This window comes from Halictus rubicundus, unplaced genomic scaffold, assembly GCF_050948215.1.
Source record: "Halictus rubicundus isolate RS-2024b unplaced genomic scaffold, iyHalRubi1_principal scaffold0047, whole genome shotgun sequence".
NCBI lineage: Eukaryota > Metazoa > Arthropoda > Insecta > Hymenoptera > Halictidae > Halictus > Halictus rubicundus.
The window spans coordinates 1188502-1260590 of NW_027488588.1; the positions used below are offsets into that span (position 1 = coordinate 1188502).

The following is a 72089-nucleotide window of genomic DNA, read 5'->3' on the forward strand; positions in this document are numbered from 1 at the left end:
TGGGCAGGAGCTAGAAGCGTTACGAAACGAGAGAAAAATACACAAGGGCAGCAGGATTGCAAAGCTACAACCCTTCGTTGACGAGCACGGTATTATGCGAGCCAATGGACGTGTAATCAATGTAGAGGGCTTCGTGTTTAATAATAACCCCATTATACTCGACGGAAAACATCCAGCGACACGGTTGCTCGTGGCGGAATATCATCGCCGTTTTTACCATGCCAACCACGACTCAGTCATCAATGAGCTACGCCAGGAGTTTTATATCGTAGGGCTCAGAAGCACATTTCGGTCGCTGATAAGCAAATGCTCAATATGTAAGAGGCGTCGCGGGAAACCGCGGAATCCGATAATGTCTGCCTTACCAGCGGGTCGTGTGGCATATAGACAAAGACCGTTCAGTCATTGCGGGGTCGATTATTTTGGCCCGATGCTGGTCAAGATTGGTAGACGTCGCGAAAAGCGATGGGGAGTACTTTTCACGTGTCTGACAACTAGAGCAGTGCATCTGGAATTGGCGCATAGTTTAAGCGCTAGCTCGGCCATTATGGCCCTTACACGATTAGCAGCACGCAGAGGCTTTCCTTTGATCATTTACAGTGACAACGGCACAAACTTCAGAGGTGCAAGTAAAGAACTTCGCGACGCGATCGCCACGATGAAAACCGATGAGTTCCGAAATCATGCGTTACAGAAGAAGATACAATGGTTTTTTAATCCGCCAGATGCACCTCACATGGGCGGAGCCTGGGAAAGGCTCATTAAGTCTGTTAAAATCGCTCTTAACGCAATTCTACGCGATCAAGCGCCCAGTGAGGAAGTTCTTAATACCTTGATGCTAGAGATAGAACATTCAATAAACTCTCGGCCGTTAACTCATGTATCCGTCGACCCTCAAGACAAGGAGGCGTTGACCCCAAATCATTTCTTGATAGGAACATCGTCGGGTGAAATTAGGTTGGGCAGGTATGATGCCCAAACCGAATGTCCCAGAAGGCAGTGGAAAATTGCCCAATTCTTCGCTGATGCGTTCTGGCGACGTTGGCTGCGGGAGTATTTGCCCGGTCTGATTCCACGCTCAAAATGGTGCCACTCGGAAGAATCGTTAAAAAATGGCGACATAGTCCTCATTGCAGAGCGCCAAGCACCCCGAAATTCATGGAAAATAGGGAAGATAGTGGAAGTATATCCCGGCTCGGATGAGGTGGTTAGAGTAGCCAAAGTGAGAACTGTGCAGGGCGAATTCGTGAGACCAACGCGAAAATTAATTAAAATAGCGGGTTGCGACGGGAAGCTCGATTCGTGAAACCACGACGAGTTGGTTATCACCTAGTGTATAGAAAATATGTTGCGTTAAAGTGGCATTAAAATAATCCTTAATTAATCTGAGTGAAGGAAGAGACAGTTAATACTAAGCGTTATCAATGTGTATTCTATGTGTTCTCGTTGACAGTGCGTGTGTTAAGTGGATGCGACAAAAAAAAAAAAAAAAAAAAAAAAATGTATGCGATTATCATTCAAATAATGTAATGTTAACCCTTAGCACTCGAATGATGACTGTATGATACCGCTAAAATTGCTGTAGCATTATCCAAAACATATTTACATTATTAGATTTGTTTGTATTTAATAAATTACTAAACATTTCGGTATTGTGCAAGTAAGTGCACCATTTTCGTATGTATAACATGAGAAAATATATAGAAGGGCAATATTGTAGGTCGAAAGAAATGTTTCATTTTGGAAGTTAAAATAATTTCGAGTGCAAAGGGTTAATAAACCGATGTTAAAAGGAAAGTTAAATTAAATAATTGAAATTGTTTAATTTAAGGGGGAAAGATGTTGCGGATGGATAGAGGGGTCTGTTTGTAACGCGAGGGTGGCGATTATTATACGATTATTGTAACTGCGATTCAATACAAAGAAATGGAAAGACCGGTAAAGACGGTATGACTGATTCGGGAGAGGTTGCATTGTTCGGAAATAAAGAGGCTTGTCAACCCTCAGCGGTATAGCCTAGCGTGCACAAACAACCGAAGGGATGTTTGGGGCCGTTAAACCGACCGCGTGCTAAGGTCGACAAAGGGTCGACCCGATGCCGCTAGACCCCCGCAGGACTAGGTGCCTGAGTTTATGATGGTCAAAGCGTGCACGGGAAGACAATGGTCTATCCCGGGGCCGCCAGGTTACAGGCAAAACCGGCAGGGTTGGCTCCGCAATCAAAAACACATGGGCACCCTTTTGAATCCGTCATGCCGTCGTGGGGTGCGCGTGGGGTGTCGCGGTTTCGGGAAAGAATGCGGTCAAGAGTGGGGCCGCTTAACGAGGCCATGCGCGCAGATTCGTTCCTGGAGTCAGTCGTGAGTACGCTCTTGGAGAAAGCGAAAGCACCGACCCAGTTTCACATCAAGTGCGATACAATATATATCTAATTAAATTTAAATATCTCTAATAAATTTATATATAATATATACATTTATATTAATTTTTAAATTTTTTACTACAGAACAATAATAATTTAATAATATACTATATATTTAATTATAATATTAACATTTGTAAAATGAATCCATTTATGAATATATCCTAGAGTAAAACTAATTATTAGACATTTATATCAGATTTAATTAATTCATAATAACCTATAAATATTCATACAATTATAAATATATAAATTTAATTATAAATAAATAATTTATTATATAAATATTTATATATATATAAATTATTTAATATATATTAAATATTTATTTATTAGGTATTTATATATATATAATAATAATATATATATTTATTTATTTTTATAAATATTTTATTATATATAAAGAGAATTAAGAATTTATATTTATTTAATTAATTTTTAAAATATTTTAATATATATATATATAATCATTTAATAATATATAAATTATTTATATATATATATATATATTTAATTGTTGAGTTGAGAGTGATGCAGCTTTCTTACACACATAATATAATATATATTTGAGCAATAACTAATTATTAGAATATACATATAAATATATAGCCAACTGGCTTACAAACTAAGATGTATGAATATATATATATAAACATGAGCACATGCTGCTGGCACAGTCGTATGACGAAGAATGTGCAAACCGTTCGAGTGATTCTCGAACGCGCGCGGCACACCAGATGGCGCTGAGGTGGAGGCGAGCAAACCCTTTCAATCCCCCACTTTTGCGAGTTCCATTATCATTTTGCTGATACATTTCTGATGAGCTATAGTCTTTAACGATTTCGTCATTACATCCGCTAAATTTTCGTTTGACGCTACATATGACAAATTCACTAATTTCTTTTCTATCTCCTCTCTAACAAGGTGATACGCAATGTCAATATGTTTAGAACGAGAATTTTCTACTCTACTTTTTGAAAAATCTATTGCCGCTCTGTTGTCGCAATACATGTTACAATTTCCTGAGAAAAATTCGTATAAATTTAATTCCGTTAGCAACATCCGCAACCATATGGCCTCTTTTATACCATACGATAGAGCGATATATTCAGCCTCCATTGTCGAGGTGGATATTCCTCTCTGTTTGCACGATAGCCATTGCACAACATTTGAACCCACCATCACAACTAATCCACTGAACGAATGTCTATCATCGACATCTCCGGCCCAATCTGCGTCACAAAAAATCTCTATCTTTGGTATCTGTTCTGGCCGGTAAACTATACTATAATCTTTGGTTTTATTCAAATATCGCACAATGTGCTTAGCCTGTATCCAATGTACCTCTTTCGGGCTCGAATTAAATTGGGATAACTTTGTTACCGCAAATAATATATCTGGTCTTGTACGCAGCGCTACAAACATTAAGGAGCCGATAATTTCCCGATATAAACTTTTTCTACCTTCATTTAATAAATCTGATTCTATGTTTTTAGACAATTTCAACCCTGGCTCCAATGGTGTCGTTGCACCTCTACATTCACGCATGTTATATTTCCGTGTTAAAGATTCTATGTATGATTTCTGATTTAAACTGACCATTTCGTCATATCTTTCTACTTTGACGCCTAATATATTACTTATCTCACCTAAATCTTTCGTATCGTACTTTTTGCTTATAGTTTCAACGAAATGATTGATAGATTCTAAATTTTTCGCGAATATAAAAATATCGTCTACATATATTATCGCTATTATCCAAAAACCTTTTCTGTAAATACAATTAGATGACTGTAACCTATCGAATCCGTATTTTTGTAGAAAGTTGTTTAGTTCTGCGTTCCAGTTCCTTCCAGATTGTTTCAATCCATAAATCGGTCGTTTTAGTCTTACTATAGCCTCTTTTCCGTCTTTGTATACTGGAGTCAGCCTCATATAAATTTCCTCTTCGAGATGTCCATAAAGGTATGCGCACTTAATATCTAAATGTCTAGTAAACCATCTGAAAATAACTGAGATAGCAATTAACAATCTAATTATCGAAAAGCTTGCAACAGGTGAATAAGTCTCATTATAGTCGATTCCCTTCTGCTGAGAAAAACCCTGTGCTACTAATCGAGCTTTATATCTCAATACTTTACCTTCGCAATCTCGTTTTAATTTAAAAACCCATTTGCTACCAATGCTTTTTCGTTCTGGTGGTACATGACTTACGGTTTCCCATGTTCCACGTTGCTTCAGACTTGTCATTTCTTCGTGTATGACTTGTTCCCATTCTTGCGCTTGTGGCGAAGACATGGCCTCGTCTAGTGTGTCTGGCTCAATAATTTCCATGAAGTTTAATTCTACGCTGGATCCATTATCTTCACCTTCTACGGGTTCTTCCTCCTCTTCTTCTTCCTCTTCTTCTTCCTCTTCTACAGGAATCGCCCTTGGTTTTCCTTTTCTGCCATAGGGGTTGTTGACTTTCTTTTTGGGTCTACCAGGTTTTCTCCTAGGTTGAGCACCTTCTACCCCCACTATTCGGTTAGTCGGTACTTCACGTGTTCTTCCATCCGAATGCTTTAAACTTATTTCGTCTTCCTGTTCTGACTCAATGTCGATGTACGTCTGGTTGTAACTGTTATCCAGATCTCTATTGTCATGTTCGTTTTGCAGCCATTCGTAGCCTATTTTTTCTTCTAAAAATCGCACATGTTTTGTGACAATTACGTCTTGTTTCTTCGGACACCACAGTCGATAACCTTTAGTTTGGTTTGCGTATCCGACCATCACGCATGGAACAGCTCTGTCGTCTAGTTTCTTCTGTCCTTGCCTGACTAAGTGTGCATAAGCAAGTGATCCATATGCCTTTAGGTGACGAATGCTCAATGTCTTGTCTGCCCAAATTGCTAGAGGGACTTGATCTTTTAGCGAGGAGTGACACACACGATTTCTTACATAGGCAGCTGTTGCTATGGCTTCTGCCCAAAACTTCTGAGGTAACTTCGCTGATTTTAGCATTGATCTTACCAGATCGAGTAAGGTTCTATTCGTTCGTTCGGCTATTCCATTCATTTGTGGGGTCTCCACATTTGATTTCTCGTGCTTTATTCCCTTTTCTTCAAAATAAGCCTTCAAATCCTTGTTGCAGTACTCAGTTCCGTTATCTGTTCGAAACCTTCTAATTTTTCTTCCTGCCTGTAATTCTACATTAGCTATAAATTTCTTAATTTCATGTTTTACCTCATCTTTGGTCTTGATAAATGCTACAGTTGTGTGTCTTGAGTAGTCATCGACGAATGTGATAAAATATCGTTTTTCACTCAATGAACCTACCTGCATGGGTCCACAAACATCTGAATGAATGAGCTCACAAATCTCTTGTGACTGACGATCTTTAAGTTTTCGACAGGGAGCTTTCGTGGATTTTCCGATGCAGCAGTCTTCACATATATTTTCATCTATTTTTGCGTTTTCAAATCCATAGACTTGGTTCGACTCAGCTGTCTTCTGGATTGTTTTGCTATTAATGTGGCAAAATCTGCGATGCCACAGAGCACTGTCCTTTACCGTCACATTGTTTGATTCCGGTTGTTCTTGTGTGCTTACGATTGTTCTGGCTCGAACAATATATAAATCATTTTTCCTGTACGCCAAGCACATGATCCGTCTATTTTCTGTGTCACGAATTTCAGCTCTGCCATTTCTGATTATTACCTCTTTGGCTCTTCTCTCTATCTGTGAAACGGACATTAAGTTTTTTCTAATATGTGGGACAAAATAAACATTATGCAGTGTTATGAATTCCGTTTGACTGCCAACACATGTTTTGATTACAATATTTCCAATCCCTTTGGCTTTTAGCGTAGCTTTTCCTTCACCAGTTTCTGCAGCAGTGTTGATTGGTTCAGGATGAATCTCTTTAAATGTCTAAAACCAATTTCTATGTTTGCAGACATGGTGCGTACACCCACTGTCTAATAACCAAGTGTCTTCCATGTCAATATTGTTTAGCGAGACTAGGAATCCTTCATTATTGCTGCATCTTGTTGTATAATTTGAGTTAGATTGATAACTGTACTTCTTACCTTTATTTTTGAACCAGCAATTCTGTATGTCATGCCCTTGTTTCTTGCAATGCGAACAGAATGTTTTCTTTGGTCTACTGTACGCTGTTGTGTTTTTATATGGTACCTGTTTGACTCCTCTTGAATGTAATGCCTCTTTGCGGTCCACATCCTCTTCTGCGTTCCTGGTTTTACGCCTGTCAAACTCGGTCAGCAATACTTTGCTTATTTCTGCTGATGTAAACTTATCGTCTGGTAATCCTGCCAGTGACATGTTCAGATTCTCGTATGAATCGGGAAGTCCTGCTAATATAATGTATGCGAGATCTTCATCTCTCAATTCAGAACCAGCTTCCCTTAAATTATTAGCCAATACTTTTATTCTAGATACATATGCTGACATAGTTTCGTCTTCTTTCATTTTAGATTGATACAGTTGTTTTTTGAGTTGCATTATCCTCACTCTAGATTTTGGTTGGTGTATCTGTTCTAATGTCAACCATGCATCGCGAGCAGTAACACAATCCTCTATGTGTACTTGCTGATTTGGTTCAATATTTAGCCCTATTGATGCAATGGCCTTATCGTCATTGGCTTTATGCAGTCTTTTTTGTTCTGCCGTAGCTGTATCATTTAGTTCAATATTGCCCAACACGTGGTCTAATAATCCTTTTCCACGTAAATACCACCTCATTTCGATTTTCCACGTCCGATAGTTACTGTCCGACAACTTTGTAATTTTTAATTCTAGTTTTGTGTTATCAGCCATTTTATTTTTATTTCTGTTAACTATCTTACTGGATTGTACGCGTGGTACTTCTGTGCACGTGGCAAGTTATAGGTTATGTACTTACGTTGCCTGGGCCCATAACCTATTGTTGGGTTGAGAGTGATGCAGCTTTCTTACACACATAATATAATATATATTTGAGCAATAACTAATTATTAGAATATACATATAAATATATAGCCAACTGGCTTACAAACTAAGATGTATGAATATATATATATAAACATGAGCACATGCTGCTGGCACAGTCGTATGACGAAGAATGTGCAAACCGTTCGAGTGATTCTCGAACGCGCGCGGCACACCAGATGGCGCTGAGGTGGAGGCGAGCAAACCCTTTCAAAAATTTATATTGAATTAGTAATAAAAATTTATATTGAATTAGTAATAAAAATTTATTTGAATGAATTTTTTATATAAAATTATTTATGAAAAGAATTATTAGGGGAATTTTATTCATAAAAAATTTGTATTGAATTAGTAATAAAAATTTATTTGAGTGAATTTTTTATATAAAATTATTTATGAAAAGAATTATTAGGGAAATTTTATTTATAAAAAAATTTGTATTGAATTGTTTGTATTGTTTTCTCCATAATAATTCTTTAAAATTCAATTTTTGTATAAATTTTCCCCTGAAATTTAAATAAAAATTATTTTCTATAAGAATTTCTCTTTAGTTTATTACCTCCATAATAATTCTTTAAAATTCAATTTTTGTATAAATTTTCCCCTGAAATTTAAATAAAAATTATTTTCTATAAGAATTCTTCTTTAATTTGTTTTCTCCATAATAATTCTTTAAAATTCAATTTTTGTATAAATTTTCCCCTGAAATTTAAATAAAAATTATTTTCTATAAGAATTCTTCTTTAATTTATTTTCTCCATAATAATTCTTTTAAATTCAATTTTTGTATAAATTTTCCCCTGAAATTTAAATAAAAATTATTTTCTATAAGAATTCCTCTTTAATTTGTTTTCTCCATAATAATTCTTTAAAATTCAATTTTTATATAAATTTTCCCCTGAAATTTAAATAAAAATTATTTTCTATAAGAATTCCTCTTTAATTTGTTTTCTCCATAATAATTCTTTAAAATTCAATTTTTATATAAATTTCCCCCTGAAATTTAAATAAAAATTATTTTCTATAAGAATTTCTCTTTAATTTGTTTTCTCCATAATAATTCTTTAAAATTCAATTTTTATATAAATTTCCCCCTAAAATTTAAGTAAAAATTATTTTCTATAAGAATTTCTCTTTAATTTGTTTTCTCCATAATAATTCTTTAAAATTCAATTTTTATATAAATTTTCCTCTGAAATTTAAATAAAAATTATTTCCTATAAGAATTTCTCCTTAATTTATTACCCCCATAATAATTCTTTAAAATTCAATTTTTGTATAAATTTTCATCTGAAATTTAAATAAAAATTATTTCCTATAAGAATTTCCCTTTAATTTGTTTTCTCCATAATAATTCTTTAAAATTCAATTTTTGTATAAATTTTCCCCTGAAATTTAAATAAAAATTATTTTCTATAAGAATTTCTCTTTAATTTATTATCTCTATAATAATTCTTTAAAATTCAATTTTTATATAAATTTTCCTCTGAAATTTGAATAAAAATTATTTCCTATAAGAATTTCTCTTTAATTTATTACCTCCATAATAATTCTTTAAAATTCAATTTTTATATAAATTTCCCCCTGAAATTTAAATAAAAATTATTTTCTATAAGAATTTCTCTTTAATTTATTACCTCCATAATAATTCTTTAAAATTCAATTTTTGTATAAATTTTCCCCTGAAATTTAAATAAAAATTATTTTCTATAAGAATTTCTCTTTAATTTATTACCTCCATAATAATTCTTTAAAATTCAATTTTTATATAAATTTTCCTCTGAAATTTGAATAAAAATTATTTCCTATAAGAATTTCTCTTTAATTTATTATCTCCATAATAATTCTTTAAAATTCAATTTTTGTATAAATTTTCCTCTGAAATTTAAATAAAAATTATTTCCTATAAGAATTTCTCTTTAATTTATTACCCCCATAATAATTCTTTAAAATTCAATTTTTATATAAATTTTCCCCTGAAATTTAAATAAAAATTATTTTCTATAAAAATTTCTCTTTAATTTGTTTTCTCCATAATAATTCTTTAAAATTCAATTTTTATATAAATTTTCCTCTGAAATTTGAATAAAAATTATTTCCTATAAGAATTTCTCTTTAATTTATTATCTCCATAATAATTCTTTAAAATTCAATTTTTGTATAAATTTTCCTCTGAAATTTAAATAAAAATTATTTCCTATAAGAATTTCTCTTTAATTTATTACCCCCATAATAATTCTTTAAAATTCAATTTTTATATAAATTTTCCCCTGAAATTTAAATAAAAATTATTTTCTATAAAAATTTCTCTTTAATTTGTTTTCTCCATAATAATTCTTTAAAATTCAATTTTTGTATAAATTTTCCCCTGAAATTTAAATAAAAATTATTTTCTATAAGAATTTCTCTTTAATTTATTATCTCTATAATAATTCTTTAAAATTCAATTTTTATATATGTTAGCATCAACACGTGCGAGCCAAGTTAGGGGTCCGCGCTGACCCGACCCTTAAGCTCGGATGGATTTATGATGGGGTCCCGAGCTACGTGAGGCCCTTAAAGAAGACGAATGAAATAAAACAGAACCATCGATGGACGATGGCAGGCGACCACGTTGGGTCTTTCCGCCGTCAACCGTCGAGGGGTTGTTTAACTGCAACCAGATGAGGGAAAGTCGAGAGAGGCTGAGAGTCTAAACTCCCCTTAATTTTCACTTAGAAAGTGGGGCCCTGTGTCCCAAGGATCTGGCCACGGAGTGGGGAAGGCGAGGGTGCCTTCTGGTATGAGGACTGTGAGGAACCACGCAGCACTTACCCCAGAACCTCGGTAGTAAGAGAATCTCCTGACTCCTCACGAGATTTCGGATATCTTTAACATATAAATTTTCCTCTGAAATTTGAATAAAAATTATTTCCTATAAGAATTTCTCTTTAATTTATTACCTCCATAATAATTCTTTAAAATTCAATTTTTATATAAATTTTCCCCTGAAATTTAAATAAAAATTATTTTCTATAAGAATTCCTCTTTAATTTGTTTTCTCCATAATAATTCTTTAAAATTCAATTTTTGTATAAATTTTCCCCTGAAATTTAAATAAAAATTATTTTCTATAAGAATTCTTCTTTAATTTGTTTTCTCCATAATAATTCTTTAAAATTCAATTTTTGTATAAATTTTCCCCTGAAATTTAAATAAAAATTATTTTCTATAAGAATTCTTCTTTAATTTATTTTCTCCATAATAATTCTTTTAAATTCAATTTTTGTATAAATTTTCCCCTGAAATTTAAATAAAAATTATTTTCTATAAGAATTCCTCTTTAATTTGTTTTCTCCATAATAATTCTTTAAAATTCAATTTTTGTATAAATTTTCCCCTGAAATTTAAATAAAAATTATTTTCTATAAGAATTCTTCTTTAATTTGTTTTCTCCATAATAATTCTTTAAAATTCAATTTTTGTATAAATTTTCCCCTGAAATTTAAATAAAAATTATTTTCTATAAGAATTCTTCTTTAATTTATTTTCTCCATAATAATTCTTTTAAATTCAATTTTTGTATAAATTTTCCCCTGAAATTTAAATAAAAATTATTTTCTATAAGAATTCCTCTTTAATTTGTTTTCTCCATAATAATTCTTTAAAATTCAATTTTTATATAAATTTTCCCCTGAAATTTAAATAAAAATTATTTTCTATAAGAATTCCTCTTTAATTTGTTTTCTCCATAATAATTCTTTAAAATTCAATTTTTATATAAATTTCCCCCTAAAATTTAAGTAAAAATTATTTTCTATAAGAATTTCTCTTTAATTTGTTTTCTCCATAATAATTCTTTAAAATTCAATTTTTATATAAATTTCCCCCTAAAATTTAAGTAAAAATTATTTTCTATAAGAATTTCTCTTTAATTTGTTTTCTCCATAATAATTCTTTAAAATTCAATTTTTGTATAAATTTTCCCCTGAAATTTAAATAAAAATTATTTCCTATAATAATTTCTGTTGGGACATGATATTTTGCAATGAAGATTTATTGTATAACAGCGGATAATAAAATACAGAGTTCTTGAAAAAGGTAGCACACGTTTTAAGCACGAGTGTACAGCAGCAAGAAGAAGACACATCATAGTTCGGTGTACGAAACACAGGGAGCGTTGCGCGCCTATTAAGGCCTATTTCCAACACCCCCTCTCAACGCGAGTCGTTTGGAATTTCATGTACACCAAGCCCAAGCGTACACCTTTGGTGTTGCGGCCCCGGTAGTGGCTTAGTAAGGACGTCAGCTGTCATCTCATGCGTCGGTATGTAACGCACGTCGATCTTTCCTTGTTCGAAAACATCCCTTACGAAATGGCACCGTATGTCTATGTGTTTGGTGCGTGAGTGGAACACCGGGTTGCGGGTCATCTGTTGCGCACCTTGGTTGTCGCAATAAATAACGGTTGCTTCGTCTGTAATGCCCTGCAAGTCATAATCAATTAAAAGATTTCTTATGTAAACGGCTTCCCTGGCGGCCTCACTGAGCGCCACGTATTCCGCTTCACTGCTTGATAGGGCAATGGCACGCTGTTTTCTTGCTTGCCATGTAACAGCTGCGTCCCCGATTTTGAAAAATAATCCAGTGTAGGATCTCCGATCATTGAGGTCTCCCGCCCAATCAGCATCGACATAGCCGACAAGTGGCTGACTCGTACGCTTATATTTCAACCCAAAATTAGCAGTTCCTTGCAGGTACCGCAAAACACGCTTTGCAGCGGTCCAATGAGTCTCATCATGGTGATGGTTGAACTGACTCAAACTGCTAATCGCATATGCCACATCTGGTCGTGTGGCCACAGCCAAAAACATTAGTGTACCAATTAAGGACTGGTACGGGAACGTTGTTGCTCCTTCAGTTCCTATATCTGGCCCCTTTTTTAATTTTTGGCTTCTGTCTGCAGGAGTACTTGCACCTTTACAATTTTCCATTTTAAACTTTAATAGTAGATCTTTTATATATTTCCTTTGGCTAATGGTAATGGTTCCTTTATTTAAATCTTGATTAAATTCCATTCCCAAGCAATACTGTAACGGACCTAGATCTTTCATTTTGAATTCGCTTGATAGGCCATCCTTGACTCTGACAAAAGTGTCGTGGTGATTAGCGGCCAGGATTAGATCATCGACGTATACAGCGACTATGAGTATAATATCGCTTTTTCTCAATACATAGATACATTTGTCAGCATTTGATGGTTTTAAACCAAGTTTCCGCAAGCTCCAGTCAAGTTTTATGTACCACTGTCTTCCAGATTGCCTTAAACCGTATAGAGACTTGTTTAATAAACACACATGGTCTTTCTTACCTGGTTCAACGAAACCATCTGCTTGTTCCATGTAAATCTTTTCATCGAGATCGCCATTTATGTAGGCCATAACTACGTCAAGCTGGTACATTTTAAGATTGTACTTAGCAGATATGGCTGTCAAAATTCTTATGGAACTGAGTCTGGCTACAGGGGCAAAAGTCTCGTTAAAGTCCCTTCCTTCTTGTTGTGCATATCCTTTGGCTACGAGACGCGCCTTGCGTCGTTCGATGCTGCCGTCGCTTTTATATTTGGTTTTCAAGACCCAACGACATCCAATGACGTTCTTGTCTTGTGGTCTCTCGACCAGTTTCCATGCGTCGCTCTGCGTCAAGGCATCGAATTCTTCTTTCATGGCCAACTTCCATGCTTTTGCATCATCACCAGTTAACGCTTCCTTTACTGTTGGATCCACTGGTTGGCTCCATGCTAATGCTGCTTCTTGTAAGATAGAGGTTTCAGGTATCTCGTTGTATACCTTTCTTGGTCTTCCTCTATGCCCTGCTCGAATCAACTTCGGCCTTCCTGGACCTCTTCTGGAACTGGTTGTCCGCTCGTTTTCTCCTAGATCAGCATTTGTTTCGGATTCAGGTTCACGTTCATCAGCATCTGCTTCGAATTCAGGTTCACGTTCATCAGCATCTGCTTTGGATTCAAGGTTTATTTCAAAAGTTTGATTTTTTGATACAATCTTATCGAGCGTTCTGGATTCACTGAAGTTTTCCTCAAATATAACGTCCCGGCTTATGACGATTTTGTGTGCATCGGGGTTCCACAGTCGATACGCTTTGGACTCGCTCGAATATCCGACGAAAACACATTGCGTTGACTTTGCCTGGAACTTATCCTTCCCAGGGGTTTTATCAAGGAACCATGACTTGCAGCCGAAAATTTTCATATGGCTCACGTTAGGTTTTACACGCTTGTACGTTTCAAATGGTGTTTTATGTGGCAAGCTCTTCGATGGACATCTGTTTCTAATATACGCCGCAGTAGCAATTGCCTCAGCCCAAAAAGATTTTGGCAATTTTGATTGAAGTAGCATGCATCGTGCCATTTCCACCAAAGTTCTGTTCATGCGTTCCGCTGTCCCATTTTGCTGCGGAGTGTACGCTACTGAACGTTCACGCTGGATCCCACTTCTCCTTAAAACTTCTGAAAAAATTGACCCACAGTATTCAAGACCATTATCAGTTCTAAGAGTTTTAATTCTTTTGTTCGTTGATCTCTCAGCCTTGGCTTTGAAATCTAAAAATGCACTCTTGATCTCGTCTTTTGATTTTAAAAAATATACTTCGATCCACTTCGATTTTTCGTCAATAAATGTTGCGAAGTAAGTTGCACCACCATTTGATTTGTTTCGCATGGGACCACATAAATCTGAGTGGATTAGGTCTAATACATCATAAACTCTGTTGTTAGATTTTACAGGGAAGGGTTTTGCTGTCTGCTTACCTTGTACACAGATTTCGCAAAATTTCATTTTATCACCAGCTTGAAAAGACAATCCTTGTACCATATCTTTTGATACTAACATCCTTAGATCTTTTTCATTTAAGTGTCCATAGCGTGAGTGCCATTTGTCCAAGGTATTATTTTTGGCACTTACCATGTTTACAAGCTCTTCATTTGTCTCAAGGAAGTAAAGGTCTCCTTTCTTTCGAGCTATTGCCACTAGTTGTGACTTATAATTTGTAATACAAGCTTCATCCCCTGTGAAATTGACTTTGTAACCGTTTTGCACGATTTTGGGGATTGACAATAAATTTGTCCTTAGATCAGGTACATAAAGTGCATTATCCAGTCTTATCCTCTTCGTATGTCCATAATTGAGTGCATTGATGTATATCGTGCCTTCTCCATTTATACTGACAGTTTTGTCTGTCGCCAAGCGGACATGTCCATGCCTAGAGATTCTGAAATCTGTAAACAGGCTACGATCGTGGCACATATGAGAGGTTGCACCGCTATCCAAACACCAAATATTTTTTAAAAACGCAGTACGATAATCCTGCTTCAGTGACAATGCACCCTCGCCACGGATCATGAAAGCTTCATCTGCTTGCGATGCAGACTGCTGTCGGTCAGAGTTTCTCTTCCAGCATTGCGAAGCTTTATGTCCAAATTTTGAGCAAAAGTTGCACTTGTACTTGGATTTATAATTAGTGTTCAACTGTCTGGTATTAGTATTTTGGTGCGTAGGTTTTTCATACCTGGTAACTCTGCTATTCGGTTCGGACTTTGTATACAGGGCTCCATGGCAACTGTTGCTTGGTACCTTCTTTCTTCTGGCATTTGACTCTTCTATCAGCTTAATTTTCAGTGCTTCAGGGGTTGGTAATTCATCCCTCGATTCAATGGCACAGCGAAAGTTATCATAGCTGTCAGGTATGCTGTAAAGTAGTAGTATACTCACTAAATCATCAACTACTTTTATGTCCATTCCATTCAGTTTGTCCACTAAGGCGAAAAATGCATTCACATGGTCCACCATGCTGTCAGATTCGCCCATCCTGGTAAACAGTAATTGTTTCAGCAGCGTAGCTTTATGGGCAGGACCCTTAGAAAGGTAAACTTCTTCCAATTTGGTCCACACAGCTTTTGCAGTAGTACAATGCTTCACGTGGCACAGTTCAGCTGCTGCTATGGTGAGGACGATATCGGCCATAGCTTTAGGTTCATTCCGTTCCCAAACTCTTATTTCCGCTTCAGTTCCTGGCCTTTCACCAGTTACATATTGCCAATGATCATTTTTTACGAGTATCATCTTCATTTGAAACTTCCAAGTATCGTAATTGTCTTTACTTAGTTTATCGATATTTGATGATTGCGTCGACATTTCGAGGAGAAGCACGCGGAAGTTACTTTAAATATATTTAGTTATATTAGCCAAACAAAAATTGACCGGTAACTCGCGTTATCGAATTTGCGCACAAAAATATCCACTAAAAACTTTTTGATACACTTCCTGGGCCCATAACCTGTTGGGACATGATATTTTGCAATGAAGATTTAGGGTCTCTGTATACTTGCCGGAGCCGGCGTTAGTATGAATACTACCGCGTTTTCCTGCTTCATATTAGCCGGGACCGTCGCTGGCAACCTGAGAAGGCGCTCGAGATGCTCGCAACAAAAGCTAAGACCCGCACACAGCGGGGGTTCGCTACCTAACTCTCGAACAGTTTACTCCCCTCTACACCCCGGGGATGCCTATGCATCCGCTGAGAGCTGGGCAAGCCGTTGGGCATCCGTTTTCGGCCGCCCGACACGGGTCGCCGGCACCGGCGGCCGCCAACTGGCAGAGGCCGCGTGGCATCGGCCGCCGGTGCCACCACAGCATCCGCCTCACAATCCATGTTCGAAGTAGAGAAAAGAATATTGTTCATCTGAGTTGTAATGTTAAGAAGTAATGGTTCAAACTATAATCTAATTTAACGATGGAACGATGAAAATCAGCTTCACAAATCAATTTTAGCATAGTTAAATTATATCTTATATCTTATAAGTGATTATATAAGTCAAAACTCCGGAGAACAAGTTTAAAATGATTAGAATTCATTGGTTTGCAAGGTGTGTTCGAAAGCTGGTGGAAATAGTGGAAAATTGGAAAAGTGGAAATATACGTATAACATTTGGTTCGCAAGCATCTACGGTTGTAAATCTTAGTACGCTAACGGTGTACAAGGTTCCGCATGTGCTGCATTCGGCTGGCTTAAAAATTACGAAAGTGCTGGGTACAATCGGAAGGATTTTTGATTTATGACGTCCATGGTCGGTAGGTCGTCGACAAGGATTTTCATACCTGGCCTTGGTCGCGTGCTTGTCGCGTCGTACGTAAGGTCTTACGACGCAACCCAAAAAAAACCATTTTAATGTCGCCATTCTTTCAGTGCCACCATTTTTGGGGAGTCTATCGTTAGATCTGCCTATGCCCATCTCAGCCGCGCCCGCAGTCCCAGTGTTTTGGCTTCGACGTAACACGCAACATAGTATGTGTGACCGCTGTAGCCAATATCTCGACTATAGCCGAAAGTACGTGTGAAACGAGGCCTGTCCCTTGCACTCTGATCCAATCGGCCGCGCATTCGTACCTATGCTCTGACCAACGAGACCGAGGCAATGAAGCACCCAGCGTGCGTCCTTTGCTAATTGTCTTGCAAGGGTAACTTCAACTCTGTCGCACTCGAGCGCCTATGTTAACGTCTACTGTCTCGTCTCATTGGACAAGATATAGATACGCCATCGCATTCCTGCCCGGGAACCTTGCATCTAATCATCTTTAAGTCATTATGGACAAGAATTCAGAAGTTTTCCATGTACATTTTTTCGTGTCGTAAGACAAAACGATGCAATTTATGTGGAATTAATTCTTCTTATTCTACAAATTATCATGTGATTGAGTCCTGAGGATTTCTTCCACTTTCACTTGGACCACAACATATTTCAATGTCATCAAAATTCGAGACATAGTCCCCCAAAAATGATCGAATTCACAAGGCATGATCCCCTTCCTAACGTGGATACTTCCTTAAAAAAAAACAACTATTCTCGTTTTTACAATATATGTACAATTTAGGTTAATATATAAGGATGTGTGATGCTGTTTCACGAAGAGGCAGGTACGGTTCCTATTTCCATAATGTTGTAGAGGAGGGATACCGATAGTTTACCTAAGGAGCTGTAGAGCCCCGAGAAACCTTTTTTTTTTTTTTGTGCCACGCACAGCAGGGAACTGTCAACGCGGTCTCGAAAGGCCATCTGGTAATGATCAGCCGCTTGCTCGGCCGACGGGCAACGGCGGCCGGTGGGATCGCTCTAACGCCGGGACGGCGGCGCCCGTTTTACGACAGATAATCGGTAACACGGCATTTGGACCTATAGTCCCCACGTAAAACCCTCCGGTCCCGGCAAGTATACAGAGACCCTTATTGTATAACAGCGGATAATAAAATACAGAGTTCTTGAAAAAGGTAGCACACGTTTCAAGCACGAGTGTACAGCAGCAAGAAGAAGACACATCATAGTTCGGTGTACGAAACACAGGGAGCGTTGCGCGCCTATTAAGGCCTATTTCCAACAATTTTTGTATAAATTTTCCTCAGAAATTTAAATAAAAATTATTTCCTATAAGAATTTCTCTTTAATTTGTTTTCTCCATAATAATTCTTTAAAATTCAATTTTTGTATAAATTTTCCCCTGAAATTTAAATAAAAATTATTTTCTATAAGAATTTCTCTTTAATTTATTATCTCTATAATAATTCTTTAAAATTCAATTTTTATATAAATTTTCCTCTGAAATTTGAATAAAAATTATTTCCTATAAGAATTTCTCTTTAATTTATTACCTCCATAATAATTCTTTAAAATTCAATTTTTATATAAATTTCCCCCTGAAATTTAAATAAAAATTATTTTCTACAAGAATTTCTCTTTAATTTATTACCTCCATAATAATTCTTTAAAATTCAATTTTTGTATAAATTTTCCTCTGAAATTTAAATAAAAATTATTTCCTATAAGAATTTCTCTTTAATTTATTACCCCCATAATAATTCTTTAAAATTCAATTTTTATATAAATTTTCCCCTGAAATTTAAATAAAAATTATTTTCTATAACTCTTTAATTTGTTTTCTCCATAATAATTCTTTAAAATTCAATTTTTGTATAAATTTTCCCCTGAAATTTAAATAAAAATTATTTTCTATAAGAATTTCTCTTTAATTTATTATCTCTATAATAATTCTTTAAAATTCAATTTTTATATAAATTTTCCTCTGAAATTTGAATAAAAATTATTTCCTATAAGAATTTCTCTTTAATTTATTACCTCCATAATAATTCTTTAAAATTCAATTTTTGTATAAATTTTCCCCTGAAATTTAAATAAAAACTATTTTCTATAAGAATTTCTCTTTAATTTATTACCTCCATAATAATTCTTTAAAATTCAATTTTTGTATAAATTTTCCCCTGAAATTTAAATAAAAATTATTTTCTATAAGAATTTCTCTTTAATTTATTACCTCCATAATAATTCTTTAAAATTCAATTTTTATATAAATTTTCCTCTGAAATTTGAATAAAAATTATTTCCTATAAGAATTTCTCTTTAATTTATTATCTCCATAATAATTCTTTAAAATTCAATTTTTGTATAAATTTCTCCCTGAAATTTAAATAAAAATTATTTTCTATAAGAATTTCTCTTTAGTTTATTACCTCCATAATAATTCTTTAAAATTCAATTTTTGTATAAATTTTCCTCTGAAATTTAAATAAAAATTATTTCCTATAAAAATTTCTCTTTAATTTATTCCCCCCATAATAATTCTTTAAAATTCAATTTTTGTATAAATTTTCCTCTGAAATTTGAATAAAAATTATTTTCTATAAGAATTCTTCTTTAATTTGTTTTCTCCATAATAATTCTTTAAAATTCAATTTTTGTATAAATTTTCCCCTGAAATTTAAATAAAAATTATTTTCTATAAGAATTCTTCTTTAATTTATTTTCTCCATAATAATTCTTTTAAATTCAATTTTTGTATAAATTTTCCCCTGAAATTTAAATAAAAATTATTTTCTATAAGAATTCCTCTTTAATTTGTTTTCTCCATAATAATTCTTTAAAATTCAATTTTTATATAAATTTCCCCTGAAATTTAAATAAAAATTATTTTCTATAAGAATTCCTCTTTAATTTGTTTTCTCCATAATAATTCTTTAAAATTCAATTTTTATATAAATTTCCCCCTAAAATTTAAGTAAAAATTATTTTCTATAAGAATTTCTCTTTAATTTGTTTTCTCCATAATAATTCTTTAAAATTCAATTTTTGTATAAATTTTCCCCTGAAATTTAAATAAAAATTATTTCCTATAATAATTTCTCTTTAATTTATTATTTCCATAATAATTCTTTAAAATTCAATTTTTATATAAATTTTACACTGAAATTTAAATAAAAATTATTTTCTATAAGAATTTCTCTTTAATTTATTATCTCCATAATAATTCTTTAAAATTCAATTTTTATATAAATTTTCCTCTGAAATTTAAATAAAAATTATTTCCTATAAGAATTTCTCTTTAATTTATTACCCCCATAATAATTCTTTAAAATTCAATTTTTGTATAAATTTTCCTCTGAAATTTAAATAAAAATTATTTCCTATAAGAATTTCTCTTTAATTTGTTTTCTCCATAATAATTCTTTAAAATTCAATTTTTGTATAAATTTTCCCCTGAAATTTAAATAAAAATTATTTCCTTTAAGAATTTCTCTTTAATTTATTATCTCTATAATAATTCTTTAAAATTCAATTTTTATATAAATTTTCCTCTGAAATTTGAATAAAAATTATTTCCTATAAGAATTTCTCTTTAATTTATTACCTCCATAATAATTCTTTAAAATTCAATTTTTATATAAATTTCCCCCTGAAATTTAAATAAAAATTATTTTCTACAAGAATTTCTCTTTAATTTATTACCTCCATAATAATTCTTTAAAATTCAATTTTTGTATAAATTTTCCCCTGAAATTTAAATAAAAATTATTTTCTATAAGAATTTCTCTTTAATTTATTACCTCCATAATAATTCTTTAAAATTCAATTTTTGTATAAATTTTCCCCTGAAATTTAAATAAAAATTATTTTCTATAAGAATTTCTCTTTAATTTATTACCTCCATAATAATTCTTTAAAATTCAATTTTTATATAAATTTTCCTCTGAAATTTGAATAAAAATTATTTCCTATAAGAATTTCTCTTTAATTTATTATCTCCATAATAATTCTTTAAAATTCAATTTTTGTATAAATTTTCCTCTGAAATTTAAATAAAAATTATTTCCTATAAGAATTTCTCTTTAATTTATTATCTCCATAATAATTCTTTAAAATTCAATTTTTGTATAAATTTTCCTCTGAAATTTAAATAAAAATTATTTCCTATAAGAATTTCTCTTTAATTTATTACCCCCATAATAATTCTTTAAAATTCAATTTTTATATAAATTTTCCCCTGAAATTTAAATAAAAATTATTTTCTATAAAAATTTCTCTTTAATTTGTTTTCTCCATAATAATTCTTTAAAATTCAATTTTTGTATAAATTTTCCCCTGAAATTTAAATAAAAATTATTTTCTATAAGAATTTCTCTTTAATTTATTATCTCTATAATAATTCTTTAAAATTCAATTTTTATATAAATTTTCCCCTGAAATTTAAATAAAAATTATTTTCTATAAGAATTCCTCTTTAATTTGTTTTCTCCATAATAATTCTTTAAAATTCAATTTTTATATAAATTTCCCCCTAAAATTTAAGTAAAAATTATTTTCTATAAGAATTTCTCTTTAATTTGTTTTCTCCATAATAATTCTTTAAAATTCAATTTTTATATAAATTTCCCCCTAAAATTTAAGTAAAAATTATTTTCTATAAGAATTTCTCTTTAATTTGTTTTCTCCATAATAATTCTTTAAAATTCAATTTTTGTATAAATTTTCCCCTGAAATTTAAATAAAAATTATTTCCTATAATAATTTCTCTTTAATTTATTATTTCCATAATAATTCTTTAAAATTCAATTTTTATATAAATTTTACCCTGAAATTTAAATAAAAATTATTTTCTATAAGAATTCCTCTTTAATTTGTTTTCTCCATAATAATTCTTTAAAATTCAATTTTTGTATACATTTTCCCCTGAAATTTAAATAAAAATTATTTCCTATAATAATTTCTCTTTAATTTATTATTTCCATAATAATTCTTTAAAATTCAATTTTTATATAAATTTTACACTGAAATTTAAATAAAAATTATTTTCTATAAGAATTTCTCTTTAATTTATTATCTCCATAATAATTCTTTAAAATTCAATTTTTATATAAATTTTCCTCTGAAATTTAAATAAAAATTATTTCCTATAAGAATTTCTCTTTAATTTATTACCCCCATAATAATTCTTTAAAATTCAATTTTTGTATAAATTTTCCTCTGAAATTTAAATAAAAATTATTTCCTATAAGAATTTCTCTTTAATTTGTTTTTTCCATAATAATTCTTTAAAATTCAATTTTTGTATAAATTTTCCCCTGAAATTTAAATAAAAATTATTTCCTTTAAGAATTTCTCTTTAATTTATTATCTCTATAATAATTCTTTAAAATTCAATTTTTATATAAATTTTCCTCTGAAATTTGAATAAAAATTATTTCCTATAAGAATTTCTCTTTAATTTATTACCTCCATAATAATTCTTTAAAATTCAATTTTTATATAAATTTCCCCCTGAAATTTAAATAAAAATTATTTTCTACAAGAATTTCTCTTTAATTTATTACCTCCATAATAATTCTTTAAAATTCAATTTTTGTATAAATTTTCCCCTGAAATTTAAATAAAAATTATTTCCTATAAGAATTTCTCTTTAATTTATTACCTCCATAATAATTCTTTAAAATTCAATTTTTGTATAAATTTTCCCCTGAAATTTAAATAAAAATTATTTTCTATAAGAATTTCTCTTTAATTTATTACCTCCATAATAATTCTTTAAAATTCAATTTTTATATAAATTTTCCTCTGAAATTTGAATAAAAATTATTTCCTATAAGAATTTCTCTTTAATTTATTATCTCCATAATAATTCTTTAAAATTCAATTTTTGTATAAATTTTCCTCTGAAATTTAAATAAAAATTATTTCCTATAAGAATTTCTCTTTAATTTATTACCCCCATAATAATTCTTTAAAATTCAATTTTTATATAAATTTTCCCCTGAAATTTAAATAAAAATTATTTTCTATAAAAATTTCTCTTTAATTTGTTTTCTCCATAATAATTCTTTAAAATTCAATTTTTATATAAATTTTCCTCTGAAATTTGAATAAAAATTATTTCCTATAAGAATTTCTCTTTAATTTATTATCTCCATAATAATTCTTTAAAATTCAATTTTTGTATAAATTTTCCTCTGAAATTTAAATAAAAATTATTTCCTATAAGAATTTCTCTTTAATTTATTACCCCCATAATAATTCTTTAAAATTCAATTTTTATATAAATTTTCCCCTGAAATTTAAATAAAAATTATTTTCTATAAAAATTTCTCTTTAATTTGTTTTCTCCATAATAATTCTGTAAAATTCAATTTTTGTATAAATTTTCCCCTGAAATTTAAATAAAAATTATTTTCTATAAGAATTTCTCTTTAATTTATTATCTCTATAATAATTCTTTAAAATTCAATTTTTATATAAATTTTCCCCTGAAATTTAAATAAAAATTATTTTCTATAAGATTTCCTCTTTAATTTGTTTTCTCCATAATAATTCTTTAAAATTCAATTTTTGTATAAATTTTCCCCTGAAATTTAAATAAAAATTATTTTCTATAAGAATTCTTCTTTAATTTGTTTTCTCCATAATAATTCTTTAAAATTCAATTTTTGTAGAAATTTTCCCCTGAAATTTAAATAAAAATTATTTTCTATAAGAATTCTTCTTTAATTTGTTTTCTCCATAATAATTCTTTTAAATTCAATTTTTGTATAAATTTTCCCCTGAAATTTAAATAAAAATTATTTTCTATAAGAATTCCTCTTTAATTTGTTTTCTCCATAATAATTCTTTAAAATTCAATTTTTATATAAATTTTCCTCTGAAATTTGAATAAAAATTATTTCCTATAAGAATTTCTCTTTAATTTATTACCTCCATAATAATTCTTTAAAATTCAATTTTTATATAAATTTCCCCCTGAAATTTAAATAAAAATTATTTTCTACGAGAATTTCTCTTTAATTTATTACCTCCATAATAATTCTTTAAAATTCAATTTTTATATAAATTTTACCCTGAAATTTAAATAAAAATTATTTTCTATAAGAATTCCTCTTTAATTTGTTTTCTCCATAATAATTCTTTAAAATTCAATTTTTGTATAAATTTTCCCCTGAAATTTAAATAAAAATTATTTTCTATAAGAATTTCTCTTTAATTTATTACCTCCATAATAATTCTTTAAAATTCAATTTTTATATAAATTTTACACTGAAATTTAAATAAAAATTATTTCCTATAAGAATTTCTCTTTAATTTATTATCTCCATAATAATTCTTTAAAATTCAATTTTTGTATAAATTTTCCTCTGAAATTTAAATAAAAATTATTTCCTATAAGAATTTCTCTTTAATTTATTACCCCCATAATAATTCTTTAAAATTCAATTTTTATATAAATTTTCCCCTGAAATTTAAATAAAAATTATTTTCTATAAAAATTTCTCTTTAATTTGTTTTCTCCATAATAATTCTTTAAAATTCAATTTTTGTATAAATTTTCCCCTGAAATTTAAATAAAAATTATTTCCTATAATAATTTCTCTTTAATTTATTATTTCCATAATAATTCTTTAAAATTCAATTTTTATATAAATTTTACCCTGAAATTTAAATAAAAATTATTTTCTATAAGAATTTCTCTTTAATTTATTATCTCCATAATAATTCTTTAAAATTCAATTTTTATATAAATTTTCCTCTGAAATTTAAATAAAAATTATTTCCTATAAGAATTTATCTTTAATTTATTACCCCCATAATAATTCTTTAAAATTCAATTTTTGTATAAATTTTCCTCTGAAATTTAAATAAAAATTATTTCCTATAAGAATTTCTCTTTAATTTGTTTTCTCCATAATAATTCTTTAAAATTCAATTTTTGTATAAATTTTCCCCTGAAATTTAAATAAAAATTATTTTCTATAAGAATTTCTCTTTAATTTATTATCTCTATAATAATTCTTTAAAATTCAATTTTTATATAAATTTTCCTCTGAAATTTGAATAAAAATTATTTCCTATAAGAATTTCTCTTTAATTTATTACCTCCATAATAATTCTTTAAAATTCAATTTTTATATAAATTTCCCCCTGAAATTTAAATAAAAATTATTTTCTACAAGAATTTCTCTTTAATTTATTACCTCCATAATAATTCTTTAAAATTCAATTTTTGTATAAATTTTCCCCTGAAATTTAAATAAAAATTATTTTCTATAAGAATTTCTCTTTAATTTATTACCTCCATAATAATTCTTTAAAATTCAATTTTTGTATAAATTTTCCCCTGAAATTTAAATAAAAATTATTTTCTATAAAAATTCTTCTTTAATTTATTTTTTACCTAATAATTCTTTAAAATTCAATTTTTATATAAATTTTCCCGTGAAATTTAAATAAAAATTATTTTCTATAAGAATTTCTCTTTAATTTATTATCTCCATATTAATTCTTTGAAATTCAATTTTTGTATAAATTTTCCCCTGAAATTTAAATAAAAATTATTTTCTATAAGAATTCTTCTTTAATTTATTTTCTCCATAATAATTCTTTAAAATTCAATTTTTATATAAATTTTCCCCTGAAATTTAAATAAAAATTATTTTCTATAAGAATTTCTCTTTAATTTATTATCTCCATATTAATTCTTTAAAATTCAATTTTTGTATAAATTTTCCTCTGAAATTTAAATAAAAATTATTTTCTATAAGAATTCTTCTTTAATTTATTTTCTCCATAATAATTCTTTAAAATTCAATTTTTGTATAAATTTTCCTCTGAAATTTGAATAAAAATTATTTTCTATAAGAATTCTTCTTTCATTTGTTTTCTCCATAATAATTCTTTAAAATTCAATTTTTGTATAAATTTTCCCCTGAAATTTAAATAAAAATTATTTTCTATAAGAATTTCTCTTTAATTTATTACCTCCATAATAATTCTTTAAAATTCAATTTTTGTATAAATTTTCCTCTGAAATTTGAATAAAAATTATTTTCTATAAGAATTCTTCTTTAATTTATTTTCTCCATAATAATTATTTAAAATTCAATTTTTGTATAAATTTTCCTCTGAAATTTAAATAAAAATTATTTCCTATAAAAATTTCTCTTTAATTTATTTTCTCCATAATAATTCTTTAAAATTCAATTTTTGTATAAATTTTCCTCTGAAATTTAAATAAAAATTATTTTCTATAAGAATTTCTCTTTAATTTATTATCTCCATAATAATTCTTTAAAATTCAATTTTTGTATAAATTTTCCTCTGAAATTTGAATAAAAATTATTTTCTATAAAAATTCTTCTTTAATTTGTTTTCTCCATAATAATTCTTTAAAATTCAATTTTTATATAAATTTTCCCCTGAAATTTAAATAAAAATTATTTTCTATAAGAATTTCTCTTTAATTTATTATCTCCATATTAATTCTTTAAAATTCAATTTTTGTATAAATTTTCCTCTGAAATTTAAATAAAAATTATTTTCTATAAGAATTCTTCTTTAATTTATTTTCTCCATAATAATTCTTTAAAATTCAATTTTTGTATAAATTTTCCTCTGAAATTTGAATAAAAATTATTTTCTATAAGAATTCTTCTTTCATTTGTTTTCTCCATAATAATTCTTTAAAATTCAATTTTTGTATAAATTTTCCCCTGAAATTTAAATAAAAATTATTTTCTATAAGAATTTCTCTTTAATTTATTACCTCCATAATAATTCTTTAAAATTCAATTTTTGTATAAATTTTCCTCTGAAATTTGAATAAAAATTATTTTCTATAAGAATTCTTCTTTAATTTATTTTCTCCATAATAATTATTTAAAATTCAATTTTTGTATAAATTTTCCTCTGAAATTTAAATAAAAATTATTTCCTATAAAAATTTCTCTTTAATTTATTTTCTCCATAATAATTCTTTAAAATTCAATTTTTGTATAAATTTTCCTCTGAAATTTAAATAAAAATTATTTTCTATAAGAATTTCTCTTTAATTTATTATCTCCATAATAATTCTTTAAAATTCAATTTTTGTATAAATTTTCCTCTGAAATTTGAATAAAAATTATTTTCTATAAAAATTCTTCTTTAATTTGTTTTCTCCATAATAATTCTTTAAAATTCAATTTTTGTATAAATTTTCCCTAAAATTTAAATAAAAATTATTTTCTATAAGAATTTCTCTTTAATTTTCTCTATATAATAATTATTATAAACTTATATAAATAAGCTAAATTTAAGCTTTTAGGTTCATACCCTAAATATAGAAAAATCTTTTATATAAGTAAAATGCCTGAATAAAGGATTATTTTGATGTAATAAAAATGTGTTAAAAAATCACTTTTACTAAATTTTTATTAATAAATTTTATTTATTTATTTATTATTATATAAATATATTTATATTCATTAAATTAATTAATTCCGCAAAATTCAAAATTTTATATGCTTAAAACACTTGAATATATTTAAATTTATAATTTATAATTAAAATTTTTAATATAATTAATTTTTAAAATTAAAACTAAATATAAATTAATTATTAATAAACTTTATTATTTATTTAAATTTATTAAGTTTAATAATTCTCTCCTTACTTATTCCTAATTTATTCTTTATATGAATATTTTTAGAAATTTCCTCTATATTATACACTATTTATTTAAATATTAATTCTTTAAAAATTTATAGAATTATATATTTTATAATTTCTTCAATAACTTCTATTTTAATTATTTATAGATTTTTAAATAAAACATTTAATTTATATATTAATTTTATTTTGTTATTTAGCTTATGATTAAAATTAGGATTATACCCCTTAAATAGATGAATAAATTTTTTAATAAAAAAAATTAATTTTAATTCATTAATTTTATTACTAACAATTATTAAATGTATCCCTATTTTTATATTTTTAAATTTTATTAAATTTAATTTTATTATTTTATTTATATTAATTTTCTTTATACTACCCCCAGTAATTTTTTCAATAAATACCTCATCCTTTACTCTTTTAATAAATTACTCATCCATATATAATATTCCTTTATTATTAATCTTTTCTTATTTAAATTTTAATATTATAATCATTTATATAACCATTTATATAACTTCAACTCTTATAATCTTACTTATACTTAAAAAATTAAATCTTTACTACAAAAACTCTTTAAATTTAAGATTAAATTATAAAAATAAAATATTTTATAATTTAATAATATTCAAATACTCCCAACTTCCACCATTTTTACCATTTATTATTAAATGAAATTTAATTGATCTTATATTATCAAATAATTATATAATTATATTATCTATATTAATTATCTTTTCTAGATTACTAATAACCTTTAATTATTTAAATTTTAATAATAACAATTTTTTTTTAACAAATTCTAAAATTAGACATAAAATTAATTTATTTGATTATTCTAATTTTAATATTATATTTATTATATATTTTTCATTTTTAACATTTACCTTAATTTTTACCTTTTCATTTATAAACTAAATTTATAATTTTTTAATTTCTTTAAATTTGCAATTTAATATTTTTTATAAACTATATAAATAAAGATTTTAAGTTAATAAAACTTAAAACCTTCAAAGTTTTATATAAATATATATTTAACTTAATTATTTAAATCTTAATTTAATATTAGAAAATTTATTTTCATAAATAAATTTACAGTTTACTCCTTTTATCAGGCATAATATTTCTAAATAAAATTTATTATCAAAAATGATTTTATTCAACTAACCATAAAAATATTGGAATACTTTATTTTATCTTTGCTATATGATCAGGAATAATCGGAGCATCTTTAAGTATAATTATTCGTATAGAATTAAGAACACCTGGAAGATGAATTAATAATGATCAAATTTATAACACTATTGTAACTTCACATGCTTTTATTATAATTTTTTTTATAGTTATACCATTTATAATTGGGGGATTTGGAAATTGATTAGTACCACTAATAATTGGAGCTCCTGATATAGCATTCCCACGTATAAATAATATAAGATTTTGATTATTAATTCCTTCATTATTTATACTTATAATAAGAAGAACTTTATCTACAGGATCAGGAACAGGTTGAACTATTTACCCCCCCCCTATCTTCAATTATATATCACTCATCTTTTTCTGTTGATTTTACTATCTTTTCTTTACATATCGCAGGTATTTCTTCTATTATAGGTGCTATTAATTTTATTGTTTCAATTATATTAATAAAAAATATTTCACTTAATATAAATCAAATCCCCTTATTTCCTTGATCAGTTAAAATTACTGCTATTTTACTTCTTCTTTCTCTCCCTGTTTTAGCAGGTGCTATTACTATACTATTAACAGACCGAAATTTAAATACATCTTTTTTTGACCCTTCTGGGGGAGGAGACCCTATTCTTTACCAACATTTATTCTGATTTTTTGGACATCCTGAAGTTTATATTTTAATTCTTCCCGGATTTGGATTAATTTCACATATTATTTTTAACGAAAGAGGAAAAAAAGAAATTTTCGGAAATTTAGGAATAATTTATGCTATATTAGGAATTGGATTTTTAGGATTTATCGTATGAGCTCATCACATATTTACTGTAGGATTAGATGTTGATACACGAGCATATTTTACATCTGCTACTATAATTATTGCTGTACCAACAGGAATTAAAGTATTTAGATGAATTGCTACTTATTGTGGATCAAAAATTAAAATAAACCCATCAATTATATGATCTTTAGGATTTATCTTCTTATTTACATTAGGGGGATTAACTGGAATTATACTATCAAATTCTTCTATTGATATTATACTTCATGATACATATTATGTAATTGGTCATTTCCACTATGTTTTATCTATAGGTGCAGTATTTGCAATTATTGCAAGATTAATTCATTGATACCCCCTATTCACTGGACTTACACTAAATAAAAAACTATTAAATATTCAATTTATTATAATATTCCTTGGAGTAAACATAACTTTTTTCCCACAACACTTCTTAGGATTAATAGGAATACCTCGACGATACTCAGATTACCCAGATGCTTACTATTGTTGAAATTTAATTTCATCAATTGGTTCATTAATTGCTTTTAATAGAATAATTTTATTAATCTTCATTATTTTAGAGAGATTAATTATAAAACGTTTAATTATATTTAAATATTTTCAATCATCTTTAGAGTGATTACAAAATTACCCCCCTTATAGACATTCATATAATGAACTTCCTATTATTATTTTTAAATTTTAATATGGCAGAATAGTGTAATGAATTTAAGTCTCATAAATAAAATTAATAATTTTTATTAAAATTTATTTATATAATAAATATAGCTACATGAAATATATACTCTTTCCAAGATCCTAACTCTCCATTTGCTGATAATTTATTTTATTTTTATAATTTTACAATAATTATCCTAACAATAATTACTATTTCTACTATATATATAATAATTTTTATTTTAAATAATAAATATTTAAATTTAAATTTATTAAAAAATCACAATATTGAAATTTTATGAACTATCACTCCTATAATTATACTTTTAATTATTTCAATCCCTTCTCTTAAAACTCTTTATTTTATTGATGAATTATGAAACCCTACATATTTTACTATTAAATCAATTGGTCATCAATGATATTGAAGTTATGAATATCCTGAATTTTCTAATTTTATATTTGACTCTTATATAGTTAAATCAATTGAAAATATTAATCAATTTCGTTTATTAGATGTTGATAATCGAGCAGTTATTCCTTATAAAATTCCTATTCGATTACTAGTATCTTCTATAGATGTAATTCACTCATGAACTATCCCAACTATAGGAATTAAAATAGATGCCTCACCAGGTCGAATTAATCAAATATCTTTAATTTCTTTACGACCTGGAATATTTTTTGGACAATGTTCTGAAATTTGTGGTGCATACCATAGATTTATACCTATTGTTATTGAAAGAACAAATTATTTTAATTTTATTAATTGAATTAATAAAAATAATTAAAGAATTAGTTAAATTTTATAACATTAAATTGTCATTTTAAAATTATTATAATAATACTCTTTCATTAGATGTCTGAAAGAAAGAAATGGTCTCTTAAACCAAAATATAGTAGTTAATCGTCTACTTCTAATGATTTTATTCTTTTATCCCTCAAATAAGACCTATATATTGACTTTTACTTTTCTTTTTTATACTTATAATTATATATATATATGTTTCAATTTTATATTTTTCTCCTTTTTCATTTTCACCAACTACTTATACTAATTTAAATAATTTTAAATTAATAAAAAAAACTATTAAATTTTAAATGTTAACAAATTTATTTTCAATTTTTGACCCTTCTACAAATAAATTTTTATCTTTAAATTGATTAATTTTATTTTTTCCTTTAATATTAATAAATTGACCTTATTGATTACTACCTTCACGAATTAATATCTTTTGATTAAACTTCTACAAAAAAATTTTTCAAGAATTTTTTAATTTAACAAAAAAAAAATTTTCATCAAACTTGATTATTTTTTTAACTATTATAATTATATTTTTAAAATTAAATTTATTAAGTTTAATACCTTATATTTTTACACCATCAAGACATTTATCTATTAATCTTTCTTTATCCCTAAGATTATGAATAAGATTTATATTATTTGGATGATTAAATAACACTAATAAAATATTCATTCATCTTCTACCCATAAACACACCAGGACCTTTAATAATTTTTATAATTTTAATTGAATCTATTAGAAATTTTATTCGACCATGAACTCTTGCAATTCGACTATCTGCTAATATATTAGCAGGACATTTACTTTTATCCTTATTAGGAACAACTTTAGAAAATATACCTTATATATTAATTCTTTTTTTTATCCAAAATTTATTAATAATTTTAGAAATTTCAGTTTCTATTATTCAATCTTATGTATTTTCTATTTTAACTTTATTATATTTTAATGAATCTAATTAAATGAAAATATCTCATCACCACCCATTTCATATAGTAACTTTAAGACCCTGACCTTTAATAACTTCATGAAGAATTTTAAATTTGTTATTAAGAACTATTTATTGATTTAATTCTTCTAACTTCAATATTACTATATTTAATTTATTAATTCTATTTTTAATTCTATACCAATGATGACGAGATATTATTCGAGAAAGAACAATACAAGGATGTCATACATTAAGTGTTTTAAAATTATTAAAATTTGGAATAATTTTATTTATTATTTCAGAATTATTTTTTTTTATTTCTTTTTTTTGAACTTACCTTCATTCAGCAATCTCCCCAAGAATTGAAATTGGTATAATATGGCCACCTAAAAATATTATTATATTTAACCCTTATGATATCCCCCTTTTAAATTCAATTATTTTAATTTCTTCAGGATTTACTATTACATGAAGACATAATTTATTAATTAAAAACAAAAAAAAATCTATAACACCATTAATTTTTACAATTCTACTAGGTATGTATTTTTCCTCTATCCAAATAATTGAATATATGGAAGCTCCTTTTACTTTTAACGATGGAATTTTTGGATCAATTTTTTTTATATCTACAGGATTTCATGGTCTCCATGTATTATTAGGTATCATTTTTTTAAGAACAAGATTAATTCGAATATATTTAAACCACTTTTCTAAAATTCATCATTTTCATTTTGAAGCAGCTACATGATATTGACATTTTGTTGATATTATTTGACTTATTCTTTATATCCTAATTTATTGATGAATATATTAAATATATATATATATATATATATATATATATATATAGTATAAATAATTACATTTAATTTCCAATTAAAAGATTTAATCAAATAATATATATAATTTTTAATATCTTCATATTTTTTATCTTTATATTTATTATTATTTCTTTAATTATTTTAATTAATTTTTTTTTTCAATAATTATAAATAAAGATCGAGAAAAAATTACACCATTTGAATGTGGATTTGATCCTATTACTAGAGCACGATTACCATTTTCAATTAATTTTTATATTATAACTCTAATATTTCTTATTTTTGATGTAGAAATTATTCTAATTTTACCAATTTTAAAATTACTTAATAATCTTTCAATTTTATCTATTTATACTTTTTTCACTTTTCTTTTAATTTTAATTATTAGATTATGAATTGAATGAACTTGTAACTTATTTAAATGAATTCATTAATTTATATATAGTAATTTTTACATTTAATTTCGACTTAAAAAAAAGAAATTTATTTTTCTTATATAAACAGGATATTAGTTAATATTATATATAACATTAAATTTGCTTTTTAAAATTAAATTATTTATATCTTTTAATTGAAACCAAAATTTAGGTAAATTATTGTTAATAATTTTTTTGAGATTAATATCTCCAATTAAAGAAATATAAATTTAGAACTTCTAATTCTTTTAATATGATTTAATCATAAATATTTCTAAATTTATATAATTTAAAAAAAATATTATAATTTCAATATAAAATTAACTATTAAGTTTATAAATTTATTTAAAAATTTTTAATTATCTTAATATTTTCAATATTAAACTTTTTATTAAGCTATTTAAATAATTATAAATAAATAAAATAAAAATTAATAACACTCTATAAAATTTTATCAACTTTATTATATGAATTGAATATAATCATCTATTCATCAATGGATACACCTTCTGTAAATAAAATATTTTTTTTATATTTACACCTAAAATTTTATCTATTCATTTCTCATTAAATTTCTCATATGTTAATATAAATTTTAAAAAATTTAAATAAATTATTTTATAAAAAAAAATTGAATAAAATATTCTCATAATGAAATTTAAATAACTAAAATTTATTAACTTCTTACATCTAAAATGAAATCTAAAGGTTACTATTCATCTAAGAATATATATTATTATTAAAACTAATTTATCATTTTCTGTAATTATACAAATAAAATAATTAATTAATCTTAAATAAAAATATCCAAAAAAAATTACTAATAATATTATAAAAAATTTACAAAAAATTATAAATTTCCCATCTCCTACATATTGATATCTATAAATCCCTATATATATTTCAAAAAATAATTTTATAATTCGAACTCTATAATTAATTGTTAAAACTGTTGAAATCATTAAAATATAAATTATTAATTTATTTAATCTTCTTACTATTATAAATTCTAAAATTAAATCTTTTGAATAAAACCCAGAAATAAATGGGAAACCACTTAAATTCATAAAAGAAAAAATAAATACAACACTCTTTAAAGGAGTTATTCTTATTACACCTTTAAATTTACGTAAATCTTGCCTTCCTAAAGATGTATGAATATACCCCCCAACACATATAAATATTAAAGATTTAAAAAAAGCATGAATTAATAAATGATAAAACCCTAAATTTACTATACCTAACCCTAAAATTCTTATTATAAACCCTAATTGTCTTAAAGTTGAAAGAGCAATTACTTTTTTTAAATTATATTCATAATTTGCTATTAACCCAGCCATAAACATTGTTAAACTAGAAATAATAATAATATATCTTTTCACTTCAATTAAAATAAATTTATTATACCGAATTATTAAATAAATACCAGCAGTAACCAAAGTAGAAGAATGCACTAAAGAAGAAATAGGAGTAGGAGCAGTTATAGCAGCAGGTAATCAGGCCGAAAAAGGTAATTGAGCACTTTTTGTAATTATTAAAATTAATATTAAAATTATTATAATTAATCTTATTCTATATAATATTAAATTTCAAGAACCTAAAAATGATGATATTCTAATTAATATTAATAACCCAACATCTCCTAATCGATTACAAAGAATAGTTAATATCCCTGAATTATAAGAATTCTTATTTTGATAATAAATTACTAAACAATAAGAAATTAAACCTAACCCATCTCATCCTAATAAAATTCTTAAAATCCTTGGACTTAAAATTATTAAACATATTGAAAAAATAAATAATAATAATAGATATTTAAATCGATTAATATATATATCCCCATTTATATAATTTATTCTATAAAATATAATAAAAAAAGAAATAATTAAAACAACTCCTATATATATTAAACCTATATAATCTAAATAAATTATATAATTAAATTTTATTCTACTTAATATAAAAATTGTTCACTCTAAAATTATTATTATATTATATATATATATATATACTTATTAAAATAAAAAATATTCCTAAAAAAAATATAATTACCCCATAAACTATTAATTCATAAATAATTTAAAGTTATTATACATCTTTGAAATCACAATTCAAAATTTTTTTCTTAAACTATTTAAATTAAAAAAAAATTAAATCCAAAAATATAATATTTAAAGGTAATCAATGTAAAATTAATACAATATAATTAATTATTTTACTTCTTTTAATTTTTAAATAATAATTTAATTCCCCATGTTGAACATAACAAAATAAATATAATGAATAAATAAATCTAAAAAAACAAAAAAAAATTATAACAATTATTAAATACTCTATCCATATTATTAACCCTACTAATAATATAATTTCTCCCACTAAATTTAATGATACTGGGGCAGATATATTTGAAGAACATAATAAAAATCATATTATTCTTATTTTAGGTATATAATTTATTAACCCCTTATTAATTAATATTAAACGTCTATTAGTTTCTTGATAACAAATATTTACTAAAAAAAATAGTCCAGAAGAACATAAACCATGGGCAATTATAATAATATACCTCCCAATTACTCTAATTTTAAAAAATGTTAACATTCTCCTAATTAAAATTCCTATATGAACAACTGATGAATAAGCAACTAAAATTTTTATATCTAATTGACGTAAACATACCCCCCTCAAAATAACTCTACCTAATAAACTAATTATTATTACATAAAATTTTATATTTATAAATAAATAATAAAACATAATTACTATTTGTAATAAACCATAAGTTCCTAATTTTAATAAAATTGAAGCTAAAATTATTGAACTATAAACTGGGGCTTCAACATGAGCCTTTAATAACCACCCATGAAATATATATATAGGAATCTTTACTAAAAAAGTTCCTATTATAAATATAAAAAAATAACTTCTTATTTTAATTTTTTTTAATTCTACTATTATTATTAAATCTAATATTAATTCATTTATAATTAAAAATAAAAAAATTAAAAAAGGTAAAGAAAAAAATATTGTATAAAATATTATAAAATAAGCAGCTTCCAACCGTTTTTCCCCTAACCCCCATTTAATAATTATAAAAAAAATTAAAATTAATCTTACTTCAAACATAAAATAAAATAATAATAATTGAATTCTTATAAAAAATATTATTAAAATAATTAATAAAATTAAATGTATTTTTATACATAATAAAATATTCTTATCTATTAAAAATAAAAAAATAATACCAAAAATTCATAAACTTAGTATAATTAATATAAATGAATAATTATTTAATCTAAATAATCTACTTATTATAGAAAAATTTACAATAAAATTATACTTAAAAAAAATTTTTACTGTTAAAAATATTAATACACATCTAATAAAATTTTTTAATAAACTTATTTTTATAAATTTATTTTTAAATAATATTAAATATAAATAAGTAATAATTAAAATTTCTACTATCATTTTAAATTTAAAATTTTTATTCTTTGTGAACCATACCTATGGACAATTCTAACTATTAAAGAAATTCCAATAACTCTCTCACAAACTCCTATAATTAATATATATATAAATATTCAATCATTACTTAAACTGTCAGAAATAATTAAAGTTATAAACAAATAAAATATTAATATATATTCCAATCCAATTAAAAATATTAAAAAATTCTCTATAAATATAAAAATTATTAATAAAATTAATAATACTATTACTAAATAATAATTATTTAAATAAATCAATTTAGCTAAATAATTTAAAATAAAATATTAATTTTGTAAATTAAATATGAAAATTTTTTCTTTAGCTTAAACTTCAAGAAAATTAATCTTAATATCTTTAATCCCCAAAATTAATATTCTATTTAAACTATTTCTTGAATTCAATGAACAGTTCTTATGAATTTTTTATTAAATTTATACTTTATATTAATATATATATAATTATTATTATTATATATAATAAAAATATCTCCCCACTAAATTTCATAATAAGTTTAATTTTATTCACTTTAATTTATTTAATTTTAAATTATTTAATTACTCAAAAATCATTATATTGTTTCATAATTTTTATTTCAATAATTAGAGGAAATATAATTATATTCCTTTATTTTACAAGATTAATTAACAATTATTATAATAAATCGTTTAAATCTAACCTAAACTTTATTTGATTTATAATAATTATATTAATTTTTGTTATATTTTTTTATTATTTTTTTAATTATTCAATTAATATTAAATTTAAAACTTCTAATTCATTATTTATTTACAAAACTTATACATATCCACTTTATAAAGTTACCTTCTTAATAATTTTTTATTTATTAATTACTTTATTATTCTCAATAAAAATTTGTTTATCAAAATATAAACCCTTACGAAAAATTATTAATTAATGAAATTTTCTAAACTATTAAAAAATAATAAAATTTTATCAATTTTCAATTATTCTTTAAATAAATTACCATCCCCCATAAATATTAATATATGATGAAATTTTGGTTCAATTTTAGGATTATTTTTAATTATTCAAATTATTTCAGGTCTATTTTTATCTATACATTATTGCCCTAATATTAATCTTGCTTTTCATAGAACAATTCATATTATAAAAAATGTTAAATTCGGATGATGAATCCGTCTTATCCATATAAATGGAGCATCTTTCTTTTTTTTTACTATATTTCTTCATATTGCTCGAGGAATTTATTATCACTCTTTCAAATTAGTTAATGTTTGATTAATCGGAGTAATTATTTTAATTATATCAATAGCAACAGCATTCTTAGGTTATGTTTTACCATGAGGACAAATATCTTTTTGAGGAGCTACAGTTATTACTAACTTATTATCAGCCTTACCTTTTATTGGAAAAATATTAGTTGAGTGAATTTGAGGGGGATTTTCTATTAATAATGCCACATTAAACCGATTCTATACCTTTCATTTTATTCTTCCATTTATAATTTTATTTTTAGTAATTATCCATCTTTTCTTCTTACATAATTCAGGATCAAATAACCCTATAGGATCAAGAAATAAATTTTACTTAATTTATTTTTCACCTTATTTTCTTATTAAAGATATACTTGGATATATATTAATTTTATTTTTATTTATTATAGTTACTTTAATTTTTCCTTATAATTTAAGTGACCCAGATAATTTTATTATAGCTAATCCTATAATTACACCTGAACATATTAAACCTGAATGATATTTTTTATTTGCTTACACAATTTTACGAATTATTCCTAATAAATTTGGTGGAGTTCTAGGTTTATTTTCATCTATTTTAATTTTAATATTTATACCTATTTTAAATTATAATAAATTAACTTCAAGAAAATTTTATTTTTTAAGAAAAATTCTTTTTTGAATTTTTATTTTATCTTTTATCATATTAACATGATTAGGAGGACAATTAATTGAACCTCCATTTATTAACTTAAGAATATTATTTACATTAATTTACTTTTTATATTTCATTTTAACCCCCTCACTAAATTATATCTGAGATAAATTAATCTATTAGTTAATAAGCTTTAATAGCATTTATTTTGAAAATATTTTATAGATATAAAACTATCTATTAACTTATATTTATATAAATAATTAATTCCTTTATCCTTAAAATAAATAAAATATATAATAATGATAATGATAAAAATTTCTTTCAACATATTATTATTAATTCATCATAACGAATTCGAGGTAAAACCCCTCGAATTCAAATTACAAAAAATATATGGAAAATTATTCTAACAATAAATTTAAATCTTAATAATTTAAACCCTAAAAACATAATTGTTACTAAAAACCTTATAAAAATAATCCTTAAATATTCAGATATAAAAATTAAAGCAAATAATCTTCTGAAATACTCTGTATTAAAACCAGAAACTAACTCAGATTCTCCTTCAACTAAATCAAAAGGGGTACGATTTAATTCAATTAATATTCTAACCATAAATATTAGATAAACTGGATAAATTATAATTAAAAATTTAATATTTTCTTGAAATTTTAAAAATTCTAATAAATTAAATCTTTCAACTAATAAAATTAAATTAAAAATAATTAAAAATAATCTTACTTCATAAGAAATTGATTGAGCAACTGAACGAATAGCACCCAACATAGAATAATTAGAATTTGAAGCCCACCCTCCTAATATAATTGGAAAAACCCCTACACTCATTAATCTTAATATAAATAAAATTCCTAAATTTATTGAAAATATATTTACATAAAATGGATAAACTAATCATAATATTATGGATAAAATTAAAGAAACTATAGGTATAAATATATAATAATTTAAATTAATTTTATCTAAAAAAAATAATTCCTTATTTAATAATTTAATTACATCTCTAAAAGGTTGAAAAATTCCTATAATTAACACTTTATTTGGCCCCTTTCGATTTTGAATAAACCCTAATACTTTTCGTTCAAATAATGTTAAAAAAGCTATACTAATTAATATTATTAAAATTAAAACAATAAAAAAAAATAAATTAAAATATAAATTAAATTTTAATACATAAATTATTATCTGTATACTTATTGTATACTTTATTAAATTCTAAATTTATTACACTAATCTGCCAAAATAATTATTTATATTTATATATATACATATATAATATTAATTATTAAAAATACTTAGTCCTTTCGTACAAAAATATTATTTTACTTTTAAAGATAGAAACCGATCTGGCTTACACCGATCTGAACTCAAATCATGTAAGATTTCAAAAGTCGAACAGACTTAATTTTTAAACTTCTGCATTTAAAATTTATCTTAATTCAACATCGAGGTCATAAACATCTTTATAAATAAGGCCTTCTTAAAGATATTATGCTGTTATCCCTAAGGTAATTTTTCTTATAATTTATAATACAATATCATTTTTATTAACATTAATTTATGATTTCTTAATTTAAAGTTTATTAAATTTAAATATCACCCCAATAAAATAAATTAATAAATTTTTTTATAAATAAATTAAAAACTTTATTAATTTATTAAATTCTATAGGGTCTTATCGTCCCTTAAATTAATTTAAGCATTTTTACTTAAAATTTAATTTCATTTTTTAATATTGAAACAGTTTATACTTCATCAACCCTTTCATTCCAGCCTTTAATTAAAAGACAAATGATTATGCTACCTTTGTACAGTCAGTATACTGCAGCTATTTAAAAATTATTCATGGAGCAGGGACAACTTTAAATTAAATTCAAAAAGACATGTTTTTGTTAAACAGGTGAGTATAATTTTTGCCAAATTCTTTAATATTATATATATATATATATATATATTTATATTTATATAATTAATTACTCATATTATCATTATATCTTTAAATTTTTAATTTATTTAATTTTTTTTATAATTAAATTATATTCTAGTTAATTAAATTTTTTTTTTATATATATATATATATATATATATATATATATATATTATTAAATTATTAAATTTTTTTTATAATATATTAAATTTTAAAATTAATTTATTTATTATATTTCAATAAAAAATTATAAATTTAATTTAAAGTTTATCCCCTAAATTATTTATATTTATTAATATATATATATATATATATATATTATTAAAATAAATATATGAATTAAATTCATTTCTAAAAAAACTAGATATCTATAAATTCGTATTACATTTCACATCAAATTAAATATTCATAATTTTTTTGTTACAAAAAAAATTTTAATTAATTAGCTCATTTATATTCGAGAATAATATAAACTATATTTAAATTTTAATAACCCCTGATACAAAAGGTACAAAAATAAATTCTACTTTTAAATATTTTATTTATTATCTTTCACAATACTATATATATAAAATTTTTATTTTTTTCTTAAATAAATACTAAAAATTTAATTTTTTTAAATAATTTTTTTTATAATATATTTAACCTTAAACACTATCAACCCTAAATATTTAATTATTTAATTTAAAATTTTATTTCATGTAAATCTTTTCAATGTAAACGAAATATTTTTATATTAAACTAAATTTTTTATTAAAAACATTTTCCAATACCTTTACTATGTTACGACTTATTCCATTTATAATGAAAGTGACGGGCAATTTGTACACTAAATAAAACTAATTTCAATTTCATTAATTTATAAAATTTACTTTTAAATCCTATCTTTATTAAATATTAAAATTTAATTTAAAAAAAAATAATTTTTATGTAACTCATTATATCTTAAATAAACTACATTTTGATTTGAATTACTATTATATATATATATATATATATATATATATATATAATATTTTAAAAATAAAATTTCTATAAATTTTTTAAACAACAATACATAAATTTTCCATTTAAGTTTATCTTAACGTGGGATATCAATTTAATAAACAAGTTCCTCTAATAAGTATATAAAGCCGCCATATTATTTAATTTTAATGATTAACATTTAATATTTAACATTTTTAATTTATCTTTATAATAGGGTATCTAATCCTAGTCTATTCTTAAGATTTTTCAAAAATTTGTATTTTAATAATTAAATATATTATACTTTTATATTTCACCAAAAAAAATAATATACATTTAAACTAAATTTCAAAATCTCTAATTATTTCATTAATTAACTCATAACAATAGTGTAACCGCTGATGCTGGCACTAAAATTTACCATTATTTATTTTAAATTTCTTTGTCAAACTTTCATTTAAATATAAACTTAATTTTTACACAAAATTTATAAAAATTTTTTAAATTTTTACTTTTAAATAAATTTCATTTATAAATAAATTTTTATAATTAATTTTTAAACTATAATTAAATTTTCTATAAAATTCACCTACAATCATTTATATTTATATAAATGTAGAACCAAATATTTTTTTATATAATTTCTTAATAAGATATTTATTAATAATTTTCAATATTAATTAACAAACTTTTATTATTAATTTAATATAATTTTTATATAAATTTTTATTTATATATATATATATATATATATATATATATATATTTATACTTAAATAAATTCTTATTTTAATTTAATACTAAACTTTCCATAAATAAGTTTCCTAATAATTCTTTTCATAAATAATTTTATATAAAAAATCTTTTCAAATAAATTTTTATTATTAATTTTCAATAAATTTTTTATTAATAAAATTTCCCTAATAATTCTTTTCATAAATAATTTTATATAAAAAATTCATTTAAATAAATTTTTATTACTAATTCAATACAAACTTTTTTATAAATAAAATTTTCCCAATAATTCTTTTCATAAACAATCTTATATAAAAAATTCACTCAAATAAAATTTTATTACTAATTCAATACAAATTTTTTTATGAATAAAATTTCCCTAATAATTCTTTTCATAAATAATTTTATATAAAAAATCCATTCAAATAAATTTTTATTACTAATTCAATACAAATTTTTTTTATGGATAAAATTTCCCTAATAATTCTTTTCATAAATAATTTTATATAAAAAATCCATTCAAATAAATTTTTATTACTAATTCAATACAAATTTTTTTATGGGTAAAATTTTCCAATAATTCTTTTTTATAAATAATTTTATATAAAAAATCCAATCAAGTAAATTTTTATTACTAACTCAATACAAATTTTTTTATAAATAAAATTTCCCTAATAACTCTTTTCATAAATAATTTTATATAAAAAATTCATTCAAATAAATTTTTATTACTAATTCAATACAAATTTTTTATAAATAAAATTTCCCCAATAATTCTTTTTTATAAATAATTTTATATATAAAATCCACTCAAATAAATTTTTATCATTGATTCAATACAAATTTTTTTATAAATAAAATTTTCCTAATAATTCTTTTTTATAAATAATTTTATATAAAAAATCTACTCAAATAAATTTTTATTACTAACTCAATACAAATTTTTTTATAAATAAAATTTCCCTAATAACTCTTTTCATAAATAATTTTATATAAAAAATTCATTCAAATAAATTTTTATTACTAATTCAATACAAATTTTTTATAAATAAAATTTCCCCAATAATTCTTTTTTATAAATAATTTTATATATAAAATCCACTCAAATAAATTTTTATCATTAATTCAATACAAATTTTTTTATAAATAAAATTTCCCCAATAATTCTTTTTTATAAATAATTTTATATATAAAATCCACTCAAATAAATTTTTATCATTAATCCAATACAAATTTTTTTATAAATAAAATTTCCCTAAAATTTTATATTAATAAATTTATTATTAATTAACTACCCCTTATTTTATTTAAATTTACCCCTAAATTTAAATTTTTCATATTAATTCAATAAAATTATTATTTTTTTTCTAAAAAAATCATTTTTCCCCCAAATCAAAGCTTTTTTCTCATTTTTTTTTTTATTTATTATTGACGTTAATGCACAACTTAATTTATTATTATAGGTTTATTAAATATATTTAATTTTAATATAAATCAACTATTATTAAAAATTTACTAAATTAATTTAATAAATTTTAAATATTAACAATTCTATATAAATTCTTTTCATAAATAATTTTATATAAAAAACTCATTCAAATAAATTTTTATTATTAATTCAATATAAATTTTTTTACAAATAAAATTTTCCCAATAATTCTTTTCATAAATAATTTTATATAAAAAATCCATTCAAATAAATTTTTATTACTAATTCAATACAAACTTTTTATGAATAAAATCCCCCTAATAATTCTTTTCATAAATAATTTTATATAAAAAATTCATTCAAATAAATTTTTATTACTAATTCAATATAAATTTTTTTATAAATAAAATTTTCCTAATAATTATTTTTTTTAAATAATTTTATATAAAAAATCCACTCAAATAAATTTTTATTACTAATTCAATACAAATTTTTTTTATAAATAAAATTTTCCCAATAATTCTTTTTTATAAATAATTTTATATATAAAATCCACTCAAATAAATTTTTATCATTAATTCAATACAAATTTTTTTATAAATAAAATTTTCCCAATAATTCTTTTTTATAAATAATTTTATATAAAAAATCCATTCAAATAAATTTTTATTATTAATTCAATACAAATTTTTTTATGAATAAAATTTCCCTAATAATTCTTTTCATAAATAATTTTATATAAAAAATCCATTCAAATAAATTTTTATTATTAATTCAATATAAATTTTTTTATAAATAATATTTTCCCAATAATTCTTTTTCATAAATAATTTTATATAAAAAATCCACTCAAATAAATTTTTATTATTAATTCAATATAAATTTTTTATGGATAAAATTCCTCTAATAATTCTTTTCATAAATAATTTTATATAAAAAATTCATTCAAATAAATTTTTATTACTAATTCAATACAAATTTTTTTATGAATAAAATTTCCCTAATAACTCTTTTCATAAATAATTTTATATAAAAAATTCACTCAAATAAAATTTTATTACTAATTCAATACAAATTTTTTTTATAAATAAAATTTTCCCAATAATTCTTTTTTATAAATAATTTTATATATAAAATCCACTCAAATAAATTTTTATCATTAATTCAATACAAATTTTTTTATAAATAAAATTTATCCAATAATTCTTTTTTATAAATAATTTTATATAAAAAATCCATTCAAGTAAATTTTTATTACTAATTCAATACAAATTTTTTTTATGGATAAAATTTCCCTAATAATTCTTTTCATAAATAATTTTATATAAAAAATCCATTCAAATAAATTTTTATTACTAATTCAATACAAATTTTTTTATGGGTAAAATTTTCCAATAATTCTTTTTTATAAATAATTTTATATAAAAAATTCATTCAAATAAATTTTTATTACTAATTCAATACAAATTTTTTTATGAATAAAATTTCCCTAATAACTCTTTTCATAAATAATTTTATATAAAAAATTCACTCAAATAAAATTTTATTACTAATTCAATACAAATTTTTTTATGAATAAAATTTCCCTAATAATTCTTTTCATAAATAATTTTATATAAAAAATTCATTCAAATAAATTTTTATTACTAATTCAATATAAATTTTTTTATAAATAAAATTTATCCAATAATTCTTTTTCATAAATAATTTTATATAAAAAATTCATTCAAATAAATTTTTATTACTAATTCAATATAAATTTTTTTATAAATAAAATTTATCCAATAATTCTTTTTCATAAATAATTTTATATAAAAAATCCACTCAAATAAATTTTTATTACTAATTCAATACAAATTTTTTTATGAATAAAATTTCCCTAATAATTCTTTTCATAAATAATTTTATATAAAAAATCCACTCAAATAAATTTTTATTACTAATTCAATATAAATTTTTTTATAAATAAAATTTCCCCAATAATTCTTTTTTATAAATAATTTTATATATAAAATCCACTCAAATAAATTTTTATTACTAATTCAATACAAATTTTTTTTATGGATAAAATTTCCCTAATAATTCTTTTCATAAATAATTTTATATAAAAAATCCATTCAAATAAATTTTTATTACTAATTCAATACAAATTTTTTATGAATAAAATTTTCCTAATAATTCTTTTCTATAAATAATTTTGTATAAAAAATCCATTCAAATAAATTTTTATTACTAATTCAATACAAATTTTTTTATAAATAAAATTTCCCTAATAATTCTTTTCATAAATAATTTTATATAAAAAATTCATTCAAATAAATTTTCATTACTAATTCAATATAAATTTTTTTATAAATAAAATTTCCCTAATAATTCTTTTTGTTCGGTTTCGAGACGTGACCGTAACTTTGTAACAGCATTCGTTACGCCCGGCCCTCACGCCCTGTCATCTTCAAGGTCCGTGAGGGTCTGAGACACGCGTCGCAGCCCCTTGGGCCATCTGGTTCGAACCAGACACGGGTCCCACTGTTTTAGAAATACGAAATTTCGAAGAGGTACCGGACGTACAGCACTCAGGGGTCTCGTGTTCAAGGTCTGAACCCGATGGTCGTCCATCCACTCGGGACAAGGGGCCATAAATTTATACCACCATGTGCAGGCCACTCGGGTCTCTTCGTCACGCTGCACCGGGGTCCCGTCGTTCGAGAATTTTCCGAAGTTTCGGTGATTGACCAGAGGGTAAGGACTTCCACCTCTACCGTGGAGGACTGTCCGGAAGATCCGCCTCCCTCGGGTCAATCGACGAATGGGGATGAGTCTTCCGGGATTTTCGGGCCCATCCCTTGGAAAAGTTGGACACCAACGAGGTGGCCAGCAAACGGACCCCGGGGCAGTCTGTCTAAGTCTTCCATTCGAAACAAACGCTCTCATAGAAAACGTATTAGTCATCGCGTTATCTCAGATACTTACAAGTCGCACACAACCACAGACCAAATCAATCGGATCCCGTTACCCAATATTAAATTGGCGGGTAACTTTTCGGCGACACGGGTACGCGACGCGTTCACATCGGTGAATCCGAGCTTTACGCCCTCGGGTGGATGTACGGTCGAGATCCGCGCGGCAGTAGTCGAAGTCGCATCGCAAAACACTTTTCATAAATAATTTTATATAAAAAATTCATTCAAATAAATTTTCATTACTAATTCAATATAAATTTTTTTATAAATAAAATTTCCCTAATAATTCTTTTCATAAATAATTTTATATAAAAAATCCATTAAAATAAATTTTTATTACTAATTCAATACAAATTTTTTATAAATAAAATTTCCCGAATAATTCTTTTCATAAATAATTTTATATAAAAAATTCATTCAAATAAATTTTCATTACTAATTCAATATAAATTTTTTTATAAATAAAATTTCCCTAATAATTCTTTTCATAAATAATTTTATATAAAAAATTCATTCAAATAAATTTTCATTACTAATTCAATATAAATTTTTTTATAAATAAAATTTCCCTAATAATTCTTTTCATAAATAATTTTATATAAAAAATTCATTCAAATAAATTTTTATTACTAATTCAATATAAATTTTTTTTATAAATAAAATTTCCCTAAAATTTTATATTAATAAATTTATTATTAATTAATTATCCCTTATTTTATTTAAATTTACCCCTGAAATTTAAATAAAAATTATTTCCTATAAGAATTTCTCTTTAATTTATTATCTCTATAATAATTCTTTAAAATTCAATTTTTATATAAATTTTCCTCTGAAATTTAAATAAAAATTACTTTCTATAAAAATTCTTCTTTAATTTATTTTCTCCATAATAATTCTTTAAAATTCAATTTTTGTATAAATTTCCCCCTGAAATTTAAATAAAAATTATTTTCTATAAGAATTCTTCTTTAATTTATTTTCTCCATAATAATTCTTTAAAATTCAATTTTTATATAAATTTCCCCCTAAAATTTAAATAAAAATTATTTTCTATAAGAATTCTTCTTTAATTTATTTTCTCCATAATAATTCTTTTAAATTCAATTTTTGTATAAATTTTCCCCTAAAATTTAAATAAAAATTATTTTCTATAAGAATTTCTCTTTAATTTATTTTCTCCATAATAATTCTTTTAAATTCAATTTTTGTATAAATTTACCCCTGAAATTTAAATAAAAATTATTTTCTATAAGAATTCTTCTTTAATTTATTTTCTCCATAATAATTCTTTTAAATTCAATTTTTGTATAAATTTCCCCCTAAAATTTAAATAAAAATTATTTTCTATAAGAATTTCTCTTTAATTTATTTTCTCCATAATAATTCTTTAAAATTCAATTTTTATATAAATTTCCCCCTAAAATTTGAATAAAAATTATTTTCTATAAGAATTTCTCTTTAATTTGTTTTCTCCATAATAATTCTTTAAAATTCAATTTTTATATAAATTTCCCCCTAAAATTTAAGTAAAAATTATTTTCTATAAGAATTTCTCTTTAATTTGTTTTCTCCATAATAATTCTTTAAAATTCAATTTTTATATAAATTTTCCTCTGAAATTTAAATAAAAATTATTTCCTATAAGAATTTCTCCTTAATTTATTACCCCCATAATAATTCTTTAAAATTCAATTTTTGTATAAATTTTCATCTGAAATTTAAATAAAAATTATTTCCTATAAGAATTTCCCTTTAATTTGTTTTCTCCATAATAATTCTTTAAAATTCAATTTTTGTATAAATTTTCCCCTGAAATTTAAATAAAAATTATTTTCTATAAGAATTTCTCTTTAATTTATTATCTCTATAATAATTCTTTAAAATTCAATTTTTATATAAATTTTCCTCTGAAATTTGAATAAAAATTATTTCCTATAAGAATTTCTCTTTAATTTATTACCTCCATAATAATTCTTTAAAATTCAATTTTTATATAAATTTCCCCCTGAAATTTAAATAAAAATTATTTTCTATAAGAATTTCTCTTTAATTTATTACCTCCATAATAATTCTTTAAAATTCAATTTTTGTATAAATTTTCCCCTGAAATTTAAATAAAAATTATTTTCTATAAGAATTTCTCTTTAATTTATTACCTCCATAATAATTCTTTAAAATTCAATTTTTATATAAATTTTCCTCTGAAATTTGAATAAAAATTATTTCCTATAAGAATTTCTCTTTAATTTATTATCTCCATAATAATTCTTTAAAATTCAATTTTTGTATAAATTTTCCTCTGAAATTTAAATAAAAATTATTTCCTATAAGAATTTCTCTTTAATTTATTACCCCCATAATAATTCTTTAAAATTCAATTTTTATATAAATTTTCCCCTGAAATTTAAATAAAAATTATTTTCTATAAAAATTTCTCTTTAATTTGTTTTCTCCATAATAATTCTTTAAAATTCAATTTTTATATAAATTTTCCTCTGAAATTTGAATAAAAATTATTTCCTATAAGAATTTCTCTTTAATTTATTATCTCCATAATAATTCTTTAAAATTCAATTTTTGTATAAATTTTCCTCTGAAATTTAAATAAAAATTATTTCCTATAAGAATTTCTCTTTAATTTATTACCCCCATAATAATTCTTTAAAATTCAATTTTTATATAAATTTTCCCCTGAAATTTAAATAAAAATTATTTTCTATAAAAATTTCTCTTTAATTTGTTTTCTCCATAATAATTCTTTAAAATTCAATTTTTGTATAAATTTTCCCCTGAAATTTAAATAAAAATTATTTTCTATAAGAATTTCTCTTTAATTTATTATCTCTATAATAATTCTTTAAAATTCAATTTTTATATATGTTAGCATCAACACGTGCGAGCCAAGTTAGGGGTCCGCGCTGACCCGACCCTTAAGCTCGGATGGATTTATGATGGGGTCCCGAGCTACGTGAGGCCCTTAAAGAAGACGAATGAAATAAAACAGAACCATCGATGGACGATGGCAGGCGACCACGTTGGGTCTTTCCGCCGTCAACCGTCGAGGGGTTGTTTAACTGCAACCAGATGAGGGAAAGTCGAGAGAGGCTGAGAGTCTAAACTCCCCTTAATTTTCACTTAGAAAGTGGGGCCCTGTGTCCCAAGGATCTGGCCACGGAGTGGGGAAGGCGAGGGTGCCTTCTGGTATGAGGACTGTGAGGAACCACGCAGCACTTACCCCAGAACCTCGGTAGTAAGAGAATCTCCTGACTCCTCACGAGATTTCGGATATCTTTAACATATAAATTTTCCTCTGAAATTTGAATAAAAATTATTTCCTATAAGAATTTCTCTTTAATTTATTACCTCCATAATAATTCTTTAAAATTCAATTTTTATATAAATTTTCCCCTGAAATTTAAATAAAAATTATTTTCTATAAGAATTCCTCTTTAATTTGTTTTCTCCATAATAATTCTTTAAAATTCAATTTTTGTATAAATTTTCCCCTGAAATTTAAATAAAAATTATTTTCTATAAGAATTCTTCTTTAATTTGTTTTCTCCATAATAATTCTTTAAAATTCAATTTTTGTATAAATTTTCCCCTGAAATTTAAATAAAAATTATTTTCTATAAGAATTCTTCTTTAATTTATTTTCTCCATAATAATTCTTTTAAATTCAATTTTTGTATAAATTTTCCCCTGAAATTTAAATAAAAATTATTTTCTATAAGAATTCCTCTTTAATTTGTTTTCTCCATAATAATTCTTTAAAATTCAATTTTTGTATAAATTTTCCCCTGAAATTTAAATAAAAATTATTTTCTATAAGAATTCTTCTTTAATTTGTTTTCTCCATAATAATTCTTTAAAATTCAATTTTTGTATAAATTTTCCCCTGAAATTTAAATAAAAATTATTTTCTATAAGAATTCTTCTTTAATTTATTTTCTCCATAATAATTCTTTTAAATTCAATTTTTGTATAAATTTTCCCCTGAAATTTAAATAAAAATTATTTTCTATAAGAATTCCTCTTTAATTTGTTTTCTCCATAATAATTCTTTAAAATTCAATTTTTATATAAATTTTCCCCTGAAATTTAAATAAAAATTATTTTCTATAAGAATTCCTCTTTAATTTGTTTTCTCCATAATAATTCTTTAAAATTCAATTTTTATATAAATTTCCCCCTAAAATTTAAGTAAAAATTATTTTCTATAAGAATTTCTCTTTAATTTGTTTTCTCCATAATAATTCTTTAAAATTCAATTTTTATATAAATTTCCCCCTAAAATTTAAGTAAAAATTATTTTCTATAAGAATTTCTCTTTAATTTGTTTTCTCCATAATAATTCTTTAAAATTCAATTTTTGTATAAATTTTCCCCTGAAATTTAAATAAAAATTATTTCCTATAATAATTTCTGTTGGGACATGATATTTTGCAATGAAGATTTATTGTATAACAGCGGATAATAAAATACAGAGTTCTTGAAAAAGGTAGCACACGTTTTAAGCACGAGTGTACAGCAGCAAGAAGAAGACACATCATAGTTCGGTGTACGAAACACAGGGAGCGTTGCGCGCCTATTAAGGCCTATTTCCAACACCCCCTCTCAACGCGAGTCGTTTGGAATTTCATGTACACCAAGCCCAAGCGTACACCTTTGGTGTTGCGGCCCCGGTAGTGGCTTAGTAAGGACGTCAGCTGTCATCTCATGCGTCGGTATGTAACGCACGTCGATCTTTCCTTGTTCGAAAACATCCCTTACGAAATGGCACCGTATGTCTATGTGTTTGGTGCGTGAGTGGAACACCGGGTTGCGGGTCATCTGTTGCGCACCTTGGTTGTCGCAATAAATAACGGTTGCTTCGTCTGTAATGCCCTGCAAGTCATAATCAATTAAAAGATTTCTTATGTAAACGGCTTCCCTGGCGGCCTCACTGAGCGCCACGTATTCCGCTTCACTGCTTGATAGGGCAATGGCACGCTGTTTTCTTGCTTGCCATGTAACAGCTGCGTCCCCGATTTTGAAAAATAATCCAGTGTAGGATCTCCGATCATTGAGGTCTCCCGCCCAATCAGCATCGACATAGCCGACAAGTGGCTGACTCGTACGCTTATATTTCAACCCAAAATTAGCAGTTCCTTGCAGGTACCGCAAAACACGCTTTGCAGCGGTCCAATGAGTCTCATCATGGTGATGGTTGAACTGACTCAAACTGCTAATCGCATATGCCACATCTGGTCGTGTGGCCACAGCCAAAAACATTAGTGTACCAATTAAGGACTGGTACGGGAACGTTGTTGCTCCTTCAGTTCCTATATCTGGCCCCTTTTTTAATTTTTGGCTTCTGTCTGCAGGAGTACTTGCACCTTTACAATTTTCCATTTTAAACTTTAATAGTAGATCTTTTATATATTTCCTTTGGCTAATGGTAATGGTTCCTTTATTTAAATCTTGATTAAATTCCATTCCCAAGCAATACTGTAACGGACCTAGATCTTTCATTTTGAATTCGCTTGATAGGCCATCCTTGACTCTGACAAAAGTGTCGTGGTGATTAGCGGCCAGGATTAGATCATCGACGTATACAGCGACTATGAGTATAATATCGCTTTTTCTCAATACATAGATACATTTGTCAGCATTTGATGGTTTTAAACCAAGTTTCCGCAAGCTCCAGTCAAGTTTTATGTACCACTGTCTTCCAGATTGCCTTAAACCGTATAGAGACTTGTTTAATAAACACACATGGTCTTTCTTACCTGGTTCAACGAAACCATCTGCTTGTTCCATGTAAATCTTTTCATCGAGATCGCCATTTATGTAGGCCATAACTACGTCAAGCTGGTACATTTTAAGATTGTACTTAGCAGATATGGCTGTCAAAATTCTTATGGAACTGAGTCTGGCTACAGGGGCAAAAGTCTCGTTAAAGTCCCTTCCTTCTTGTTGTGCATATCCTTTGGCTACGAGACGCGCCTTGCGTCGTTCGATGCTGCCGTCGCTTTTATATTTGGTTTTCAAGACCCAACGACATCCAATGACGTTCTTGTCTTGTGGTCTCTCGACCAGTTTCCATGCGTCGCTCTGCGTCAAGGCATCGAATTCTTCTTTCATGGCCAACTTCCATGCTTTTGCATCATCACCAGTTAACGCTTCCTTTACTGTTGGATCCACTGGTTGGCTCCATGCTAATGCTGCTTCTTGTAAGATAGAGGTTTCAGGTATCTCGTTGTATACCTTTCTTGGTCTTCCTCTATGCCCTGCTCGAATCAACTTCGGCCTTCCTGGACCTCTTCTGGAACTGGTTGTCCGCTCGTTTTCTCCTAGATCAGCATTTGTTTCGGATTCAGGTTCACGTTCATCAGCATCTGCTTCGAATTCAGGTTCACGTTCATCAGCATCTGCTTTGGATTCAAGGTTTATTTCAAAAGTTTGATTTTTTGATACAATCTTATCGAGCGTTCTGGATTCACTGAAGTTTTCCTCAAATATAACGTCCCGGCTTATGACGATTTTGTGTGCATCGGGGTTCCACAGTCGATACGCTTTGGACTCGCTCGAATATCCGACGAAAACACATTGCGTTGACTTTGCCTGGAACTTATCCTTCCCAGGGGTTTTATCAAGGAACCATGACTTGCAGCCGAAAATTTTCATATGGCTCACGTTAGGTTTTACACGCTTGTACGTTTCAAATGGTGTTTTATGTGGCAAGCTCTTCGATGGACATCTGTTTCTAATATACGCCGCAGTAGCAATTGCCTCAGCCCAAAAAGATTTTGGCAATTTTGATTGAAGTAGCATGCATCGTGCCATTTCCACCAAAGTTCTGTTCATGCGTTCCGCTGTCCCATTTTGCTGCGGAGTGTACGCTACTGAACGTTCACGCTGGATCCCACTTCTCCTTAAAACTTCTGAAAAAATTGACCCACAGTATTCAAGACCATTATCAGTTCTAAGAGTTTTAATTCTTTTGTTCGTTGATCTCTCAGCCTTGGCTTTGAAATCTAAAAATGCACTCTTGATCTCGTCTTTTGATTTTAAAAAATATACTTCGATCCACTTCGATTTTTCGTCAATAAATGTTGCGAAGTAAGTTGCACCACCATTTGATTTGTTTCGCATGGGACCACATAAATCTGAGTGGATTAGGTCTAATACATCATAAACTCTGTTGTTAGATTTTACAGGGAAGGGTTTTGCTGTCTGCTTACCTTGTACACAGATTTCGCAAAATTTCATTTTATCACCAGCTTGAAAAGACAATCCTTGTACCATATCTTTTGATACTAACATCCTTAGATCTTTTTCATTTAAGTGTCCATAGCGTGAGTGCCATTTGTCCAAGGTATTATTTTTGGCACTTACCATGTTTACAAGCTCTTCATTTGTCTCAAGGAAGTAAAGGTCTCCTTTCTTTCGAGCTATTGCCACTAGTTGTGACTTATAATTTGTAATACAAGCTTCATCCCCTGTGAAATTGACTTTGTAACCGTTTTGCACGATTTTGGGGATTGACAATAAATTTGTCCTTAGATCAGGTACATAAAGTGCATTATCCAGTCTTATCCTCTTCGTATGTCCATAATTGAGTGCATTGATGTATATCGTGCCTTCTCCATTTATACTGACAGTTTTGTCTGTCGCCAAGCGGACATGTCCATGCCTAGAGATTCTGAAATCTGTAAACAGGCTACGATCGTGGCACATATGAGAGGTTGCACCGCTATCCAAACACCAAATATTTTTTAAAAACGCAGTACGATAATCCTGCTTCAGTGACAATGCACCCTCGCCACGGATCATGAAAGCTTCATCTGCTTGCGATGCAGACTGCTGTCGGTCAGAGTTTCTCTTCCAGCATTGCGAAGCTTTATGTCCAAATTTTGAGCAAAAGTTGCACTTGTACTTGGATTTATAATTAGTGTTCAACTGTCTGGTATTAGTATTTTGGTGCGTAGGTTTTTCATACCTGGTAACTCTGCTATTCGGTTCGGACTTTGTATACAGGGCTCCATGGCAACTGTTGCTTGGTACCTTCTTTCTTCTGGCATTTGACTCTTCTATCAGCTTAATTTTCAGTGCTTCAGGGGTTGGTAATTCATCCCTCGATTCAATGGCACAGCGAAAGTTATCATAGCTGTCAGGTATGCTGTAAAGTAGTAGTATACTCACTAAATCATCAACTACTTTTATGTCCATTCCATTCAGTTTGTCCACTAAGGCGAAAAATGCATTCACATGGTCCACCATGCTGTCAGATTCGCCCATCCTGGTAAACAGTAATTGTTTCAGCAGCGTAGCTTTATGGGCAGGACCCTTAGAAAGGTAAACTTCTTCCAATTTGGTCCACACAGCTTTTGCAGTAGTACAATGCTTCACGTGGCACAGTTCAGCTGCTGCTATGGTGAGGACGATATCGGCCATAGCTTTAGGTTCATTCCGTTCCCAAACTCTTATTTCCGCTTCAGTTCCTGGCCTTTCACCAGTTACATATTGCCAATGATCATTTTTTACGAGTATCATCTTCATTTGAAACTTCCAAGTATCGTAATTGTCTTTACTTAGTTTATCGATATTTGATGATTGCGTCGACATTTCGAGGAGAAGCACGCGGAAGTTACTTTAAATATATTTAGTTATATTAGCCAAACAAAAATTGACCGGTAACTCGCGTTATCGAATTTGCGCACAAAAATATCCACTAAAAACTTTTTGATACACTTCCTGGGCCCATAACCTGTTGGGACATGATATTTTGCAATGAAGATTTATTGTATAACAGCGGATAATAAAATACAGAGTTCTTGAAAAAGGTAGCACACGTTTCAAGCACGAGTGTACAGCAGCAAGAAGAAGACACATCATAGTTCGGTGTACGAAACACAGGGAGCGTTGCGCGCCTATTAAGGCCTATTTCCAACAATTTTTGTATAAATTTTCCTCAGAAATTTAAATAAAAATTATTTCCTATAAGAATTTCTCTTTAATTTGTTTTCTCCATAATAATTCTTTAAAATTCAATTTTTGTATAAATTTTCCCCTGAAATTTAAATAAAAATTATTTTCTATAAGAATTTCTCTTTAATTTATTATCTCTATAATAATTCTTTAAAATTCAATTTTTATATAAATTTTCCTCTGAAATTTGAATAAAAATTATTTCCTATAAGAATTTCTCTTTAATTTATTACCTCCATAATAATTCTTTAAAATTCAATTTTTATATAAATTTCCCCCTGAAATTTAAATAAAAATTATTTTCTACAAGAATTTCTCTTTAATTTATTACCTCCATAATAATTCTTTAAAATTCAATTTTTGTATAAATTTTCCTCTGAAATTTAAATAAAAATTATTTCCTATAAGAATTTCTCTTTAATTTATTACCCCCATAATAATTCTTTAAAATTCAATTTTTATATAAATTTTCCCCTGAAATTTAAATAAAAATTATTTTCTATAACTCTTTAATTTGTTTTCTCCATAATAATTCTTTAAAATTCAATTTTTGTATAAATTTTCCCCTGAAATTTAAATAAAAATTATTTTCTATAAGAATTTCTCTTTAATTTATTATCTCTATAATAATTCTTTAAAATTCAATTTTTATATAAATTTTCCTCTGAAATTTGAATAAAAATTATTTCCTATAAGAATTTCTCTTTAATTTATTACCTCCATAATAATTCTTTAAAATTCAATTTTTGTATAAATTTTCCCCTGAAATTTAAATAAAAACTATTTTCTATAAGAATTTCTCTTTAATTTATTACCTCCATAATAATTCTTTAAAATTCAATTTTTGTATAAATTTTCCCCTGAAATTTAAATAAAAATTATTTTCTATAAGAATTTCTCTTTAATTTATTACCTCCATAATAATTCTTTAAAATTCAATTTTTATATAAATTTTCCTCTGAAATTTGAATAAAAATTATTTCCTATAAGAATTTCTCTTTAATTTATTATCTCCATAATAATTCTTTAAAATTCAATTTTTGTATAAATTTCTCCCTGAAATTTAAATAAAAATTATTTTCTATAAGAATTTCTCTTTAGTTTATTACCTCCATAATAATTCTTTAAAATTCAATTTTTGTATAAATTTTCCTCTGAAATTTAAATAAAAATTATTTCCTATAAAAATTTCTCTTTAATTTATTCCCCCCATAATAATTCTTTAAAATTCAATTTTTGTATAAATTTTCCTCTGAAATTTGAATAAAAATTATTTTCTATAAGAATTCTTCTTTAATTTGTTTTCTCCATAATAATTCTTTAAAATTCAATTTTTGTATAAATTTTCCCCTGAAATTTAAATAAAAATTATTTTCTATAAGAATTCTTCTTTAATTTATTTTCTCCATAATAATTCTTTTAAATTCAATTTTTGTATAAATTTTCCCCTGAAATTTAAATAAAAATTATTTTCTATAAGAATTCCTCTTTAATTTGTTTTCTCCATAATAATTCTTTAAAATTCAATTTTTATATAAATTTCCCCTGAAATTTAAATAAAAATTATTTTCTATAAGAATTCCTCTTTAATTTGTTTTCTCCATAATAATTCTTTAAAATTCAATTTTTATATAAATTTCCCCCTAAAATTTAAGTAAAAATTATTTTCTATAAGAATTTCTCTTTAATTTGTTTTCTCCATAATAATTCTTTAAAATTCAATTTTTGTATAAATTTTCCCCTGAAATTTAAATAAAAATTATTTCCTATAATAATTTCTCTTTAATTTATTATTTCCATAATAATTCTTTAAAATTCAATTTTTATATAAATTTTACACTGAAATTTAAATAAAAATTATTTTCTATAAGAATTTCTCTTTAATTTATTATCTCCATAATAATTCTTTAAAATTCAATTTTTATATAAATTTTCCTCTGAAATTTAAATAAAAATTATTTCCTATAAGAATTTCTCTTTAATTTATTACCCCCATAATAATTCTTTAAAATTCAATTTTTGTATAAATTTTCCTCTGAAATTTAAATAAAAATTATTTCCTATAAGAATTTCTCTTTAATTTGTTTTCTCCATAATAATTCTTTAAAATTCAATTTTTGTATAAATTTTCCCCTGAAATTTAAATAAAAATTATTTCCTTTAAGAATTTCTCTTTAATTTATTATCTCTATAATAATTCTTTAAAATTCAATTTTTATATAAATTTTCCTCTGAAATTTGAATAAAAATTATTTCCTATAAGAATTTCTCTTTAATTTATTACCTCCATAATAATTCTTTAAAATTCAATTTTTATATAAATTTCCCCCTGAAATTTAAATAAAAATTATTTTCTACAAGAATTTCTCTTTAATTTATTACCTCCATAATAATTCTTTAAAATTCAATTTTTGTATAAATTTTCCCCTGAAATTTAAATAAAAATTATTTTCTATAAGAATTTCTCTTTAATTTATTACCTCCATAATAATTCTTTAAAATTCAATTTTTGTATAAATTTTCCCCTGAAATTTAAATAAAAATTATTTTCTATAAGAATTTCTCTTTAATTTATTACCTCCATAATAATTCTTTAAAATTCAATTTTTATATAAATTTTCCTCTGAAATTTGAATAAAAATTATTTCCTATAAGAATTTCTCTTTAATTTATTATCTCCATAATAATTCTTTAAAATTCAATTTTTGTATAAATTTTCCTCTGAAATTTAAATAAAAATTATTTCCTATAAGAATTTCTCTTTAATTTATTATCTCCATAATAATTCTTTAAAATTCAATTTTTGTATAAATTTTCCTCTGAAATTTAAATAAAAATTATTTCCTATAAGAATTTCTCTTTAATTTATTACCCCCATAATAATTCTTTAAAATTCAATTTTTATATAAATTTTCCCCTGAAATTTAAATAAAAATTATTTTCTATAAAAATTTCTCTTTAATTTGTTTTCTCCATAATAATTCTTTAAAATTCAATTTTTGTATAAATTTTCCCCTGAAATTTAAATAAAAATTATTTTCTATAAGAATTTCTCTTTAATTTATTATCTCTATAATAATTCTTTAAAATTCAATTTTTATATAAATTTTCCCCTGAAATTTAAATAAAAATTATTTTCTATAAGAATTCCTCTTTAATTTGTTTTCTCCATAATAATTCTTTAAAATTCAATTTTTATATAAATTTCCCCCTAAAATTTAAGTAAAAATTATTTTCTATAAGAATTTCTCTTTAATTTGTTTTCTCCATAATAATTCTTTAAAATTCAATTTTTATATAAATTTCCCCCTAAAATTTAAGTAAAAATTATTTTCTATAAGAATTTCTCTTTAATTTGTTTTCTCCATAATAATTCTTTAAAATTCAATTTTTGTATAAATTTTCCCCTGAAATTTAAATAAAAATTATTTCCTATAATAATTTCTCTTTAATTTATTATTTCCATAATAATTCTTTAAAATTCAATTTTTATATAAATTTTACCCTGAAATTTAAATAAAAATTATTTTCTATAAGAATTCCTCTTTAATTTGTTTTCTCCATAATAATTCTTTAAAATTCAATTTTTGTATACATTTTCCCCTGAAATTTAAATAAAAATTATTTCCTATAATAATTTCTCTTTAATTTATTATTTCCATAATAATTCTTTAAAATTCAATTTTTATATAAATTTTACACTGAAATTTAAATAAAAATTATTTTCTATAAGAATTTCTCTTTAATTTATTATCTCCATAATAATTCTTTAAAATTCAATTTTTATATAAATTTTCCTCTGAAATTTAAATAAAAATTATTTCCTATAAGAATTTCTCTTTAATTTATTACCCCCATAATAATTCTTTAAAATTCAATTTTTGTATAAATTTTCCTCTGAAATTTAAATAAAAATTATTTCCTATAAGAATTTCTCTTTAATTTGTTTTTTCCATAATAATTCTTTAAAATTCAATTTTTGTATAAATTTTCCCCTGAAATTTAAATAAAAATTATTTCCTTTAAGAATTTCTCTTTAATTTATTATCTCTATAATAATTCTTTAAAATTCAATTTTTATATAAATTTTCCTCTAAAATTTGAATAAAAATTATTTCCTATAAGAATTTCTCTTTAATTTATTACCTCCATAATAATTCTTTAAAATTCAATTTTTATATAAATTTCCCCCTGAAATTTAAATAAAAATTATTTTCTACAAGAATTTCTCTTTAATTTATTACCTCCATAATAATTCTTTAAAATTCAATTTTTGTATAAATTTTCCCCTGAAATTTAAATAAAAATTATTTCCTATAAGAATTTCTCTTTAATTTATTACCTCCATAATAATTCTTTAAAATTCAATTTTTGTATAAATTTTCCCCTGAAATTTAAATAAAAATTATTTTCTATAAGAATTTCTCTTTAATTTATTACCTCCATAATAATTCTTTAAAATTCAATTTTTATATAAATTTTCCTCTGAAATTTGAATAAAAATTATTTCCTATAAGAATTTCTCTTTAATTTATTATCTCCATAATAATTCTTTAAAATTCAATTTTTGTATAAATTTTCCTCTGAAATTTAAATAAAAATTATTTCCTATAAGAATTTCTCTTTAATTTATTACCCCCATAATAATTCTTTAAAATTCAATTTTTATATAAATTTTCCCCTGAAATTTAAATAAAAATTATTTTCTATAAAAATTTCTCTTTAATTTGTTTTCTCCATAATAATTCTTTAAAATTCAATTTTTATATAAATTTTCCTCTGAAATTTGAATAAAAATTATTTCCTATAAGAATTTCTCTTTAATTTATTATCTCCATAATAATTCTTTAAAATTCAATTTTTGTATAAATTTTCCTCTGAAATTTAAATAAAAATTATTTCCTATAAGAATTTCTCTTTAATTTATTACCCCCATAATAATTCTTTAAAATTCAATTTTTATATAAATTTTCCCCTGAAATTTAAATAAAAATTATTTTCTATAAAAATTTCTCTTTAATTTGTTTTCTCCATAATAATTCTGTAAAATTCAATTTTTGTATAAATTTTCCCCTGAAATTTAAATAAAAATTATTTTCTATAAGAATTTCTCTTTAATTTATTATCTCTATAATAATTCTTTAAAATTCAATTTTTATATAAATTTTCCCCTGAAATTTAAATAAAAATTATTTTCTATAAGATTTCCTCTTTAATTTGTTTTCTCCATAATAATTCTTTAAAATTCAATTTTTGTATAAATTTTCCCCTGAAATTTAAATAAAAATTATTTTCTATAAGAATTCTTCTTTAATTTGTTTTCTCCATAATAATTCTTTAAAATTCAATTTTTGTAGAAATTTTCCCCTGAAATTTAAATAAAAATTATTTTCTATAAGAATTCTTCTTTAATTTGTTTTCTCCATAATAATTCTTTTAAATTCAATTTTTGTATAAATTTTCCCCTGAAATTTAAATAAAAATTATTTTCTATAAGAATTCCTCTTTAATTTGTTTTCTCCATAATAATTCTTTAAAATTCAATTTTTATATAAATTTTCCTCTGAAATTTGAATAAAAATTATTTCCTATAAGAATTTCTCTTTAATTTATTACCTCCATAATAATTCTTTAAAATTCAATTTTTATATAAATTTCCCCCTGAAATTTAAATAAAAATTATTTTCTACGAGAATTTCTCTTTAATTTATTACCTCCATAATAATTCTTTAAAATTCAATTTTTATATAAATTTTACCCTGAAATTTAAATAAAAATTATTTTCTATAAGAATTCCTCTTTAATTTGTTTTCTCCATAATAATTCTTTAAAATTCAATTTTTGTATAAATTTTCCCCTGAAATTTAAATAAAAATTATTTTCTATAAGAATTTCTCTTTAATTTATTACCTCCATAATAATTCTTTAAAATTCAATTTTTATATAAATTTTACACTGAAATTTAAATAAAAATTATTTCCTATAAGAATTTCTCTTTAATTTATTATCTCCATAATAATTCTTTAAAATTCAATTTTTGTATAAATTTTCCTCTGAAATTTAAATAAAAATTATTTCCTATAAGAATTTCTCTTTAATTTATTACCCCCATAATAATTCTTTAAAATTCAATTTTTATATAAATTTTCCCCTGAAATTTAAATAAAAATTATTTTCTATAAAAATTTCTCTTTAATTTGTTTTCTCCATAATAATTCTTTAAAATTCAATTTTTGTATAAATTTTCCCCTGAAATTTAAATAAAAATTATTTCCTATAATAATTTCTCTTTAATTTATTATTTCCATAATAATTCTTTAAAATTCAATTTTTATATAAATTTTACCCTGAAATTTAAATAAAAATTATTTTCTATAAGAATTTCTCTTTAATTTATTATCTCCATAATAATTCTTTAAAATTCAATTTTTATATAAATTTTCCTCTGAAATTTAAATAAAAATTATTTCCTATAAGAATTTATCTTTAATTTATTACCCCCATAATAATTCTTTAAAATTCAATTTTTGTATAAATTTTCCTCTGAAATTTAAATAAAAATTATTTCCTATAAGAATTTCTCTTTAATTTGTTTTCTCCATAATAATTCTTTAAAATTCAATTTTTGTATAAATTTTCCCCTGAAATTTAAATAAAAATTATTTTCTATAAGAATTTCTCTTTAATTTATTATCTCTATAATAATTCTTTAAAATTCAATTTTTATATAAATTTTCCTCTGAAATTTGAATAAAAATTATTTCCTATAAGAATTTCTCTTTAATTTATTACCTCCATAATAATTCTTTAAAATTCAATTTTTATATAAATTTCCCCCTGAAATTTAAATAAAAATTATTTTCTACAAGAATTTCTCTTTAATTTATTACCTCCATAATAATTCTTTAAAATTCAATTTTTGTATAAATTTTCCCCTGAAATTTAAATAAAAATTATTTTCTATAAGAATTTCTCTTTAATTTATTACCTCCATAATAATTCTTTAAAATTCAATTTTTGTATAAATTTTCCCCTGAAATTTAAATAAAAATTATTTTCTATAAAAATTCTTCTTTAATTTATTTTTTACCTAATAATTCTTTAAAATTCAATTTTTATATAAATTTTCCCGTGAAATTTAAATAAAAATTATTTTCTATAAGAATTTCTCTTTAATTTATTATCTCCATATTAATTCTTTGAAATTCAATTTTTGTATAAATTTTCCCCTGAAATTTAAATAAAAATTATTTTCTATAAGAATTCTTCTTTAATTTATTTTCTCCATAATAATTCTTTAAAATTCAATTTTTATATAAATTTTCCCCTGAAATTTAAATAAAAATTATTTTCTATAAGAATTTCTCTTTAATTTATTATCTCCATATTAATTCTTTAAAATTCAATTTTTGTATAAATTTTCCTCTGAAATTTAAATAAAAATTATTTTCTATAAGAATTCTTCTTTAATTTATTTTCTCCATAATAATTCTTTAAAATTCAATTTTTGTATAAATTTTCCTCTGAAATTTGAATAAAAATTATTTTCTATAAGAATTCTTCTTTCATTTGTTTTCTCCATAATAATTCTTTAAAATTCAATTTTTGTATAAATTTTCCCCTGAAATTTAAATAAAAATTATTTTCTATAAGAATTTCTCTTTAATTTATTACCTCCATAATAATTCTTTAAAATTCAATTTTTGTATAAATTTTCCTCTGAAATTTGAATAAAAATTATTTTCTATAAGAATTCTTCTTTAATTTATTTTCTCCATAATAATTATTTAAAATTCAATTTTTGTATAAATTTTCCTCTGAAATTTAAATAAAAATTATTTCCTATAAAAATTTCTCTTTAATTTATTTTCTCCATAATAATTCTTTAAAATTCAATTTTTGTATAAATTTTCCTCTGAAATTTAAATAAAAATTATTTTCTATAAGAATTTCTCTTTAATTTATTATCTCCATAATAATTCTTTAAAATTCAATTTTTGTATAAATTTTCCTCTGAAATTTGAATAAAAATTATTTTCTATAAAAATTCTTCTTTAATTTGTTTTCTCCATAATAATTCTTTAAAATTCAATTTTTGTATAAATTTTCCCTAAAATTTAAATAAAAATTATTTTCTATAAGAATTTCTCTTTAATTTTCTCTATATAATAATTATTATAAACTTATATAAATAAGCTAAATTTAAGCTTTTAGGTTCATACCCTAAATATAGAAAAATCTTTTATATAAGTAAAATGCCTGAATAAAGGATTATTTTGATGTAATAAAAATGTGTTAAAAAATCACTTTTACTAAATTTTTATTAATAAATTTTATTTATTTATTTATTATTATATAAATATATTTATATTCATTAAATTAATTAATTCCGCAAAATTCAAAATTTTATATGCTTAAAACACTTGAATATATTTAAATTTATAATTTATAATTAAAATTTTTAATATAATTAATTTTTAAAATTAAAACTAAATATAAATTAATTATTAATAAACTTTATTATTTATTTAAATTTATTAAGTTTAATAATTCTCTCCTTACTTATTCCTAATTTATTCTTTATATGAATATTTTTAGAAATTTCCTCTATATTATACACTATTTATTTAAATATTAATTCTTTAAAAATTTATAGAATTATATATTTTATAATTTCTTCAATAACTTCTATTTTAATTATTTATAGATTTTTAAATAAAACATTTAATTTATATATTAATTTTATTTTGTTATTTAGCTTATGATTAAAATTAGGATTATACCCCTTAAATAGATGAATAAATTTTTTAATAAAAAAAATTAATTTTAATTCATTAATTTTATTACTAACAATTATTAAATGTATCCCTATTTTTATATTTTTAAATTTTATTAAATTTAATTTTATTATTTTATTTATATTAATTTTCTTTATACTACCCCCAGTAATTTTTTCAATAAATACCTCATCCTTTACTCTTTTAATAAATTACTCATCCATATATAATATTCCTTTATTATTAATCTTTTCTTATTTAAATTTTAATATTATAATCATTTATATAACCATTTATATAACTTCAACTCTTATAATCTTACTTATACTTAAAAAATTAAATCTTTACTACAAAAACTCTTTAAATTTAAGATTAAATTATAAAAATAAAATATTTTATAATTTAATAATATTCAAATACTCCCAACTTCCACCATTTTTACCATTTATTATTAAATGAAATTTAATTGATCTTATATTATCAAATAATTATATAATTATATTATCTATATTAATTATCTTTTCTAGATTACTAATAACCTTTAATTATTTAAATTTTAATAATAACAATTTTTTTTTAACAAATTCTAAAATTAGACATAAAATTAATTTATTTGATTATTCTAATTTTAATATTATATTTATTATATATTTTTCATTTTTAACATTTACCTTAATTTTTACCTTTTCATTTATAAACTAAATTTATAATTTTTTAATTTCTTTAAATTTGCAATTTAATATTTTTTATAAACTATATAAATAAAGATTTTAAGTTAATAAAACTTAAAACCTTCAAAGTTTTATATAAATATATATTTAACTTAATTATTTAAATCTTAATTTAATATTAGAAAATTTATTTTCATAAATAAATTTACAGTTTACTCCTTTTATCAGGCATAATATTTCTAAATAAAATTTATTATCAAAAATGATTTTATTCAACTAACCATAAAAATATTGGAATACTTTATTTTATCTTTGCTATATGATCAGGAATAATCGGAGCATCTTTAAGTATAATTATTCGTATAGAATTAAGAACACCTGGAAGATGAATTAATAATGATCAAATTTATAACACTATTGTAACTTCACATGCTTTTATTATAATTTTTTTTATAGTTATACCATTTATAATTGGGGGATTTGGAAATTGATTAGTACCACTAATAATTGGAGCTCCTGATATAGCATTCCCACGTATAAATAATATAAGATTTTGATTATTAATTCCTTCATTATTTATACTTATAATAAGAAGAACTTTATCTACAGGATCAGGAACAGGTTGAACTATTTACCCCCCCCCTATCTTCAATTATATATCACTCATCTTTTTCTGTTGATTTTACTATCTTTTCTTTACATATCGCAGGTATTTCTTCTATTATAGGTGCTATTAATTTTATTGTTTCAATTATATTAATAAAAAATATTTCACTTAATATAAATCAAATCCCCTTATTTCCTTGATCAGTTAAAATTACTGCTATTTTACTTCTTCTTTCTCTCCCTGTTTTAGCAGGTGCTATTACTATACTATTAACAGACCGAAATTTAAATACATCTTTTTTTGACCCTTCTGGGGGAGGAGACCCTATTCTTTACCAACATTTATTCTGATTTTTTGGACATCCTGAAGTTTATATTTTAATTCTTCCCGGATTTGGATTAATTTCACATATTATTTTTAACGAAAGAGGAAAAAAAGAAATTTTCGGAAATTTAGGAATAATTTATGCTATATTAGGAATTGGATTTTTAGGATTTATCGTATGAGCTCATCACATATTTACTGTAGGATTAGATGTTGATACACGAGCATATTTTACATCTGCTACTATAATTATTGCTGTACCAACAGGAATTAAAGTATTTAGATGAATTGCTACTTATTGTGGATCAAAAATTAAAATAAACCCATCAATTATATGATCTTTAGGATTTATCTTCTTATTTACATTAGGGGGATTAACTGGAATTATACTATCAAATTCTTCTATTGATATTATACTTCATGATACATATTATGTAATTGGTCATTTCCACTATGTTTTATCTATAGGTGCAGTATTTGCAATTATTGCAAGATTAATTCATTGATACCCCCTATTCACTGGACTTACACTAAATAAAAAACTATTAAATATTCAATTTATTATAATATTCCTTGGAGTAAACATAACTTTTTTCCCACAACACTTCTTAGGATTAATAGGAATACCTCGACGATACTCAGATTACCCAGATGCTTACTATTGTTGAAATTTAATTTCATCAATTGGTTCATTAATTGCTTTTAATAGAATAATTTTATTAATCTTCATTATTTTAGAGAGATTAATTATAAAACGTTTAATTATATTTAAATATTTTCAATCATCTTTAGAGTGATTACAAAATTACCCCCCTTATAGACATTCATATAATGAACTTCCTATTATTATTTTTAAATTTTAATATGGCAGAATAGTGTAATGAATTTAAGTCTCATAAATAAAATTAATAATTTTTATTAAAATTTATTTATATAATAAATATAGCTACATGAAATATATACTCTTTCCAAGATCCTAACTCTCCATTTGCTGATAATTTATTTTATTTTTATAATTTTACAATAATTATCCTAACAATAATTACTATTTCTACTATATATATAATAATTTTTATTTTAAATAATAAATATTTAAATTTAAATTTATTAAAAAATCACAATATTGAAATTTTATGAACTATCACTCCTATAATTATACTTTTAATTATTTCAATCCCTTCTCTTAAAACTCTTTATTTTATTGATGAATTATGAAACCCTACATATTTTACTATTAAATCAATTGGTCATCAATGATATTGAAGTTATGAATATCCTGAATTTTCTAATTTTATATTTGACTCTTATATAGTTAAATCAATTGAAAATATTAATCAATTTCGTTTATTAGATGTTGATAATCGAGCAGTTATTCCTTATAAAATTCCTATTCGATTACTAGTATCTTCTATAGATGTAATTCACTCATGAACTATCCCAACTATAGGAATTAAAATAGATGCCTCACCAGGTCGAATTAATCAAATATCTTTAATTTCTTTACGACCTGGAATATTTTTTGGACAATGTTCTGAAATTTGTGGTGCATACCATAGATTTATACCTATTGTTATTGAAAGAACAAATTATTTTAATTTTATTAATTGAATTAATAAAAATAATTAAAGAATTAGTTAAATTTTATAACATTAAATTGTCATTTTAAAATTATTATAATAATACTCTTTCATTAGATGTCTGAAAGAAAGAAATGGTCTCTTAAACCAAAATATAGTAGTTAATCGTCTACTTCTAATGATTTTATTCTTTTATCCCTCAAATAAGACCTATATATTGACTTTTACTTTTCTTTTTTATACTTATAATTATATATATATATGTTTCAATTTTATATTTTTCTCCTTTTTCATTTTCACCAACTACTTATACTAATTTAAATAATTTTAAATTAATAAAAAAAACTATTAAATTTTAAATGTTAACAAATTTATTTTCAATTTTTGACCCTTCTACAAATAAATTTTTATCTTTAAATTGATTAATTTTATTTTTTCCTTTAATATTAATAAATTGACCTTATTGATTACTACCTTCACGAATTAATATCTTTTGATTAAACTTCTACAAAAAAATTTTTCAAGAATTTTTTAATTTAACAAAAAAAAAATTTTCATCAAACTTGATTATTTTTTTAACTATTATAATTATATTTTTAAAATTAAATTTATTAAGTTTAATACCTTATATTTTTACACCATCAAGACATTTATCTATTAATCTTTCTTTATCCCTAAGATTATGAATAAGATTTATATTATTTGGATGATTAAATAACACTAATAAAATATTCATTCATCTTCTACCCATAAACACACCAGGACCTTTAATAATTTTTATAATTTTAATTGAATCTATTAGAAATTTTATTCGACCATGAACTCTTGCAATTCGACTATCTGCTAATATATTAGCAGGACATTTACTTTTATCCTTATTAGGAACAACTTTAGAAAATATACCTTATATATTAATTCTTTTTTTTATCCAAAATTTATTAATAATTTTAGAAATTTCAGTTTCTATTATTCAATCTTATGTATTTTCTATTTTAACTTTATTATATTTTAATGAATCTAATTAAATGAAAATATCTCATCACCACCCATTTCATATAGTAACTTTAAGACCCTGACCTTTAATAACTTCATGAAGAATTTTAAATTTGTTATTAAGAACTATTTATTGATTTAATTCTTCTAACTTCAATATTACTATATTTAATTTATTAATTCTATTTTTAATTCTATACCAATGATGACGAGATATTATTCGAGAAAGAACAATACAAGGATGTCATACATTAAGTGTTTTAAAATTATTAAAATTTGGAATAATTTTATTTATTATTTCAGAATTATTTTTTTTTATTTCTTTTTTTTGAACTTACCTTCATTCAGCAATCTCCCCAAGAATTGAAATTGGTATAATATGGCCACCTAAAAATATTATTATATTTAACCCTTATGATATCCCCCTTTTAAATTCAATTATTTTAATTTCTTCAGGATTTACTATTACATGAAGACATAATTTATTAATTAAAAACAAAAAAAAATCTATAACACCATTAATTTTTACAATTCTACTAGGTATGTATTTTTCCTCTATCCAAATAATTGAATATATGGAAGCTCCTTTTACTTTTAACGATGGAATTTTTGGATCAATTTTTTTTATATCTACAGGATTTCATGGTCTCCATGTATTATTAGGTATCATTTTTTTAAGAACAAGATTAATTCGAATATATTTAAACCACTTTTCTAAAATTCATCATTTTCATTTTGAAGCAGCTACATGATATTGACATTTTGTTGATATTATTTGACTTATTCTTTATATCCTAATTTATTGATGAATATATTAAATATATATATATATATATATATATATATATATATATATAGTATAAATAATTACATTTAATTTCCAATTAAAAGATTTAATCAAATAATATATATAATTTTTAATATCTTCATATTTTTTATCTTTATATTTATTATTATTTCTTTAATTATTTTAATTAATTTTTTTTTTCAATAATTATAAATAAAGATCGAGAAAAAATTACACCATTTGAATGTGGATTTGATCCTATTACTAGAGCACGATTACCATTTTCAATTAATTTTTATATTATAACTCTAATATTTCTTATTTTTGATGTAGAAATTATTCTAATTTTACCAATTTTAAAATTACTTAATAATCTTTCAATTTTATCTATTTATACTTTTTTCACTTTTCTTTTAATTTTAATTATTAGATTATGAATTGAATGAACTTGTAACTTATTTAAATGAATTCATTAATTTATATATAGTAATTTTTACATTTAATTTCGACTTAAAAAAAAGAAATTTATTTTTCTTATATAAACAGGATATTAGTTAATATTATATATAACATTAAATTTGCTTTTTAAAATTAAATTATTTATATCTTTTAATTGAAACCAAAATTTAGGTAAATTATTGTTAATAATTTTTTTGAGATTAATATCTCCAATTAAAGAAATATAAATTTAGAACTTCTAATTCTTTTAATATGATTTAATCATAAATATTTCTAAATTTATATAATTTAAAAAAAATATTATAATTTCAATATAAAATTAACTATTAAGTTTATAAATTTATTTAAAAATTTTTAATTATCTTAATATTTTCAATATTAAACTTTTTATTAAGCTATTTAAATAATTATAAATAAATAAAATAAAAATTAATAACACTCTATAAAATTTTATCAACTTTATTATATGAATTGAATATAATCATCTATTCATCAATGGATACACCTTCTGTAAATAAAATATTTTTTTTATATTTACACCTAAAATTTTATCTATTCATTTCTCATTAAATTTCTCATATGTTAATATAAATTTTAAAAAATTTAAATAAATTATTTTATAAAAAAAAATTGAATAAAATATTCTCATAATGAAATTTAAATAACTAAAATTTATTAACTTCTTACATCTAAAATGAAATCTAAAGGTTACTATTCATCTAAGAATATATATTATTATTAAAACTAATTTATCATTTTCTGTAATTATACAAATAAAATAATTAATTAATCTTAAATAAAAATATCCAAAAAAAATTACTAATAATATTATAAAAAATTTACAAAAAATTATAAATTTCCCATCTCCTACATATTGATATCTATAAATCCCTATATATATTTCAAAAAATAATTTTATAATTCGAACTCTATAATTAATTGTTAAAACTGTTGAAATCATTAAAATATAAATTATTAATTTATTTAATCTTCTTACTATTATAAATTCTAAAATTAAATCTTTTGAATAAAACCCAGAAATAAATGGGAAACCACTTAAATTCATAAAAGAAAAAATAAATACAACACTCTTTAAAGGAGTTATTCTTATTACACCTTTAAATTTACGTAAATCTTGCCTTCCTAAAGATGTATGAATATACCCCCCAACACATATAAATATTAAAGATTTAAAAAAAGCATGAATTAATAAATGATAAAACCCTAAATTTACTATACCTAACCCTAAAATTCTTATTATAAACCCTAATTGTCTTAAAGTTGAAAGAGCAATTACTTTTTTTAAATTATATTCATAATTTGCTATTAACCCAGCCATAAACATTGTTAAACTAGAAATAATAATAATATATCTTTTCACTTCAATTAAAATAAATTTATTATACCGAATTATTAAATAAATACCAGCAGTAACCAAAGTAGAAGAATGCACTAAAGAAGAAATAGGAGTAGGAGCAGTTATAGCAGCAGGTAATCAGGCCGAAAAAGGTAATTGAGCACTTTTTGTAATTATTAAAATTAATATTAAAATTATTATAATTAATCTTATTCTATATAATATTAAATTTCAAGAACCTAAAAATGATGATATTCTAATTAATATTAATAACCCAACATCTCCTAATCGATTACAAAGAATAGTTAATATCCCTGAATTATAAGAATTCTTATTTTGATAATAAATTACTAAACAATAAGAAATTAAACCTAACCCATCTCATCCTAATAAAATTCTTAAAATCCTTGGACTTAAAATTATTAAACATATTGAAAAAATAAATAATAATAATAGATATTTAAATCGATTAATATATATATCCCCATTTATATAATTTATTCTATAAAATATAATAAAAAAAGAAATAATTAAAACAACTCCTATATATATTAAACCTATATAATCTAAATAAATTATATAATTATATTTTATTCTACTTAATATAAAAATTGTTCACTCTAAAATTATTATTATATTATATATATATATATATACTTATTAAAATAAAAAATATTCCTAAAAAAAATATAATTACCCCATAAACTATTAATTCATAAATAATTTAAAGTTATTATACATCTTTGAAATCACAATTCAAAATTTTTTTCTTAAACTATTTAAATTAAAAAAAAATTAAATCCAAAAATATAATATTTAAAGGTAATCAATGTAAAATTAATACAATATAATTAATTATTTTACTTCTTTTAATTTTTAAATAATAATTTAATTCCCCATGTTGAACATAACAAAATAAATATAATGAATAAATAAATCTAAAAAAACAAAAAAAAATTATAACAATTATTAAATACTCTATCCATATTATTAACCCTACTAATAATATAATTTCTCCCACTAAATTTAATGATACTGGGGCAGATATATTTGAAGAACATAATAAAAATCATATTATTCTTATTTTAGGTATATAATTTATTAACCCCTTATTAATTAATATTAAACGTCTATTAGTTTCTTGATAACAAATATTTACTAAAAAAAATAGTCCAGAAGAACATAAACCATGGGCAATTATAATAATATACCTCCCAATTACTCTAATTTTAAAAAATGTTAACATTCTCCTAATTAAAATTCCTATATGAACAACTGATGAATAAGCAACTAAAATTTTTATATCTAATTGACGTAAACATACCCCCCT

At 23.5% G+C, this 72089-nt stretch overlaps 1 protein-coding gene, 1 long non-coding RNA gene and 7 pseudogenes across 2 annotated transcripts in view; 8 read left to right on the top strand and 1 right to left on the bottom strand.

Moving 5' to 3' along the window:
* LOC143363463 (uncharacterized) overlaps positions 1–1306 on the top strand; it is a 5382-nt gene extending 4076 nt beyond the window's left edge. Inside the window, exon 3 of the mRNA XM_076804040.1 lies at positions 1–1306. This exon is cut by the window's left edge and continues 2318 nt beyond it. Coding sequence (XP_076660155.1) covers positions 1–1306 — 1306 coding nt within the window.
* A 27068-nt stretch (positions 1307–28374) lies between these two features.
* LOC143363423 (cytochrome c oxidase subunit 1 pseudogene) lies at positions 28375–30648 on the top strand (annotated as a pseudogene).
* On the top strand, positions 29899–31627 carry LOC143363464 (cytochrome c oxidase subunit 2 pseudogene; annotated as a pseudogene).
* A 98-nt stretch (positions 31628–31725) lies between these two features.
* Positions 31726–32758, top strand: LOC143363426 (cytochrome c oxidase subunit 3 pseudogene; annotated as a pseudogene).
* Positions 32759–33156: 398 nt separating this feature from the next.
* Positions 33157–41694, bottom strand: LOC143363431 (uncharacterized). Its single transcript, XR_013083825.1, has 2 exons — positions 39486–41694; positions 33157–34537 (listed from the first exon to the last, which is right to left on the bottom strand). It is a non-coding gene; the product is annotated as an uncharacterized LOC143363431 (long non-coding RNA).
* Positions 36679–39783, top strand: LOC143363419 (cytochrome b pseudogene; annotated as a pseudogene).
* A 23248-nt stretch (positions 41695–64942) lies between the features above and the next one.
* Positions 64943–67216, top strand: LOC143363422 (cytochrome c oxidase subunit 1 pseudogene; annotated as a pseudogene).
* Positions 66467–67216, top strand: LOC143363465 (cytochrome c oxidase subunit 2 pseudogene; annotated as a pseudogene).
* Positions 67217–68338: 1122 nt separating this feature from the next.
* Positions 68339–68977, top strand: LOC143363427 (cytochrome c oxidase subunit 3 pseudogene; annotated as a pseudogene).
* Positions 68978–72089: the final 3112 nt, after the last annotated feature.